Consider the following 72,089-nt stretch of genomic DNA (forward strand, 5'->3'; position numbering starts at 1 on the left):
ATACCAGGGAAACAGAACTCTCATCAACTACATTGCCCTTCACCAATGTCACAAAACCCCCGTTACCTTGTCTCCCTCACTCGTGTTACAGAAAACCCGCTTATTGTGCATTGCTACTTCCATGCTACAGAACTCTGTAAAGTACTTCTCTGTACATCCAGACTACAGAACCCTTGTACACTGCATATCCCAAGACCCAGGATACTGAAATACCACAAGCTGTGTCTTCTACACATAAGCCACAGGTATCCCAGATATTGGGAATGCCTACTCCCAGGCTACAGAACTGGTGCAAACTGCTTCTCTCAACACTCAGGTTACTGAAATCCTTTACAGTGCGAACGCCTACCCCCAGGCATTCATTCTACAGCTCATAGCAAACCCGCATATTGCGTATTGCTAGTCCCAGGCTCCAGAACTCTTGTAAACGCCTTCATTCTACACCCAGGATACAGAATTCTGGTAAACTGCATCTCTCTACCCAACCTAACAACAAGCACATGAGCTGCATCTCCCACATTCAGGTTATAGGAAACCCACATATTGCATATTGCTACTCCCCCACATGGGCTATAGAAAACCTGCAGAGTGCGTATTGGCTACTCCCACACTACAGAACTCTGTAAAGTGCTTCTAACTACACCGAGCGTACAGAATCCCATAAACTGCATCTCTCACCACCCAGCTTACTGAACTCCCGTAAGCTGCGTCTCCTACAGTTAAGCTACACCAAAACCGCAAATCGCGTATTGCTACTCCCAAGCTACAGAACACTGTATACTGCTTTTCCATATACCAGGGAAACAGAACTCTCATCAACTACATTGCCCTTCACCAATGTTACAGAACGCCCGTTACTGCATCTCCCTCACTCGTGCTATAGAAAACGCGCATATTGTGCATTGCTACTTCCATGCTACAGAACTCTGTAAAGTACATCTCTGTACATCCAGGCTACAGAACTCTTGCAAACTGCTTCTCTCTAGACCCAGGATACAGAAATACCGCAAGCTGTGTCTCCTACACTCACGCTACAGATATCCCAGATATAGCGTACTCCAACTCCCAGGCTACAGAACTCTTGTAAACTGCTTCATTCTACACCCAGGATACGGAACTCTGTTAAACTGCATCTCTCTACCCCAATGTCACAAAAAGCACGTGAGCTGCATCTCCTACACTCAGGCTATAGAAATCCCACTTATTTCGAATGTCTACTCCCAGGCTACAGAACTCTTGTAAACTTCTTCTTTCTAGACCTAGGATACAGAAATACGGTAAGCTGTGTCTGCTGCACCAAGGCTACAGATATCCCAGATATTGCGAATGCCTACTCCCAGGCTACAGAACTGGTGCAAACTGCTTCTCTCAATACCCAGGTTACAGAAATCCTGTACAGTGCGAATGCCGACTCCCAGGCACTCATTCTACAGCTCATAGCAAACCCGCATATTGCGTATTGCTAGTCCCAGGCTCCAGAACTCTTGTAAACGCCTTCATTCTACACCCAGGATACAGAATTCTGGTAAACTGCATCTCTCTACCCAACCTAACAACAAGCACATGAGCTGCATCTCCCACATTCAGGTTATAGGAAACCCACATATTGTGTATTGCTACTCCCACGCTACAGAACTCGGTAAACTGTTTCTCTCTGTAAGCAGCTTCCACAATTCCCATAAACTGCATCTCTCCACACCCAGCTTATAGAACTCCCGTAAGCTGCATTTCCCTGCAACCAGGTTACAGAACACTCATTAGCTGCATCTCCCACACACGGGCTATAGAAAACCTGCAGAGTGCATATTGCTACTCCCACACTACAGAACTCTGTAAAGTGCTTCTAACTACACCGAGCGTACAGAATCCCATAAACTGCATCTCTCACCACCCAGCTTACTGAACTCCCCTAAGCTGCGTCTCCTACAGTTAAGCTACACCAAAACCGCAAATCGCGTATTGCTACTCCCAAGCTACACAACACTGTATACTGCTTTTCCATATACCAGGGAAACAGAACTCTCATCAACTACATTGCCCTTCACCAATGTCACAAAACCCCCGTTACCTTGTCTCCCTCACTCGTGTTATGGAAAACCTGCATATTGTGCATTGCTACTTCCATGCTACAGAACTCTGTAAAGTACTTCTCTGTACATCCAGACTACAGAACTCTTGTACACTGCTTCTCTCTAGACCAAGGATACAGAAATACCGCAAGCTGTGTCTGCTATACTCACGCTACAGATGTTCCAGATATTGCGTACTCCTACTCCCAGGCTACAGAACTCTTGTACACTGCATATCCCAAGACCCAGGATACTGAAATACCACAAGCTGTGTCTTCTACACATAAGCCACAGGTATCCCAGATATTGGGAATGCCTACTGCCAGGCTACAGAACTGGTGCAAACTGCTTCTCTCAACACTCAGGTTACTGAAATCCTTTACAGTGCGAACGCCTACCCCCAGGCATTCATTCTACAGCTCATAGCAAACCCGCATATTGCGTATTGCTAGTCCCAGGCTCCAGAACTCTTGTAAACGCCTTCATTCAACACCCAGGATACAGAATTCTGGTAAACTGCATCTCTCTACCCAACCTAACAACAAGCACATGAGCTGCATCTCCCACATTCAGGTTATAGGAAACCCACATATTGCATATTGCTACTCCCCCGCATGGGCTATAGAAAACCTGCAGAGTGCGTATGCAACTCCCACACTACAGAACTCTGTAAAGTGCTTCTAACTACACCGAGCGTACAGAATCCCATAAACTGCATCTCTCACCACCCAGCTTACTGAACTCCAGTAAGCTGCGTCTCCTACAGTTAAGCTACACCAAAACCGCAAATCGCGTATTGCTACTCCCAAGCTACACAACACTGTATACTGCTTTTCTATATACCAGGGAAACAGAACTCTCATCAACTACATTGCCCTTCACCAATGTTACAAAACAACCGTTGCTGCATCTCCCACACTCGTGTTATGGAAAACCTGCATATTGTGCATTGCTACTTCCATGCTACAGAACTCTGTAAAGTACTTCTCTGTACATCCAGGCTACAGAACTCTTGTAAACTGCTTCTCTCTAGACCCAGGATACAGAAATACTGCAAGCTGCGTTTGCTACACCCACGCTACGGATATCCCAGATATAGCGTACTCCAACTCCCAGGCTACAGAACTCTTGTAAACTGCTTCATTCTACACCCAGGATACGGAACTCTGTTAAACTGCATCTCTCTACCCCAATGTCACAAAAAGCACGTGAGCTGCATCTCCTACACTCAGGCTATAGAAATCCCACTTATTTCGAATGTCTACTCCCAGGCTACAGAACTCTTGTAAGCTTCTTCTTTCTAGACCTAGGATACAGAAATACGGTAAGCTGTGTCTGCTGCACCAAGGCTACAGATATCCCAGATATTGCGAATGCCTACTCCCAGGCTACAGAACTCATGCAAACTGCTTCTCTCAATACCCAGGTTACAGAAATCCTGTACAGTGCGAATGCCTACTCCCAGGCATTCATTCTACAGCTCATAGCAAACCCGCATATTGCGTATTGCTAGTCCCAGGCTCCAGAACTCTTGTAAACGCCTTCATTCTACACCCAGGATACAGAATTCTGGTAAACTGCATCTCTCTACCCAACCTAACAACAAGCACATGAGCTGCATCTCCCACATTCAGGTTATAGGAAACCCACATATTGTGTATTGCTACTCCCACGCTACAGAACTCGGTAAACTGTTTCTCTCTGTAAGCAGCTTCCACAATTCCCATAAACTGCATCTCTCCACACCCAGCTTATAGAACTCCCGGAGGCTGCATTTCCCTGCAACCACGTTACAGAACACCCATTAGCTGCATCTCCCACACACGGGCTATAGAAAACCTGCAGAGTGCATATTGCTACTCCCACACTACAGAACTCTGTAAAGTGCTTCTAACTACACCGAGCGTACAGAATCCCATAAACTGCATCTCTCACCACCCAGCTTACTGAACTCCCCTAAGCTGCGTCTCCTACAGTTAAGCTACACCAAAACCGCAAATCGCGTATTGCTACTCCCAAGCTACACAACACTGTATACTGCTTTTCCATATACCAGGGAAACAGAACTCTCATCAACTACATTGCCCTTCACCAATGTCACAAAACCCCCGTTACCTTGTCTCCCTCACTCGTGTCATGGAAAACCTGCATATTGTGCATTGTTACTTCCATGCTACAGAACTCTGTAAAGTACTTCTCTGTACATCCAGACTACAGAACTCTTGTACACTGCTTCTCTCTAGACCAAGGATACAGAAATACCGCAAGCTGTGTCTGCTATACTCACGCTACAGATGTTCCAGATATTGCGTACTCCTACTCCCAGGCTACAGAACTCTTGTACACTGCATATCCCAAGACCCAGGATACTGAAATACCACAAGCTGTGTCTTCTACACATAAGCCACAGGTATCCCAGATATTGGAAATGCCTACTGCCAGGCTACAGAACTGGTGCAAACTGCTTCTCTCAACACTCAGGTTACTGAAATCCTTTACAGTGCGAACGCCTACCCCCAGGCATTCATTCTACAGCTCATAGCAAACCCGCATATTGCGTATTGCTAGTCCCAGGCTCCAGAACTCTTGTAAACGCCTTCATTCTACACCCAGGATACAGAATTCTGGTAAACTGCATCTCTCTACCCAACCTAACAACAAGCACATGAGCTGCATCTCCCACATTCAGGTTATAGGAAACCCACATATTGCATATTGCTACTCCCCCGCATGGGCTATAGAAAACCTGCAGAGTGCGTATGCAACTCCCACACTACAGAACTCTGTAAAGTGCTTCTAACTACACCGAGCGTACAGAATCCCATAAACTGCATCTCTCACCACCCAGCTTACTGAACTCCCCTAAGCTGCGTCTCCTACAGTTAAGCTACACCAAAACCGCAAATCGCGTATTGCTACTCCCAAGCTACACAACACTGTATACTGCTTTTCTATATACCAGGGAAACAGAACTCTCATCAACTACATTGCCCTTCACCAATGTTACAAAACAACCGTTGCTGCATCTCCCACACTCGTGTTATGGAAAACCTGCATATTGTGCATTGCTACTTCCATGCTACAGAACTCTGTAAAGTACTTCTCTGTACATCCAGGCTACAGAACTCTTGTAAACTGCTTCTCTCTAGACCCAGGATACAGAAATACTGCAAGCTGCGTTTGCTACACTCACGCTACGGATATCCCAGATATAGCGTACTCCAACTCCCAGGCTACAGAACTCTTGTAAACTGCTTCATTCTACACCCAGGATACGGAACTCTGTTAAACTGCATCTCTCTACCCCAATGTCACAAAAAGCACGTGAGCTGCATCTCCTACACTCAGGCTATAGAAATCCCACTTATTTCGAATGTCTACTCCCAGGCTACAGAACTCTTGTAAGCTTCTTCTTTCTAGACCTAGGATACAGAAATACGGTAAGCTGTGTCTGCTGCACCAAGGCTACAGATATCCCAGATATTGCGAATGCCTACTCCCAGGCTACAGAACTCATGCAAACTGCTTCTCTCAATACCCAGGTTACAGAAATCCTGTACAGTGCGAATGCCTACTCCCAGGCATTCATTCTACAGCTCATAGCAAACCCGCATATTGCGTATTGCTAGTCCCAGGCTCCAGAACTCTTGTAAACGCCTTCATTCTACACCCAGGATACAGAATTCTGGTAAACTGCATCTCTCTACCCAACCTAACAACAAGCACATGAGCTGCATCTCCCACATTCAGGTTATAGGAAACCCACATATTGTGTATTGCTACTCCCACGCTACAGAACTCGGTAAACTGTTTCTCTCTGTAAGCAGCTTCCACAATTCCCATAAACTGCATCTCTCCACACCCAGCTTATAGAACTCCCGGAGGCTGCATTTCCCTGCAACCACGTTACAGAACACCCATTAGCTGCATCTCCCACACACGGGCTATAGAAAACCTGCAGAGTGCATATTGCTACTCCCACACTACAGAACTCTGTAAAGTGCTTCTAACTACACCGAGCGTACAGAATCCCATAAACTGCATCTCTCACCACCCAGCTTACTGAACTCCCCTAAGCTGCGTCTCCTACAGTTAAGCTACACCAAAACCGCAAATCGCGTATTGCTACTCCCAAGCTACACAACACTGTATACTGCTTTTCCATATACCAGGGAAACAGAACTCTCATCAACTACATTGCCCTTCACCAATGTCACAAAACCCCCGTTACCTTGTCTCCCTCACTCGTGTCATGGAAAACCTGCATATTGTGCATTGTTACTTCCATGCTACAGAACTCTGTAAAGTACTTCTCTGTACATCCAGACTACAGAACTCTTGTACACTGCTTCTCTCTAGACCAAGGATACAGAAATACCGCAAGCTGTGTCTGCTATACTCACGCTACAGATGTTCCAGATATTGCGTACTCCTACTCCCAGGCTACAGAACTCTTGTACACTGCATATCCCAAGACCCAGGATACTGAAATACCACAAGCTGTGTCTTCTACACATAAGCCACAGGTATCCCAGATATTGGGAATGCCTACTGCCAGGCTACAGAACTGGTGCAAACTGCTTCTCTCAACACTCAGGTTACTGAAATCCTTTACAGTGCGAACGCCTACCCCAGGCATTCATTCTACAGCTCATAGCAAACCCGCATATTGCGTATTGCTAGTCCCAGGCTCCAGAACTCTTGTAAACGCCTTCATTCAACACCCAGGATACAGAATTCTGGTAAACTGCATCTCTCTACCCAACCTAACAACAAGCACATGAGCTGCATCTCCCACATTCAGGTTATAGGAAACCCACATATTGCATATTGCTACTCCCCCGCATGGGCTATAGAAAACCTGCAGAGTGCGTATGCAACTCCCACACTACAGAACTCTGTAAAGTGCTTCTAACTACACCGAGCGTACAGAATCCCATAAACTGCATCTCTCACCACCCAGCTTACTGAACTCCAGTAAGCTGCGTCTCCTACAGTTAAGCTACACCAAAACCGCAAATCGCGTATTGCTACTCCCAAGCTACACAACACTGTATACTGCTTTTCTATATACCAGGGAAACAGAACTCTCATCAACTACATTGCCCTTCACCAATGTTACAAAACAACCGTTGCTGCATCTCCCACACTCGTGTTATGGAAAACCTGCATATTGTGCATTGCTACTTCCATGCTACAGAACTCTGTAAAGTACTTCTCTGTACATCCAGGCTACAGAACTCTTGTAAACTGCTTCTCTCTAGACCCAGGATACAGAAATACTGCAAGCTGCGTTTGCTACACTCACGCTACGGATATCCCAGATATAGCGTACTCCAACTCCCAGGCTACAGAACTCTTGTAAACTGCTTCATTCTACACCCAGGATACGGAACTCTGTTAAACTGCATCTCTCTACCCCAATGTCACAAAAAGCACGTGAGCTGCATCTCCTACACTCAGGCTATAGAAATCCCACTTATTTCGAATGTCTACTCCCAGGCTACAGAACTCTTGTAAGCTTCTTCTTTCTAGACCTAGGATACAGAAATACGGTAAGCTGTGTCTGCTGCACCAAGGCTACAGATATCCCAGATATTGCGAATGCCTACTCCCAGGCTACAGAACTGGTGCAAACTGCTTCTCTCAATACCCAGGTTACAGAAATCCTGTACAGTGCGAATGCCTACTCCCAGGCATTCATTCTACAGCTCATAGCAAACCCGCATATTGCGTATTGCTAGTCCCAGGCTCCAGAACTCTTGTAAACGCCTTCATTCTACACCCAGGATACAGAATTCTGGTAAACTGCATCTCTCTACCCAACCTAACAACAAGCACATGAGCTGCATCTCCCACATTCAGGTTATAGGAAACCCACATATTGCATATTGCTACTCCCCCGCATGGGCTATAGAAAACCTGCAGAGTGCGTATGCAACTCCCACACTACAGAACTCTGTAAAGTGCTTCTAACTACACCGAGCGTACAGAATCCCATAAACTGCATCTCTCACCACCCAGCTTACTGAACTCCCCTAAGCTGCGTCTCCTACAGTTAAGCTACACCAAAACCGCAAATCGCGTATTGCTACTCCCAAGCTACACAACACTGTATACTGCTTTTCCATATACCAGGGAAACAGAACTCTCATCAACTACATTGCCCTTCACCAATGTCACAAAACCCCCGTTACCTTGTCTCCCTCACTCGTGTCATGGAAAACCTGCATATTGTGCATTGTTACTTCCATGCTACAGAACTCTGTAAAGTACTTCTCTGTACATCCAGACTACAGAACTCTTGTACACTGCTTCTCTCTAGACCAAGGATACAGAAATACCGCAAGCTGTGTCTGCTATACTCACGCTACAGATGTTCCAGATATTGCGTACTCCTACTCCCAGGCTACAGAACTCTTGTACACTGCATATCCCAAGACCCAGGATACTGAAATACCACAAGCTGTGTCTTCTACACATAAGCCACAGGTATCCCAGATATTGGGAATGCCTACTGCCAGGCTACAGAACTGGTGCAAACTGCTTCTCTCAACACTCAGGTTACTGAAATCCTTTACAGTGCGAACGCCTACCCCCAGGCATTCATTCTACAGCTCATAGCAAACCCGCATATTGCGTATTGCTAGTCCCAGGCTCCAGAACTCTTGTAAACGCCTTCATTCTACACCCAGGATACAGAATTCTGGTAAACTGCATCTCTCTACCCAACCTAACAACAAGCACATGAGCTGCATCTCCCACATTCAGGTTATAGGAAACCCACATATTGCATATTGCTACTCCCCCGCATGGGCTATAGAAAACCTGCAGAGTGCGTATGCAACTCCCACACTACAGAACTCTGTAAAGTGCTTCTAACTACACCGAGCGTACAGAATCCCATAAACTGCATCTCTCACCACCCAGCTTACTGAACTCCCCTAAGCTGCGTCTCCTACAGTTAAGCTACACCAAAACCGCAAATCGCGTATTGCTACTCCCAAGCTACACAACACTGTATACTGCTTTTCTATATACCAGGGAAACAGAACTCTCATCAACTACATTGCCCTTCACCAATGTTACAAAACAACCGTTGCTGCATCTCCCACACTCGTGTTATGGAAAACCTGCATATTGTGCATTGCTACTTCCATGCTACAGAACTCTGTAAAGTACTTCTCTGTACATCCAGGCTACAGAACTCTTGTAAACTGCTTCTCTCTAGACCCAGGATACAGAAATACTGCAAGCTGCGTTTGCTACACTCACGCTACGGATATCCCAGATATAGCGTACTCCAACTCCCAGGCTACAGAACTCTTGTAAACTGCTTCATTCTACACCCAGGATACGGAACTCTGTTAAACTGCATCTCTCTACCCCAATGTCACAAAAAGCACGTGAGCTGCATCTCCTACACTCAGGCTATAGAAATCCCACTTATTTCGAATGTCTACTCCCAGGCTACAGAACTCTTGTAAGCTTCTTCTTTCTAGACCTAGGATACAGAAATACGGTAAGCTGTGTCTGCTGCACCAAGGCTACAGATATCCCAGATATTGCGAATGCCTACTCCCAGGCTACAGAACTGGTGCAAACTGCTTCTCTCAATACCCAGGTTACAGAAATCCTGTACAGTGCGAATGCCTACTCCCAGGCATTCATTCTACAGCTCATAGCAAACCCGCATATTGCGTATTGCTAGTCCCAGGCTCCAGAACTCTTGTAAACGCCTTCATTCTACACCCAGGATACAGAATTCTGGTAAACTGCATCTCTCTACCCAACCTAACAACAAGCACATGAGCTGCATCTCCCACATTCAGGTTATAGGAAACCCACATATTGTGTATTGCTACTCCCACGCTACAGAACTCGGTAAACTGTTTCTCTCTGTAAGCAGCTTCCACAATTCCCATAAACTGCATCTCTCCACACCCAGCTTATAGAACTCCCGGAGGCTGCATTTCCCTGCAACCACGTTACAGAACACCCATTAGCTGCATCTCCCACACACGGGCTATAGAAAACCTGCAGAGTGCATATTGCTACTCCCACACTACAGAACTCTGTAAAGTGCTTCTAACTACACCGAGCGTACAGAATCCCATAAACTGCATCTCTCACCACCCAGCTTACTGAACTCCCCTAAGCTGCGTCTCCTACAGTTAAGCTACACCAAAACCGCAAATCGCGTATTGCTACTCCCAAGCTACACAACACTGTATACTGCTTTTCCATATACCAGGGAAACAGAACTCTCATCAACTACATTGCCCTTCACCAATGTCACAAAACCCCCGTTACCTTGTCTCCCTCACTCGTGTTATGGAAAACCTGCATATTGTGCATTGTTACTTCCATGCTACAGAACTCTGTAAAGTACTTCTCTGTACATCCAGACTACAGAACTCTTGTACACTGCTTCTCTCTAGACCAAGGATACAGAAATACCGCAAGCTGTGTCTGCTATACTCACGCTACAGATGTTCCAGATATTGCGTACTCCTACTCCCAGGCTACAGAACTCTTGTACACTGCATATCCCAAGACCCAGGATACTGAAATACCACAAGCTGTGTCTTCTACACATAAGCCACAGGTATCCCAGATATTGGGAATGCCTACTGCCAGGCTACAGAACTGGTGCAAACTGCTTCTCTCAACACTCAGGTTACTGAAATCCTTTACAGTGCGAACGCCTACCCCAGGCATTCATTCTACAGCTCATAGCAAACCCGCATATTGCGTATTGCTAGTCCCAGGCTCCAGAACTCTTGTAAACGCCTTCATTCAACACCCAGGATACAGAATTCTGGTAAACTGCATCTCTCTACCCAACCTAACAACAAGCACATGAGCTGCATCTCCCACATTCAGGTTATAGGAAACCCACATATTGCATATTGCTACTCCCCCGCATGGGCTATAGAAAACCTGCAGAGTGCGTATGCAACTCCCACACTACAGAACTCTGTAAAGTGCTTCTAACTACACCGAGCGTACAGAATCCCATAAACTGCATCTCTCACCACCCAGCTTACTGAACTCCAGTAAGCTGCGTCTCCTACAGTTAAGCTACACCAAAACCGCAAATCGCGTATTGCTACTCCCAAGCTACACAACACTGTATACTGCTTTTCTATATACCAGGGAAACAGAACTCTCATCAACTACATTGCCCTTCACCAATGTTACAAAACAACCGTTGCTGCATCTCCCACACTCGTGTTATGGAAAACCTGCATATTGTGCATTGCTACTTCCATGCTACAGAACTCTGTAAAGTACTTCTCTGTACATCCAGGCTACAGAACTCTTGTAAACTGCTTCTCTCTAGACCCAGGATACAGAAATACTGCAAGCTGCGTTTGCTACACTCACGCTACGGATATCCCAGATATAGCGTACTCCAACTCCCAGGCTACAGAACTCTTGTAAACTGCTTCATTCTACACCCAGGATACGGAACTCTGTTAAACTGCATCTCTCTACCCCAATGTCACAAAAAGCACGTGAGCTGCATCTCCTACACTCAGGCTATAGAAATCCCACTTATTTCGAATGTCTACTCCCAGGCTACAGAACTCTTGTAAGCTTCTTCTTTCTAGACCTAGGATACAGAAATACGGTAAGCTGTGTCTGCTGCACCAAGGCTACAGATATCCCAGATATTGCGAATGCCTACTCCCAGGCTACAGAACTGGTGCAAACTGCTTCTCTCAATACCCAGGTTACAGAAATCCTGTACAGTGCGAATGCCTACTCCCAGGCATTCATTCTACAGCTCATAGCAAACCCGCATATTGCGTATTGCTAGTCCCAGGCTCCAGAACTCTTGTAAACGCCTTCATTCTACACCCAGGATACAGAATTCTGGTAAACTGCATCTCTCTACCCAACCTAACAACAAGCACATGAGCTGCATCTCCCACATTCAGGTTATAGGAAACCCACATATTGCATATTGCTACTCCCCCGCATGGGCTATAGAAAACCTGCAGAGTGCGTATGCAACTCCCACACTACAGAACTCTGTAAAGTGCTTCTAACTACACCGAGCGTACAGAATCCCATAAACTGCATCTCTCACCACCCAGCTTACTGAACTCCCCTAAGCTGCGTCTCCTACAGTTAAGCTACACCAAAACCGCAAATCGCGTATTGCTACTCCCAAGCTACACAACACTGTATACTGCTTTTCCATATACCAGGGAAACAGAACTCTCATCAACTACATTGCCCTTCACCAATGTCACAAAACCCCCGTTACCTTGTCTCCCTCACTCGTGTTATGGAAAACCTGCATATTGTGCATTGTTACTTCCATGCTACAGAACTCTGTAAAGTACTTCTCTGTACATCCAGACTACAGAACTCTTGTACACTGCTTCTCTCTAGACCAAGGATACAGAAATACCGCAAGCTGTGTCTGCTATACTCACGCTACAGATGTTCCAGATATTGCGTACTCCTACTCCCAGGCTACAGAACTCTTGTACACTGCATATCCCAAGACCCAGGATACTGAAATACCACAAGCTGTGTCTTCTACACATAAGCCACAGGTATCCCAGATATTGGGAATGCCTACTGCCAGGCTACAGAACTGGTGCAAACTGCTTCTCTCAACACTCAGGTTACTGAAATCCTTTACAGTGCGAACGCCTACCCCCAGGCATTCATTCTACAGCTCATAGCAAACCCGCATATTGCGTATTGCTAGTCCCAGGCTCCAGAACTCTTGTAAACGCCTTCATTCAACACCCAGGATACAGAATTCTGGTAAACTGCATCTCTCTACCCAACCTAACAACAAGCACATGAGCTGCATCTCCCACATTCAGGTTATAGGAAACCCACATATTGCATATTGCTACTCCCCCGCATGGGCTATAGAAAACCTGCAGAGTGCGTATGCAACTCCCACACTACAGAACTCTGTAAAGTGCTTCTAACTACACCGAGCGTACAGAATCCCATAAACTGCATCTCTCACCACCCAGCTTACTGAACTCCAGTAAGCTGCGTCTCCTACAGTTAAGCTACACCAAAACCGCAAATCGCGTATTGCTACTCCCAAGCTACACAACACTGTATACTGCTTTTCTATATACCAGGGAAACAGAACTCTCATCAACTACATTGCCCTTCACCAATGTTACAAAACAACCGTTGCTGCATCTCCCACACTCGTGTTATGGAAAACCTGCATATTGTGCATTGCTACTTCCATGCTACAGAACTCTGTAAAGTACTTCTCTGTACATCCAGGCTACAGAACTCTTGTAAACTGCTTCTCTCTAGACCCAGGATACAGAAATACTGCAAGCTGCGTTTGCTACACTCACGCTACGGATATCCCAGATATAGCGTACTCCAACTCCCAGGCTACAGAACTCTTGTAAACTGCTTCATTCTACACCCAGGATACGGAACTCTGTTAAACTGCATCTCTCTACCCCAATGTCACAAAAAGCACGTGAGCTGCATCTCCTACACTCAGGCTATAGAAATCCCACTTATTTCGAATGTCTACTCCCAGGCTACAGAACTCTTGTAAGCTTCTTCTTTCTAGACCTAGGATACAGAAATACGGTAAGCTGTGTCTGCTGCACCAAGGCTACAGATATCCCAGATATTGCGAATGCCTACTCCCAGGCTACAGAACTGGTGCAAACTGCTTCTCTCAATACCCAGGTTACAGAAATCCTGTACAGTGCGAATGCCTACTCCCAGGCATTCATTCTACAGCTCATAGCAAACCCGCATATTGCGTATTGCTAGTCCCAGGCTCCAGAACTCTTGTAAACGCCTTCATTCTACACCCAGGATACAGAATTCTGGTAAACTGCATCTCTCTACCCAACCTAACAACAAGCACATGAGCTGCATCTCCCACATTCAGGTTATAGGAAACCCACATATTGTGTATTGCTACTCCCACGCTACAGAACTCGGTAAACTGTTTCTCTCTGTAAGCAGCTTCCACAATTCCCATAAACTGCATCTCTCCACACCCAGCTTATAGAACTCCCGGAGGCTGCATTTCCCTGCAACCACGTTACAGAACACCCATTAGCTGCATCTCCCACACACGGGCTATAGAAAACCTGCAGAGTGCATATTGCTACTCCCACACTACAGAACTCTGTAAAGTGCTTCTAACTACACCGAGCGTACAGAATCCCATAAACTGCATCTCTCACCACCCAGCTTACTGAACTCCCCTAAGCTGCGTCTCCTACAGTTAAGCTACACCAAAACCGCAAATCGCGTATTGCTACTCCCAAGCTACACAACACTGTATACTGCTTTTCCATATACCAGGGAAACAGAACTCTCATCAACTACATTGCCCTTCACCAATGTCACAAAACCCCCGTTACCTTGTCTCCCTCACTCGTGTCATGGAAAACCTGCATATTGTGCATTGTTACTTCCATGCTACAGAACTCTGTAAAGTACTTCTCTGTACATCCAGACTACAGAACTCTTGTACACTGCTTCTCTCTAGACCAAGGATACAGAAATACCGCAAGCTGTGTCTGCTATACTCACGCTACAGATGTTCCAGATATTGCGTACTCCTACTCCCAGGCTACAGAACTCTTGTAAGCTTCTTCTTTCTAGACCTAGGATACAGAAATACGGTAAGCTGTGTCTGCTGCACCAAGGCTACAGATATCCCAGATATTGCGAATGCCTACTCCCAGGCTACAGAACTGGTGCAAACTGCTTCTCTCAATACCCAGGTTACAGAAATCCTGTACAGTGCGAATGCCTACTCCCAGGCATTCATTCTACAGCTCATAGCAAACCCGCATATTGCGTATTGCTAGTCCCAGGCTCCAGAACTCTTGTAAACGCCTTCATTCTACACCCAGGATACAGAATTCTGGTAAACTGCATCTCTCTACCCAACCTAACAACAAGCACATGAGCTGCATCTCCCACATTCAGGTTATAGGAAACCCACATATTGCATATTGCTACTCCCCCGCATGGGCTATAGAAAACCTGCAGAGTGCGTATGCAACTCCCACACTACAGAACTCTGTAAAGTGCTTCTAACTACACCGAGCGTACAGAATCCCATAAACTGCATCTCTCACCACCCAGCTTACTGAACTCCCCTAAGCTGCGTCTCCTACAGTTAAGCTACACCAAAACCGCAAATCGCGTATTGCTACTCCCAAGCTACACAACACTGTATACTGCTTTTCCATATACCAGGGAAACAGAACTCTCATCAACTACATTGCCCTTCACCAATGTCACAAAACCCCCGTTACCTTGTCTCCCTCACTCGTGTTATGGAAAACCTGCATATTGTGCATTGTTACTTCCATGCTACAGAACTCTGTAAAGTACTTCTCTGTACATCCAGACTACAGAACTCTTGTACACTGCTTCTCTCTAGACCAAGGATACAGAAATACTGCAAGCTGCGTTTGCTACACTCACGCTACGGATATCCCAGATATAGCGTACTCCAACTCCCAGGCTACAGAACTCTTGTACACTGCATATCCCAAGACCCAGGATACTGAAATACCACAAGCTGTGTCTTCTACACATAAGCCACAGGTATCCCAGATATTGGGAATGCCTACTGCCAGGCTACAGAACTGGTGCAAACTGCTTCTCTCAACACTCAGGTTACTGAAATCCTTTACAGTGCGAACGCCTACCCCCAGGCATTCATTCTACAGCTCATAGCAAACCCGCATATTGCGTATTGCTAGTCCCAGGCTCCAGAACTCTTGTAAACGCCTTCATTCAACACCCAGGATACAGAATTCTGGTAAACTGCATCTCTCTACCCAACCTAACAACAAGCACATGAGCTGCATCTCCCACATTCAGGTTATAGGAAACCCACATATTGCATATTGCTACTCCCCCGCATGGGCTATAGAAAACCTGCAGAGTGCGTATGCAACTCCCACACTACAGAACTCTGTAAAGTGCTTCTAACTACACCGAGCGTACAGAATCCCATAAACTGCATCTCTCACCACCCAGCTTACTGAACTCCAGTAAGCTGCGTCTCCTACAGTTAAGCTACACCAAAACCGCAAATCGCGTATTGCTACTCCCAAGCTACACAACACTGTATACTGCTTTTCTATATACCAGGGAAACAGAACTCTCATCAACTACATTGCCCTTCACCAATGTTACAAAACAACTGTTGCTGCATCTCCCACACTCGTGTTATGGAAAACCTGCATATTGTGCATTGCTACTTCCATGCTACAGAACTCTGTAAAGTACTTCTCTGTACATCCAGGCTACAGAACTCTTGTAAACTGCTTCTCTCTAGACCCAGGATACAGAAATACTGCAAGCTGCGTTTGCTACACTCACGCTACGGATATCCCAGATATAGCGTACTCCAACTCCCAGGCTACAGAACTCTTGTAAACTGCTTCATTCTACACCCAGGATACGGAACTCTGTTAAACTGCATCTCTCTACCCCAATGTCACAAAAAGCACGTGAGCTGCATCTCCTACACTCAGGCTATAGAAATCCCACTTATTTCGAATGTCTACTCCCAGGCTACAGAACTCTTGTAAGCTTCTTCTTTCTAGACCTAGGATACAGAAATACGGTAAGCTGTGTCTGCTGCACCAAGGCTACAGATATCCCAGATATTGCGAATGCCTACTCCCAGGCTACAGAACTGGTGCAAACTGCTTCTCTCAATATCCAGGTTACAGAAATCCTGTACAGTGCGAATGCCTACTCCCAGGCATTCATTCTACAGCTCATAGCAAACCCGCATATTGCGTATTGCTAGTCCCAGGCTCCAGAACTCTTGTAAACGCCTTCATTCTACACCCAGGATACAGAATTCTGGTAAACTGCATCTCTCTACCCAACCTAACAACAAGCACATGAGCTGCATCTCCCACATTCAGGTTATAGGAAACCCACATATTGTGTATTGCTACTCCCACGCTACAGAACTCGGTAAACTGTTTCTCTCTGTAAGCAGCTTCCACAATTCCCATAAACTGCATCTCTCCACACCCAGCTTATAGAACTCCCGGAGGCTGCATTTCCCTGCAACCACGTTACAGAACACCCATTAGCTGCATCTCCCACACACGGGCTATAGAAAACCTGCAGAGTGCATATTGCTACTCCCACACTACAGAACTCTGTAAAGTGCTTCTAACTACACCGAGCGTACAGAATCCCATAAACTGCATCTCTCACCACCCAGCTTACTGAACTCCCCTAAGCTGCGTCTCCTACAGTTAAGCTACACCAAAACCGCAAATCGCGTATTGCTACTCCCAAGCTACACAACACTGTATACTGCTTTTCCATATACCAGGGAAACAGAACTCTCATCAACTACATTGCCCTTCACCAATGTCACAAAACCCCCGTTACCTTGTCTCCCTCACTCGTGTCATGGAAAACCTGCATATTGTGCATTGTTACTTCCATGCTACAGAACTCTGTAAAGTACTTCTCTGTACATCCAGACTACAGAACTCTTGTACACTGCTTCTCTCTAGACCAAGGATACAGAAATACCGCAAGCTGTGTCTGCTATACTCACGCTACAGATGTTCCAGATATTGCGTACTCCTACTCCCAGGCTACAGAACTCTTGTAAGCTTCTTCTTTCTAGACCTAGGATACAGAAATACGGTAAGCTGTGTCTGCTGCACCAAGGCTACAGATATCCCAGATATTGCGAATGCCTACTCCCAGGCTACAGAACTGGTGCAAACTGCTTCTCTCAATACCCAGGTTACAGAAATCCTGTACAGTGCGAATGCCTACTCCCAGGCATTCATTCTACAGCTCATAGCAAACCCGCATATTGCGTATTGCTAGTCCCAGGCTCCAGAACTCTTGTAAACGCCTTCATTCTACACCCAGGATACAGAATTCTGGTAAACTGCATCTCTCTACCCAACCTAACAACAAGCACATGAGCTGCATCTCCCACATTCAGGTTATAGGAAACCCACATATTGCATATTGCTACTCCCCCGCATGGGCTATAGAAAACCTGCAGAGTGCGTATGCAACTCCCACACTACAGAACTCTGTAAAGTGCTTCTAACTACACCGAGCGTACAGAATCCCATAAACTGCATCTCTCACCACCCAGCTTACTGAACTCCAGTAAGCTGCGTCTCCTACAGTTAAGCTACACCAAAACCGCAAATCGCGTATTGCTACTCCCAAGCTACACAACACTGTATACTGCTTTTCTATATACCAGGGAAACAGAACTCTCATCAACTACATTGCCCTTCACCAATGTTACAAAACAACTGTTGCTGCATCTCCCACACTCGTGTTATGGAAAACCTGCATATTGTGCATTGCTACTTCCATGCTACAGAACTCTGTAAAGTACTTCTCTGTACATCCAGGCTACAGAACTCTTGTAAACTGCTTCTCTCTAGACCCAGGATACAGAAATACTGCAAGCTGCGTTTGCTACACTCACGCTACGGATATCCCAGATATAGCGTACTCCAACTCCCAGGCTACAGAACTCTTGTAAACTGCTTCATTCTACACCCAGGATACGGAACTCTGTTAAACTGCATCTCTCTACCCCAATGTCACAAAAAGCACGTGAGCTGCATCTCCTACACTCAGGCTATAGAAATCCCACTTATTTCGAATGTCTACTCCCAGGCTACAGAACTCTTGTAAGCTTCTTCTTTCTAGACCTAGGATACAGAAATACGGTAAGCTGTGTCTGCTGCACCAAGGCTACAGATATCCCAGATATTGCGAATGCCTACTCCCAGGCTACAGAACTGGTGCAAACTGCTTCTCTCAATACCCAGGTTACAGAAATCCTGTACAGTGCGAATGCCTACTCCCAGGCATTCATTCTACAGCTCATAGCAAACCCGCATATTGCGTATTGCTAGTCCCAGGCTCCAGAACTCTTGTAAACGCCTTCATTCTACACCCAGGATACAGAATTCTGGTAAACTGCATCTCTCTACCCAACCTAACAACAAGCACATGAGCTGCATCTCCCACATTCAGGTTATAGGAAACCCACATATTGTGTATTGCTACTCCCACGCTACAGAACTCGGTAAACTGTTTCTCTCTGTAAGCAGCTTCCACAATTCCCATAAACTGCATCTCTCCACACCCAGCTTATAGAACTCCCGGAGGCTGCATTTCCCTGCAACCACGTTACAGAACACCCATTAGCTGCATCTCCCACACACGGGCTATAGAAAACCTGCAGAGTGCATATTGCTACTCCCACACTACAGAACTCTGTAAAGTGCTTCTAACTACACCGAGCGTACAGAATCCCATAAACTGCATCTCTCACCACCCAGCTTACTGAACTCCCCTAAGCTGCGTCTCCTACAGTTAAGCTACACCAAAACCGCAAATCGCGTATTGCTACTCCCAAGCTACACAACACTGTATACTGCTTTTCCATATACCAGGGAAACAGAACTCTCATCAACTACATTGCCCTTCACCAATGTCACAAAACCCCCGTTACCTTGTCTCCCTCACTCGTGTCATGGAAAACCTGCATATTGTGCATTGTTACTTCCATGCTACAGAACTCTGTAAAGTACTTCTCTGTACATCCAGACTACAGAACTCTTGTACACTGCTTCTCTCTAGACCAAGGATACAGAAATACCGCAAGCTGTGTCTGCTATACTCACGCTACAGATGTTCCAGATATTGCGTACTCCTACTCCCAGGCTACAGAACTCTTGTAAGCTTCTTCTTTCTAGACCTAGGATACAGAAATACGGTAAGCTGTGTCTGCTGCACCAAGGCTACAGATATCCCAGATATTGCGAATGCCTACTCCCAGGCTACAGAACTGGTGCAAACTGCTTCTCTCAATACCCAGGTTACAGAAATCCTGTACAGTGCGAATGCCTACTCCCAGGCATTCATTCTACAGCTCATAGCAAACCCGCATATTGCGTATTGCTAGTCCCAGGCTCCAGAACTCTTGTAAACGCCTTCATTCTACACCCAGGATACAGAATTCTGGTAAACTGCATCTCTCTACCCAACCTAACAACAAGCACATGAGCTGCATCTCCCACATTCAGGTTATAGGAAACCCACATATTGCATATTGCTACTCCCCCGCATGGGCTATAGAAAACCTGCAGAGTGCGTATGCAACTCCCACACTACAGAACTCTGTAAAGTGCTTCTAACTACACCGAGCGTACAGAATCCCATAAACTGCATCTCTCACCACCCAGCTTACTGAACTCCCCTAAGCTGCGTCTCCTACAGTTAAGCTACACCAAAACCGCAAATCGCGTATTGCTACTCCCAAGCTACACAACACTGTATACTGCTTTTCTATATACCAGGGAAACAGAACTCTCATCAACTACATTGCCCTTCACCAATGTTACAAAACAACCGTTGCTGCATCTCCCACACTCGTGTTATGGAAAACCTGCATATTGTGCATTGCTACTTCCATGCTACAGAACTCTGTAAAGTACTTCTCTGTACATCCAGGCTACAGAACTCTTGTAAACTGCTTCTCTCTAGACCCAGGATACAGAAATACTGCAAGCTGCGTTTGCTACACTCACGCTACGGATATCCCAGATATAGCGTACTCCAACTCCCAGGCTACAGAACTCTTGTAAACTGCTTCATTCTACACCCAGGATACGGAACTCTGTTAAACTGCATCTCTCTACCCCAATGTCACAAAAAGCACGTGAGCTGCATCTCCTACACTCAGGCTATAGAAATCCCACTTATTTCGAATGTCTACTCCCAGGCTACAGAACTCTTGTAAGCTTCTTCTTTCTAGACCTAGGATACAGAAATACGGTAAGCTGTGTCTGCTGCACCAAGGCTACAGATATCCCAGATATTGCGAATGCCTACTCCCAGGCTACAGAACTGGTGCAAACTGCTTCTCTCAATACCCAGGTTACAGAAATCCTGTACAGTGCGAATGCCTACTCCCAGGCATTCATTCTACAGCTCATAGCAAACCCGCATATTGCGTATTGCTAGTCCCAGGCTCCAGAACTCTTGTAAACGCCTTCATTCTACACCCAGGATACAGAATTCTGGTAAACTGCATCTCTCTACCCAACCTAACAACAAGCACATGAGCTGCATCTCCCACATTCAGGTTATAGGAAACCCACATATTGTGTATTGCTACTCCCACGCTACAGAACTCGGTAAACTGTTTCTCTCTGTAAGCAGCTTCCACAATTCCCATAAACTGCATCTCTCCACACCCAGCTTATAGAACTCCCGGAGGCTGCATTTCCCTGCAACCACGTTACAGAACACCCATTAGCTGCATCTCCCACACACGGGCTATAGAAAACCTGCAGAGTGCATATTGCTACTCCCACACTACAGAACTCTGTAAAGTGCTTCTAACTACACCGAGCGTACAGAATCCCATAAACTGCATCTCTCACCACCCAGCTTACTGAACTCCCCTAAGCTGCGTCTCCTACAGTTAAGCTACACCAAAACCGCAAATCGCGTATTGCTACTCCCAAGCTACACAACACTGTATACTGCTTTTCCATATACCAGGGAAACAGAACTCTCATCAACTACATTGCCCTTCACCAATGTCACAAAACCCCCGTTACCTTGTCTCCCTCACTCGTGTCATGGAAAACCTGCATATTGTGCATTGTTACTTCCATGCTACAGAACTCTGTAAAGTACTTCTCTGTACATCCAGACTACAGAACTCTTGTACACTGCTTCTCTCTAGACCAAGGATACAGAAATACCGCAAGCTGTGTCTGCTATACTCACGCTACAGATGTTCCAGATATTGCGTACTCCTACTCCCAGGCTACAGAACTCTTGTAAGCTTCTTCTTTCTAGACCTAGGATACAGAAATACGGTAAGCTGTGTCTGCTGCACCAAGGCTACAGATATCCCAGATATTGCGAATGCCTACTCCCAGGCTACAGAACTGGTGCAAACTGCTTCTCTCAATACCCAGGTTACAGAAATCCTGTACAGTGCGAATGCCTACTCCCAGGCATTCATTCTACAGCTCATAGCAAACCCGCATATTGCGTATTGCTAGTCCCAGGCTCCAGAACTCTTGTAAACGCCTTCATTCTACACCCAGGATACAGAATTCTGGTAAACTGCATCTCTCTACCCAACCTAACAACAAGCACATGAGCTGCATCTCCCACATTCAGGTTATAGGAAACCCACATATTGCATATTGCTACTCCCCCGCATGGGCTATAGAAAACCTGCAGAGTGCGTATGCAACTCCCACACTACAGAACTCTGTAAAGTGCTTCTAACTACACCGAGCGTACAGAATCCCATAAACTGCATCTCTCACCACCCAGCTTACTGAACTCCCCTAAGCTGCGTCTCCTACAGTTAAGCTACACCAAAACCGCAAATCGCGTATTGCTACTCCCAAGCTACACAACACTGTATACTGCTTTTCTATATACCAGGGAAACAGAACTCTCATCAACTACATTGCCCTTCACCAATGTTACAAAACAACCGTTGCTGCATCTCCCACACTCGTGTTATGGAAAACCTGCATATTGTGCATTGCTACTTCCATGCTACAGAACTCTGTAAAGTACTTCTCTGTACATCCAGGCTACAGAACTCTTGTAAACTGCTTCTCTCTAGACCCAGGATACAGAAATACTGCAAGCTGCGTTTGCTACACTCACGCTACGGATATCCCAGATATAGCGTACTCCAACTCCCAGGCTACAGAACTCTTGTAAACTGCTTCATTCTACACCCAGGATACGGAACTCTGTTAAACTGCATCTCTCTACCCCAATGTCACAAAAAGCACGTGAGCTGCATCTCCTACACTCAGGCTATAGAAATCCCACTTATTTCGAATGTCTACTCCCAGGCTACAGAACTCTTGTAAGCTTCTTCTTTCTAGACCTAGGATACAGAAATACGGTAAGCTGTGTCTGCTGCACCAAGGCTACAGATATCCCAGATATTGCGAATGCCTACTCCCAGGCTACAGAACTGGTGCAAACTGCTTCTCTCAATACCCAGGTTACAGAAATCCTGTACAGTGCGAATGCCTACTCCCAGGCATTCATTCTACAGCTCATAGCAAACCCGCATATTGCGTATTGCTAGTCCCAGGCTCCAGAACTCTTGTAAACGCCTTCATTCTACACCCAGGATACAGAATTCTGGTAAACTGCATCTCTCTACCCAACCTAACAACAAGCACATGAGCTGCATCTCCCACATTCAGGTTATAGGAAACCCACATATTGTGTATTGCTACTCCCACGCTACAGAACTCGGTAAACTGTTTCTCTCTGTAAGCAGCTTCCACAATTCCCATAAACTGCATCTCTCCACACCCAGCTTATAGAACTCCCGGAGGCTGCATTTCCCTGCAACCACGTTACAGAACACCCATTAGCTGCATCTCCCACACACGGGCTATAGAAAACCTGCAGAGTGCATATTGCTACTCCCACACTACAGAACTCTGTAAAGTGCTTCTAACTACACCGAGCGTACAGAATCCCATAAACTGCATCTCTCACCACCCAGCTTACTGAACTCCCCTAAGCTGCGTCTCCTACAGTTAAGCTACACCAAAACCGCAAATCGCGTATTGCTACTCCCAAGCTACACAACACTGTATACTGCTTTTCCATATACCAGGGAAACAGAACTCTCATCAACTACATTGCCCTTCACCAATGTCACAAAACCCCCGTTACCTTGTCTCCCTCACTCGTGTCATGGAAAACCTGCATATTGTGCATTGTTACTTCCATGCTACAGAACTCTGTAAAGTACTTCTCTGTACATCCAGACTACAGAACTCTTGTACACTGCTTCTCTCTAGACCAAGGATACAGAAATACCGCAAGCTGTGTCTGCTATACTCACGCTACAGATGTTCCAGATATTGCGTACTCCTACTCCCAGGCTACAGAACTCTTGTAAGCTTCTTCTTTCTAGACCTAGGATACAGAAATACGGTAAGCTGTGTCTGCTGCACCAAGGCTACAGATATCCCAGATATTGCGAATGCCTACTCCCAGGCTACAGAACTGGTGCAAACTGCTTCTCTCAATACCCAGGTTACAGAAATCCTGTACAGTGCGAATGCCTACTCCCAGGCATTCATTCTACAGCTCATAGCAAACCCGCATATTGCGTATTGCTAGTCCCAGGCTCCAGAACTCTTGTAAACGCCTTCATTCTACACCCAGGATACAGAATTCTGGTAAACTGCATCTCTCTACCCAACCTAACAACAAGCACATGAGCTGCATCTCCCACATTCAGGTTATAGGAAACCCACATATTGCATATTGCTACTCCCCCGCATGGGCTATAGAAAACCTGCAGAGTGCGTATGCAACTCCCACACTACAGAACTCTGTAAAGTGCTTCTAACTACACCGAGCGTACAGAATCCCATAAACTGCATCTCTCACCACCCAGCTTACTGAACTCCAGTAAGCTGCGTCTCCTACAGTTAAGCTACACCAAAACCGCAAATCGCGTATTGCTACTCCCAAGCTACACAACACTGTATACTGCTTTTCTATATACCAGGGAAACAGAACTCTCATCAACTACATTGCCCTTCACCAATGTTACAAAACAACTGTTGCTGCATCTCCCACACTCGTGTTATGGAAAACCTGCATATTGTGCATTGCTACTTCCATGCTACAGAACTCTGTAAAGTACTTCTCTGTACATCCAGGCTACAGAACTCTTGTAAACTGCTTCTCTCTAGACCCAGGATACAGAAATACTGCAAGCTGCGTTTGCTACACTCACGCTACGGATATCCCAGATATAGCGTACTCCAACTCCCAGGCTACAGAACTCTTGTAAACTGCTTCATTCTACACCCAGGATACGGAACTCTGTTAAACTGCATCTCTCTACCCCAATGTCACAAAAAGCACGTGAGCTGCATCTCCTACACTCAGGCTATAGAAATCCCACTTATTTCGAATGTCTACTCCCAGGCTACAGAACTCTTGTAAGCTTCTTCTTTCTAGACCTAGGATACAGAAATACGGTAAGCTGTGTCTGCTGCACCAAGGCTACAGATATCCCAGATATTGCGAATGCCTACTCCCAGGCTACAGAACTGGTGCAAACTGCTTCTCTCAATATCCAGGTTACAGAAATCCTGTACAGTGCGAATGCCTACTCCCAGGCATTCATTCTACAGCTCATAGCAAACCCGCATATTGCGTATTGCTAGTCCCAGGCTCCAGAACTCTTGTAAACGCCTTCATTCTACACCCAGGATACAGAATTCTGGTAAACTGCATCTCTCTACCCAACCTAACAACAAGCACATGAGCTGCATCTCCCACATTCAGGTTATAGGAAACCCACATATTGTGTATTGCTACTCCCACGCTACAGAACTCGGTAAACTGTTTCTCTCTGTAAGCAGCTTCCACAATTCCCATAAACTGCATCTCTCCACACCCAGCTTATAGAACTCCCGGAGGCTGCATTTCCCTGCAACCACGTTACAGAACACCCATTAGCTGCATCTCCCACACACGGGCTATAGAAAACCTGCAGAGTGCATATTGCTACTCCCACACTACAGAACTCTGTAAAGTGCTTCTAACTACACCGAGCGTACAGAATCCCATAAACTGCATCTCTCACCACCCAGCTTACTGAACTCCCCTAAGCTGCGTCTCCTACAGTTAAGCTACACCAAAACCGCAAATCGCGTATTGCTACTCCCAAGCTACACAACACTGTATACTGCTTTTCCATATACCAGGGAAACAGAACTCTCATCAACTACATTGCCCTTCACCAATGTCACAAAACCCCCGTTACCTTGTCTCCCTCACTCGTGTCATGGAAAACCTGCATATTGTGCATTGTTACTTCCATGCTACAGAACTCTGTAAAGTACTTCTCTGTACATCCAGACTACAGAACTCTTGTACACTGCTTCTCTCTAGACCAAGGATACAGAAATACCGCAAGCTGTGTCTGCTATACTCACGCTACAGATGTTCCAGATATTGCGTACTCCTACTCCCAGGCTACAGAACTCTTGTAAGCTTCTTCTTTCTAGACCTAGGATACAGAAATACGGTAAGCTGTGTCTGCTGCACCAAGGCTACAGATATCCCAGATATTGCGAATGCCTACTCCCAGGCTACAGAACTGGTGCAAACTGCTTCTCTCAATACCCAGGTTACAGAAATCCTGTACAGTGCGAATGCCTACTCCCAGGCATTCATTCTACAGCTCATAGCAAACCCGCATATTGCGTATTGCTAGTCCCAGGCTCCAGAACTCTTGTAAACGCCTTCATTCTACACCCAGGATACAGAATTCTGGTAAACTGCATCTCTCTACCCAACCTAACAACAAGCACATGAGCTGCATCTCCCACATTCAGGTTATAGGAAACCCACATATTGCATATTGCTACTCCCCCGCATGGGCTATAGAAAACCTGCAGAGTGCGTATGCAACTCCCACACTACAGAACTCTGTAAAGTGCTTCTAACTACACCGAGCGTACAGAATCCCATAAACTGCATCTCTCACCACCCAGCTTACTGAACTCCCCTAAGCTGCGTCTCCTACAGTTAAGCTACACCAAAACCGCAAATCGCGTATTGCTACTCCCAAGCTACACAACACTGTATACTGCTTTTCTATATACCAGGGAAACAGAACTCTCATCAACTACATTGCCCTTCACCAATGTTACAAAACAACCGTTGCTGCATCTCCCACACTCGTGTTATGGAAAACCTGCATATTGTGCATTGCTACTTCCATGCTACAGAACTCTGTAAAGTACTTCTCTGTACATCCAGGCTACAGAACTCTTGTAAACTGCTTCTCTCTAGACCCAGGATACAGAAATACTGCAAGCTGCGTTTGCTACACTCACGCTACGGATATCCCAGATATAGCGTACTCCAACTCCCAGGCTACAGAACTCTTGTAAACTGCTTCATTCTACACCCAGGATACGGAACTCTGTTAAACTGCATCTCTCTACCCCAATGTCACAAAAAGCACGTGAGCTGCATCTCCTACACTCAGGCTATAGAAATCCCACTTATTTCGAATGTCTACTCCCAGGCTACAGAACTCTTGTAAGCTTCTTCTTTCTAGACCTAGGATACAGAAATACAGTAAGCTGTGTCTGCTGCACCAAGGCTACAGATATCCCAGATATTGCGAATGCCTACTCCCAGGCTACAGAACTGGTGCAAACTGCTTCTCTCAATACCCAGGTTACAGAAATCCTGTACAGTGCGAATGCCTACTCCCAGGCATTCATTCTACAGCTCATAGCAAACCCGCATATTGCGTATTGCTAGTCCCAGGCTCCAGAACTCTTGTAAACGCCTTCATTCTACACCCAGGATACAGAATTCTGGTAAACTGCATCTCTCTACCCAACCTAACAACAAGCACATGAGCTGCATCTCCCACATTCAGGTTATAGGAAACCCACATATTGTGTATTGCTACTCCCACGCTACAGAACTCGGTAAACTGTTTCTCTCTGTAAGCAGCTTCCACAATTCCCATAAACTGCATCTCTCCACACCCAGCTTATAGAACTCCCGGAGGCTGCATTTCCCTGCAACCACGTTACAGAACACCCATTAGCTGCATCTCCCACACACGGGCTATAGAAAACCTGCAGAGTGCATATTGCTACTCCCACACTACAGAACTCTGTAAAGTGCTTCTAACTACACCGAGCGTACAGAATCCCATAAACTGCATCTCTCACCACCCAGCTTACTGAACTCCCCTAAGCTGCGTCTCCTACAGTTAAGCTACACCAAAACCGCAAATCGCGTATTGCTACTCCCAAGCTACACAACACTGTATACTGCTTTTCCATATACCAGGGAAACAGAACTCTCATCAACTACATTGCCCTTCACCAATGTCACAAAACCCCCGTTACCTTGTCTCCCTCACTCGTGTCATGGAAAACCTGCATATTGTGCATTGTTACTTCCATGCTACAGAACTCTGTAAAGTACTTCTCTGTACATCCAGACTACAGAACTCTTGTACACTGCTTCTCTCTAGACCAAGGATACAGAAATACCGCAAGCTGTGTCTGCTATACTCACGCTACAGATGTTCCAGATATTGCGTACTCCTACTCCCAGGCTACAGAACTCTTGTAAGCTTCTTCTTTCTAGACCTAGGATACAGAAATACGGTAAGCTGTGTCTGCTGCACCAAGGCTACAGATATCCCAGATATTGCGAATGCCTACTCCCAGGCTACAGAACTGGTGCAAACTGCTTCTCTCAATACCCAGGTTACAGAAATCCTGTACAGTGCGAATGCCTACTCCCAGGCATTCATTCTACAGCTCATAGCAAACCCGCATATTGCGTATTGCTAGTCCCAGGCTCCAGAACTCTTGTAAACGCCTTCATTCTACACCCAGGATACAGAATTCTGGTAAACTGCATCTCTCTACCCAACCTAACAACAAGCACATGAGCTGCATCTCCCACATTCAGGTTATAGGAAACCCACATATTGCATATTGCTACTCCCCCGCATGGGCTATAGAAAACCTGCAGAGTGCGTATGCAACTCCCACACTACAGAACTCTGTAAAGTGCTTCTAACTACACCGAGCGTACAGAATCCCATAAACTGCATCTCTCACCACCCAGCTTACTGAACTCCAGTAAGCTGCGTCTCCTACAGTTAAGCTACACCAAAACCGCAAATCGCGTATTGCTACTCCCAAGCTACACAACACTGTATACTGCTTTTCTATATACCAGGGAAACAGAACTCTCATCAACTACATTGCCCTTCACCAATGTTACAAAACAACCGTTGCTGCATCTCCCACACTCGTGTTATGGAAAACCTGCATATTGTGCATTGCTACTTCCATGCTACAGAACTCTGTAAAGTACTTCTCTGTACATCCAGGCTACAGAACTCTTGTAAACTGCTTCTCTCTAGACCCAGGATACAGAAATACTGCAAGCTGCGTTTGCTACACTCACGCTACGGATATCCCAGATATAGCGTACTCCAACTCCCAGGCTACAGAACTCTTGTAAACTGCTTCATTCTACACCCAGGATACGGAACTCTGTTAAACTGCATCTCTCTACCCCAATGTCACAAAAAGCACGTGAGCTGCATCTCCTACACTCAGGCTATAGAAATCCCACTTATTTCGAATGTCTACTCCCAGGCTACAGAACTCTTGTAAGCTTCTTCTTTCTAGACCTAGGATACAGAAATACGGTAAGCTGTGTCTGCTGCACCAAGGCTACAGATATCCCAGATATTGCGAATGCCTACTCCCAGGCTACAGAACTGGTGCAAACTGCTTCTCTCAATACCCAGGTTACAGAAATCCTGTACAGTGCGAATGCCTACTCCCAGGCATTCATTCTACAGCTCATAGCAAACCCGCATATTGCGTATTGCTAGTCCCAGGCTCCAGAACTCTTGTAAACGCCTTCATTCTACACCCAGGATACAGAATTCTGGTAAACTGCATCTCTCTACCCAACCTAACAACAAGCACATGAGCTGCATCTCCCACATTCAGGTTATAGGAAACCCACATATTGTGTATTGCTACTCCCACGCTACAGAACTCGGTAAACTGTTTCTCTCTGTAAGCAGCTTCCACAATTCCCATAAACTGCATCTCTCCACACCCAGCTTATAGAACTCCCGGAGGCTGCATTTCCCTGCAACCACGTTACAGAACACCCATTAGCTGCATCTCCCACACACGGGCTATAGAAAACCTGCAGAGTGCATATTGCTACTCCCACACTACAGAACTCTGTAAAGTGCTTCTAACTACACCGAGCGTACAGAATCCCATAAACTGCATCTCTCACCACCCAGCTTACTGAACTCCCCTAAGCTGCGTCTCCTACAGTTAAGCTACACCAAAACCGCAAATCGCGTATTGCTACTCCCAAGCTACACAACACTGTATACTGCTTTTCCATATACCAGGGAAACAGAACTCTCATCAACTACATTGCCCTTCACCAATGTCACAAAACCCCCGTTACCTTGTCTCCCTCACTCGTGTCATGGAAAACCTGCATATTGTGCATTGTTACTTCCATGCTACAGAACTCTGTAAAGTACTTCTCTGTACATCCAGACTACAGAACTCTTGTACACTGCTTCTCTCTAGACCAAGGATACAGAAATACCGCAAGCTGTGTCTGCTATACTCACGCTACAGATGTTCCAGATATTGCGTACTCCTACTCCCAGGCTACAGAACTCTTGTACACTGCATATCCCAAGACCCAGGATACTGAAATACCACAAGCTGTGTCTTCTACACATAAGCCACAGGTATCCCAGATATTGGGAATGCCTACTGCCAGGCTACAGAACTGGTGCAAACTGCTTCTCTCAACACTCAGGTTACTGAAATCCTTTACAGTGCGAACGCCTACCCCCAGGCATTCATTCTACAGCTCATAGCAAACCCGCATATTGCGTATTGCTAGTCCCAGGCTCCAGAACTCTTGTAAACGCCTTCATTCAACACCCAGGATACAGAATTCTGGTAAACTGCATCTCTCTACCCAACCTAACAACAAGCACATGAGCTGCATCTCCCACATTCAGGTTATAGGAAACCCACATATTGCATATTGCTACTCCCCCGCATGGGCTATAGAAAACCTGCAGAGTGCGTATGCAACTCCCACACTACAGAACTCTGTAAAGTGCTTCTAACTACACCGAGCGTACAGAATCCCATAAACTGCATCTCTCACCACCCAGCTTACTGAACTCCAGTAAGCTGCGTCTCCTACAGTTAAGCTACACCAAAACCGCAAATCGCGTATTGCTACTCCCAAGCTACACAACACTGTATACTGCTTTTCTATATACCAGGGAAACAGAACTCTCATCAACTACATTGCCCTTCACCAATGTTACAAAACAACCGTTGCTGCATCTCCCACACTCGTGTTATGGAAAACCTGCATATTGTGCATTGCTACTTCCATGCTACAGAACTCTGTAAAGTACTTCTCTGTACATCCAGGCTACAGAACTCTTGTAAACTGCTTCTCTCTAGACCCAGGATACAGAAATACTGCAAGCTGCGTTTGCTACACTCACGCTACGGATATCCCAGATATAGCGTACTCCAACTCCCAGGCTACAGAACTCTTGTAAACTGCTTCATTCTACACCCAGGATACGGAACTCTGTTAAACTGCATCTCTCTACCCCAATGTCACAAAAAGCACGTGAGCTGCATCTCCTACACTCAGGCTATAGAAATCCCACTTATTTCGAATGTCTACTCCCAGGCTACAGAACTCTTGTAAGCTTCTTCTTTCTAGACCTAGGATACAGAAATACGGTAAGCTGTGTCTGCTGCACCAAGGCTACAGATATCCCAGATATTGCGAATGCCTACTCCCAGGCTACAGAACTGGTGCAAACTGCTTCTCTCAATACCCAGGTTACAGAAATCCTGTACAGTGCGAATGCCTACTCCCAGGCATTCATTCTACAGCTCATAGCAAACCCGCATATTGCGTATTGCTAGTCCCAGGCTCCAGAACTCTTGTAAACGCCTTCATTCTACACCCAGGATACAGAATTCTGGTAAACTGCATCTCTCTACCCAACCTAACAACAAGCACATGAGCTGCATCTCCCACATTCAGGTTATAGGAAACCCACATATTGTGTATTGCTACTCCCACGCTACAGAACTCGGTAAACTGTTTCTCTCTGTAAGCAGCTTCCACAATTCCCATAAACTGCATCTCTCCACACCCAGCTTATAGAACTCCCGGAGGCTGCATTTCCCTGCAACCACGTTACAGAACACCCATTAGCTGCATCTCCCACACACGGGCTATAGAAAACCTGCAGAGTGCATATTGCTACTCCCACACTACAGAACTCTGTAAAGTGCTTCTAACTACACCGAGCGTACAGAATCCCATAAACTGCATCTCTCACCACCCAGCTTACTGAACTCCCCTAAGCTGCGTCTCCTACAGTTAAGCTACACCAAAACCGCAAATCGCGTATTGCTACTCCCAAGCTACACAACACTGTATACTGCTTTTCCATATACCAGGGAAACAGAACTCTCATCAACTACATTGCCCTTCACCAATGTCACAAAACCCCCGTTACCTTGTCTCCCTCACTCGTGTCATGGAAAACCTGCATATTGTGCATTGTTACTTCCATGCTACAGAACTCTGTAAAGTACTTCTCTGTACATCCAGACTACAGAACTCTTGTACACTGCTTCTCTCTAGACCAAGGATACAGAAATACCGCAAGCTGTGTCTGCTATACTCACGCTACAGATGTTCCAGATATTGCGTACTCCTACTCCCAGGCTACAGAACTCTTGTAAGCTTCTTCTTTCTAGACCTAGGATACAGAAATACGGTAAGCTGTGTCTGCTGCACCAAGGCTACAGATATCCCAGATATTGGGAATGCCTACTCCCAGGCTACAGAACTGGTGCAAACTGCTTCTCTCAATACCCAGGTTACAGAAATCCTGTACAGTGCGAATGCCTACTCCCAGGCATTCATTCTACAGCTCATAGCAAACCCGCATATTGCGTATTGCTAGTCCCAGGCTCCAGAACTCTTGTAAACGCCTTCATTCTACACCCAGGATACAGAATTCTGGTAAACTGCATCTCTCTACCCAACCTAACAACAAGCACATGAGCTGCATCTCCCACATTCAGGTTATAGGAAACCCACATATTGCATATTGCTACTCCCCCGCATGGGCTATAGAAAACCTGCAGAGTGCGTATGCAACTCCCACACTACAGAACTCTGTAAAGTGCTTCTAACTACACCGAGCGTACAGAATCCCATAAACTGCATCTCTCACCACCCAGCTTACTGAACTCCCCTAAGCTGCGTCTCCTACAGTTAAGCTACACCAAAACCGCAAATCGCGTATTGCTACTCCCAAGCTACACAACACTGTATACTGCTTTTCTATATACCAGGGAAACAGAACTCTCATCAACTACATTGCCCTTCACCAATGTTACAAAACAACCGTTGCTGCATCTCCCACACTCGTGTTATGGAAAACCTGCATATTGTGCATTGCTACTTCCATGCTACAGAACTCTGTAAAGTACTTCTCTGTACATCCAGGCTACAGAACTCTTGTAAACTGCTTCTCTCTAGACCCAGGATACAGAAATACTGCAAGCTGCGTTTGCTACACTCACGCTACGGATATCCCAGATATAGCGTACTCCAACTCCCAGGCTACAGAACTCTTGTAAACTGCTTCATTCTACACCCAGGATACGGAACTCTGTTAAACTGCATCTCTCTACCCCAATGTCACAAAAAGCACGTGAGCTGCATCTCCTACACTCAGGCTATAGAAATCCCACTTATTTCGAATGTCTACTCCCAGGCTACAGAACTCTTGTAAGCTTCTTCTTTCTAGACCTAGGATACAGAAATACGGTAAGCTGTGTCTGCTGCACCAAGGCTACAGATATCCCAGATATTGCGAATGCCTACTCCCAGGCTACAGAACTGGTGCAAACTGCTTCTCTCAATACCCAGGTTACAGAAATCCTGTACAGTGCGAATGCCTACTCCCAGGCATTCATTCTACAGCTCATAGCAAACCCGCATATTGCGTATTGCTAGTCCCAGGCTCCAGAACTCTTGTAAACGCCTTCATTCTACACCCAGGATACAGAATTCTGGTAAACTGCATCTCTCTACCCAACCTAACAACAAGCACATGAGCTGCATCTCCCACATTCAGGTTATAGGAAACCCACATATTGCATATTGCTACTCCCCCGCATGGGCTATAGAAAACCTGCAGAGTGCGTATGCAACTCCCACACTACAGAACTCTGTAAAGTGCTTCTAACTACACCGAGCGTACAGAATCCCATAAACTGCATCTCTCACCACCCAGCTTACTGAACTCCCCTAAGCTGCGTCTCCTACAGTTAAGCTACACCAAAACCGCAAATCGCGTATTGCTACTCCCAAGCTACACAACACTGTATACTGCTTTTCCATATACCAGGGAAACAGAACTCTCATCAACTACATTGCCCTTCACCAATGTCACAAAACCCCCGTTACCTTGTCTCCCTCACTCGTGTTATGGAAAACCTGCATATTGTGCATTGTTACTTCCATGCTACAGAACTCTGTAAAGTACTTCTCTGTACATCCAGACTACAGAACTCTTGTACACTGCTTCTCTCTAGACCAAGGATACAGAAATACCGCAAGCTGTGTCTGCTATACTCACGCTACAGATGTTCCAGATATTGCGTACTCCTACTCCCAGGCTACAGAACTCTTGTACACTGCATATCCCAAGACCCAGGATACTGAAATACCACAAGCTGTGTCTTCTACACATAAGCCACAGGTATCCCAGATATTGGGAATGCCTACTGCCAGGCTACAGAACTGGTGCAAACTGCTTCTCTCAACACTCAGGTTACTGAAATCCTTTACAGTGCGAACGCCTACCCCCAGGCATTCATTCTACAGCTCATAGCAAACCCGCATATTGCGTATTGCTAGTCCCAGGCTCCAGAACTCTTGTAAACGCCTTCATTCAACACCCAGGATACAGAATTCTGGTAAACTGCATCTCTCTACCCAACCTAACAACAAGCACATGAGCTGCATCTCCCACATTCAGGTTATAGGAAACCCACATATTGCATATTGCTACTCCCCCGCATGGGCTATAGAAAACCTGCAGAGTGCGTATGCAACTCCCACACTACAGAACTCTGTAAAGTGCTTCTAACTACACCGAGCGTACAGAATCCCATAAACTGCATCTCTCACCACCCAGCTTACTGAACTCCAGTAAGCTGCGTCTCCTACAGTTAAGCTACACCAAAACCGCAAATCGCGTATTGCTACTCCCAAGCTACACAACACTGTATACTGCTTTTCTATATACCAGGGAAACAGAACTCTCATCAACTACATTGCCCTTCACCAATGTTACAAAACAACCGTTGCTGCATCTCCCACACTCGTGTTATGGAAAACCTGCATATTGTGCATTGCTACTTCCATGCTACAGAACTCTGTAAAGTACTTCTCTGTACATCCAGGCTACAGAACTCTTGTAAACTGCTTCTCTCTAGACCCAGGATACAGAAATACTGCAAGCTGCGTTTGCTACACTCACGCTACGGATATCCCAGATATAGCGTACTCCAACTCCCAGGCTACAGAACTCTTGTAAACTGCTTCATTCTACACCCAGGATACGGAACTCTGTTAAACTGCATCTCTCTACCCCAATGTCACAAAAAGCACGTGAGCTGCATCTCCTACACTCAGGCTATAGAAATCCCACTTATTTCGAATGTCTACTCCCAGGCTACAGAACTCTTGTAAGCTTCTTCTTTCTAGACCTAGGATACAGAAATACGGTAAGCTGTGTCTGCTGCACCAAGGCTACAGATATCCCAGATATTGCGAATGCCTACTCCCAGGCTACAGAACTGGTGCAAACTGCTTCTCTCAATACCCAGGTTACAGAAATCCTGTACAGTGCGAATGCCTACTCCCAGGCATTCATTCTACAGCTCATAGCAAACCCGCATATTGCGTATTGCTAGTCCCAGGCTCCAGAACTCTTGTAAACGCCTTCATTCTACACCCAGGATACAGAATTCTGGTAAACTGCATCTCTCTACCCAACCTAACAACAAGCACATGAGCTGCATCTCCCACATTCAGGTTATAGGAAACCCACATATTGTGTATTGCTACTCCCACGCTACAGAACTCGGTAAACTGTTTCTCTCTGTAAGCAGCTTCCACAATTCCCATAAACTGCATCTCTCCACACCCAGCTTATAGAACTCCCGGAGGCTGCATTTCCCTGCAACCACGTTACAGAACACCCATTAGCTGCATCTCCCACACACGGGCTATAGAAAACCTGCAGAGTGCATATTGCTACTCCCACACTACAGAACTCTGTAAAGTGCTTCTAACTACACCGAGCGTACAGAATCCCATAAACTGCATCTCTCACCACCCAGCTTACTGAACTCCCCTAAGCTGCGTCTCCTACAGTTAAGCTACACCAAAACCGCAAATCGCGTATTGCTACTCCCAAGCTACACAACACTGTATACTGCTTTTCCATATACCAGGGAAACAGAACTCTCATCAACTACATTGCCCTTCACCAATGTCACAAAACCCCCGTTACCTTGTCTCCCTCACTCGTGTCATGGAAAACCTGCATATTGTGCATTGTTACTTCCATGCTACAGAACTCTGTAAAGTACTTCTCTGTACATCCAGACTACAGAACTCTTGTACACTGCTTCTCTCTAGACCAAGGATACAGAAATACCGCAAGCTGTGTCTGCTATACTCACGCTACAGATGTTCCAGATATTGCGTACTCCTACTCCCAGGCTACAGAACTCTTGTAAGCTTCTTCTTTCTAGACCTAGGATACAGAAATACGGTAAGCTGTGTCTGCTGCACCAAGGCTACAGATATCCCAGATATTGCGAATGCCTACTCCCAGGCTACAGAACTGGTGCAAACTGCTTCTCTCAATACCCAGGTTACAGAAATCCTGTACAGTGCGAATGCCTACCCCCAGGCATTCATTCTACAGCTCATAGCAAACCCGCATATTGCGTATTGCTAGTCCCAGGCTCCAGAACTCTTGTAAACGCCTTCATTCTACACCCAGGATACAGAATTCTGGTAAACTGCATCTCTCTACCCAACCTAACAACAAGCACATGAGCTGCATCTCCCACATTCAGGTTATAGGAAACCCACATATTGCATATTGCTACTCCCCCGCATGGGCTATAGAAAACCTGCAGAGTGCGTATGCAACTCCCACACTACAGAACTCTGTAAAGTGCTTCTAACTACACCGAGCGTACAGAATCCCATAAACTGCATCTCTCACCACCCAGCTTACTGAACTCCCCTAAGCTGCGTCTCCTACAGTTAAGCTACACCAAAACCGCAAATCGCGTATTGCTACTCCCAAGCTACACAACACTGTATACTGCTTTTCTATATACCAGGGAAACAGAACTCTCATCAACTACATTGCCCTTCACCAATGTTACAAAACAACCGTTGCTGCATCTCCCACACTCGTGTTATGGAAAACCTGCATATTGTGCATTGCTACTTCCATGCTACAGAACTCTGTAAAGTACTTCTCTGTACATCCAGGCTACAGAACTCTTGTAAACTGCTTCTCTCTAGACCCAGGATACAGAAATACTGCAAGCTGCGTTTGCTACACTCACGCTACGGATATCCCAGATATAGCGTACTCCAACTCCCAGGCTACAGAACTCTTGTAAACTGCTTCATTCTACACCCAGGATACGGAACTCTGTTAAACTGCATCTCTCTACCCCAATGTCACAAAAAGCACGTGAGCTGCATCTCCTACACTCAGGCTATAGAAATCCCACTTATTTCGAATGTCTACTCCCAGGCTACAGAACTCTTGTAAGCTTCTTCTTTCTAGACCTAGGATACAGAAATACGGTAAGCTGTGTCTGCTGCACCAAGGCTACAGATATCCCAGATATTGCGAATGCCTACTCCCAGGCTACAGAACTGGTGCAAACTGCTTCTCTCAATACCCAGGTTACAGAAATCCTGTACAGTGCGAATGCCTACTCCCAGGCATTCATTCTACAGCTCATAGCAAACCCGCATATTGCATATTGCTAGTCCCAGGCTCCAGAACTCTTGTAAACGCCTTCATTCTACACCCAGGATACAGAATTCTGGTAAACTGCATCTCTCTACCCAACCTAACAACAAGCACATGAGCTGCATCTCCCACATTCAGGTTATAGGAAACCCACATATTGCATATTGCTACTCCCCCGCATGGGCTATAGAAAACCTGCAGAGTGCGTATGCAACTCCCACACTACAGAACTCTGTAAAGTGCTTCTAACTACACCGAGCGTACAGAATCCCATAAACTGCATCTCTCACCACCCAGCTTACTGAACTCCCCTAAGCTGCGTCTCCTACAGTTAAGCTACACCAAAACCGCAAATCGCGTATTGCTACTCCCAAGCTACACAACACTGTATACTGCTTTTCTATATACCAGGGAAACAGAACTCTCATCAACTACATTGCCCTTCACCAATGTTACAAAACAACCGTTGCTGCATCTCCCACACTCGTGTTATGGAAAACCTGCATATTGTGCATTGCTACTTCCATGCTACAGAACTCTGTAAAGTACTTCTCTGTACATCCAGGCTACAGAACTCTTGTAAACTGCTTCTCTCTAGACCCAGGATACAGAAATACTGCAAGCTGCGTTTGCTACACTCACGCTACGGATATCCCAGATATAGCGTACTCCAACTCCCAGGCTACAGAACTCTTGTAAACTGCTTCATTCTACACCCAGGATACGGAACTCTGTTAAACTGCATCTCTCTACCCCAATGTCACAAAAAGCACGTGAGCTGCATCTCCTACACTCAGGCTATAGAAATCCCACTTATTTCGAATGTCTACTCCCAGGCTACAGAACTCTTGTAAGCTTCTTCTTTCTAGACCTAGGATACAGAAATACGGTAAGCTGTGTCTGCTGCACCAAGGCTACAGATATCCCAGATATTGCGAATGCCTACTCCCAGGCTACAGAACTGGTGCAAACTGCTTCTCTCAATACCCAGGTTACAGAAATCCTGTACAGTGCGAATGCCTACTCCCAGGCATTCATTCTACAGCTCATAGCAAACCCGCATATTGCGTATTGCTAGTCCCAGGCTCCAGAACTCTTGTAAACGCCTTCATTCTACACCCAGGATACAGAATTCTGGTAAACTGCATCTCTCTACCCAACCTAACAACAAGCACATGAGCTGCATCTCCCACATTCAGGTTATAGGAAACCCACATATTGTGTATTGCTACTCCCACGCTACAGAACTCGGTAAACTGTTTCTCTCTGTAAGCAGCTTCCACAATTCCCATAAACTGCATCTCTCCACACCCAGCTTATAGAACTCCCGGAGGCTGCATTTCCCTGCAACCACGTTACAGAACACCCATTAGCTGCATCTCCCACACACGGGCTATAGAAAACCTGCAGAGTGCATATTGCTACTCCCACACTACAGAACTCTGTAAAGTGCTTCTAACTACACCGAGCGTACAGAATCCCATAAACTGCATCTCTCACCACCCAGCTTACTGAACTCCCCTAAGCTGCGTCTCCTACAGTTAAGCTACACCAAAACCGCAAATCGCGTATTGCTACTCCCAAGCTACACAACACTGTATACTGCTTTTCCATATACCAGGGAAACAGAACTCTCATCAACTACATTGCCCTTCACCAATGTCACAAAACCCCCGTTACCTTGTCTCCCTCACTCGTGTTATGGAAAACCTGCATATTGTGCATTGTTACTTCCATGCTACAGAACTCTGTAAAGTACTTCTCTGTACATCCAGACTACAGAACTCTTGTACACTGCTTCTCTCTAGACCAAGGATACAGAAATACCGCAAGCTGTGTCTGCTATACTCACGCTACAGATGTTCCAGATATTGCGTACTCCTACTCCCAGGCTACAGAACTCTTGTACACTGCATATCCCAAGACCCAGGATACTGAAATACCACAAGCTGTGTCTTCTACACATAAGCCACAGGTATCCCAGATATTGGGAATGCCTACTCCCAGGCTACAGAACTGGTGCAAACTGCTTCTCTCAACACTCAGGTTACTGAAATCCTTTACAGTGCGAACGCCTACCCCCAGGCATTCATTCTACAGCTCATAGCAAACCCGCATATTGCGTATTGCTAGTCCCAGGCTCCAGAACTCTTGTAAACGCCTTCATTCAACACCCAGGATACAGAATTCTGGTAAACTGCATCTCTCTACCCAACCTAACAACAAGCACATGAGCTGCATCTCCCACATTCAGGTTATAGGAAACCCACATATTGCATATTGCTACTCCCCCGCATGGGCTATAGAAAACCTGCAGAGTGCGTATGCAACTCCCACACTACAGAACTCTGTAAAGTGCTTCTAACTACACCGAGCGTACAGAATCCCATAAACTGCATCTCTCACCACCCAGCTTACTGAACTCCAGTAAGCTGCGTCTCCTACAGTTAAGCTACACCAAAACCGCAAATCGCGTATTGCTACTCCCAAGCTACACAACACTGTATACTGCTTTTCTATATACCAGGGAAACAGAACTCTCATCAACTACATTGCCCTTCACCAATGTTACAAAACAACCGTTGCTGCATCTCCCACACTCGTGTTATGGAAAACCTGCATATTGTGCATTGCTACTTCCATGCTACAGAACTCTGTAAAGTACTTCTCTGTACATCCAGGCTACAGAACTCTTGTAAACTGCTTCTCTCTAGACCCAGGATACAGAAATACTGCAAGCTGCGTTTGCTACACTCACGCTACGGATATCCCAGATATAGCGTACTCCAACTCCCAGGCTACAGAACTCTTGTAAACTGCTTCATTCTACACCCAGGATACGGAACTCTGTTAAACTGCATCTCTCTACCCCAATGTCACAAAAAGCACGTGAGCTGCATCTCCTACACTCAGGCTATAGAAATCCCACTTATTTCGAATGTCTACTCCCAGGCTACAGAACGCTTGTAAGCTTCTTCTTTCTAGACCTAGGATACAGAAATACGGTAAGCTGTGTCTGCTGCACCAAGGCTACAGATATCCCAGATATTGCGAATGCCTACTCCCAGGCTACAGAACTGGTGCAAACTGCTTCTCTCAATACCCAGGTTACAGAAATCCTGTACAGTGCGAATGCCTACTCCCAGGCATTCATTCTACAGCTCATAGCAAACCCGCATATTGCGTATTGCTAGTCCCAGGCTCCAGAACTCTTGTAAACGCCTTCATTCTACACCCAGGATACAGAATTCTGGTAAACTGCATCTCTCTACCCAACCTAACAACAAGCACATGAGCTGCATCTCCCACATTCAGGTTATAGGAAACCCACATATTGTGTATTGCTACTCCCACGCTACAGAACTCGGTAAACTGTTTCTCTCTGTAAGCAGCTTCCACAATTCCCATAAACTGCATCTCTCCACACCCAGCTTATAGAACTCCCGGAGGCTGCATTTCCCTGCAACCACGTTACAGAACACCCATTAGCTGCATCTCCCACACACGGGCTATAGAAAACCTGCAGAGTGCATATTGCTACTCCCACACTACAGAACTCTGTAAAGTGCTTCTAACTACACCGAGCGTACAGAATCCCATAAACTGCATCTCTCACCACCCAGCTTACTGAACTCCCCTAAGCTGCGTCTCCTACAGTTAAGCTACACCAAAACCGCAAATCACGTATTGCTACTCCCAAGCTACACAACACTGTATACTGCTTTTCCATATACCAGGGAAACAGAACTCTCATCAACTACATTGCCCTTCACCAATGTCACAAAACCCCCGTTACCTTGTCTCCCTCACTCGTGTTATGGAAAACCTGCATATTGTGCATTGTTACTTCCATGCTACAGAACTCTGTAAAGTACTTCTCTGTACATCCAGACTACAGAACTCTTGTACACTGCTTCTCTCTAGACCAAGGATACAGAAATACCGCAAGCTGTGTCTGCTATACTCACGCTACAGATGTTCCAGATATTGCGTACTCCTACTCCCAGGCTACAGAACTCTTGTACACTGCATATCCCAAGACCCAGGATACTGAAATACCACAAGCTGTGTCTTCTACACATAAGCCACAGGTATCCCAGATATTGGGAATGCCTACTGCCAGGCTACAGAACTGGTGCAAACTGCTTCTCTCAACACTCAGGTTACTGAAATCCTTTACAGTGCGAACGCCTACCCCCAGGCATTCATTCTACAGCTCATAGCAAACCCGCATATTGCGTATTGCTAGTCCCAGGCTCCAGAACTCTTGTAAACGCCTTCATTCAACACCCAGGATACAGAATTCTGGTAAACTGCATCTCTCTACCCAACCTAACAACAAGCACATGAGCTGCATCTCCCACATTCAGGTTATAGGAAACCCACATATTGCATATTGCTACTCCCCCGCATGGGCTATAGAAAACCTGCAGAGTGCGTATGCAACTCCCACACTACAGAACTCTGTAAAGTGCTTCTAACTACACCGAGCGTACAGAATCCCATAAACTGCATCTCTCACCACCCAGCTTACTGAACTCCAGTAAGCTGCGTCTCCTACAGTTAAGCTACACCAAAACCGCAAATCGCGTATTGCTACTCCCAAGCTACACAACACTGTATACTGCTTTTCTATATACCAGGGAAACAGAACTCTCATCAACTACATTGCCCTTCACCAATGTTACAAAACAACCGTTGCTGCATCTCCCACACTCGTGTTATGGAAAACCTGCATATTGTGCATTGCTACTTCCATGCTACAGAACTCTGTAAAGTACTTCTCTGTACATCCAGGCTACAGAACTCTTGTAAACTGCTTCTCTCTAGACCCAGGATACAGAAATACTGCAAGCTGCGTTTGCTACACTCACGCTACGGATATCCCAGATATAGCGTACTCCAACTCCCAGGCTACAGAACTCTTGTAAACTGCTTCATTCTACACCCAGGATACGGAACTCTGTTAAACTGCATCTCTCTACCCCAATGTCACAAAAAGCACGTGAGCTGCATCTCCTACACTCAGGCTATAGAAATCCCACTTATTTCGAATGTCTACTCCCAGGCTACAGAACTCTTGTAAGCTTCTTCTTTCTAGACCTAGGATACAGAAATACGGTAAGCTGTGTCTGCTGCACCAAGGCTACAGATATCCCAGATATTGCGAATGCCTACTCCCAGGCTACAGAACTGGTGCAAACTGCTTCTCTCAATACCCAGGTTACAGAAATCCTGTACAGTGCGAATGCCTACTCCCAGGCATTCATTCTACAGCTCATAGCAAACCCGCATATTGCGTATTGCTAGTCCCAGGCTCCAGAACTCTTGTAAACGCCTTCATTCTACACCCAGGATACAGAATTCTGGTAAACTGCATCTCTCTACCCAACCTAACAACAAGCACATGAGCTGCATCTCCCACATTCAGGTTATAGGAAACCCACATATTGTGTATTGCTACTCCCACGCTACAGAACTCGGTAAACTGTTTCTCTCTGTAAGCAGCTTCCACAATTCCCATAAACTGCATCTCTCCACACCCAGCTTATAGAACTCCCGGAGGCTGCATTTCCCTGCAACCACGTTACAGAACACCCATTAGCTGCATCTCCCACACACGGGCTATAGAAAACCTGCAGAGTGCATATTGCTACTCCCACACTACAGAACTCTGTAAAGTGCTTCTAACTACACCGAGCGTACAGAATCCCATAAACTGCATCTCTCACCACCCAGCTTACTGAACTCCCCTAAGCTGCGTCTCCTACAGTTAAGCTACACCAAAACCGCAAATCGCGTATTGCTACTCCCAAGCTACACAACACTGTATACTGCTTTTCCATATACCAGGGAAACAGAACTCTCATCAACTACATTGCCCTTCACCAATGTCACAAAACCCCCGTTACCTTGTCTCCCTCACTCGTGTTATGGAAAACCTGCATATTGTGCATTGTTACTTCCATGCTACAGAACTCTGTAAAGTACTTCTCTGTACATCCAGACTACAGAACTCTTGTACACTGCTTCTCTCTAGACCAAGGATACAGAAATACCGCAAGCTGTGTCTGCTATACTCACGCTACAGATGTTCCAGATATTGCGTACTCCTACTCCCAGGCTACAGAACTCTTGTACACTGCATATCCCAAGACCCAGGATACTGAAATACCACAAGCTGTGTCTTCTACACATAAGCCACAGGTATCCCAGATATTGGGAATGCCTACTGCCAGGCTACAGAACTGGTGCAAACTGCTTCTCTCAACACTCAGGTTACTGAAATCCTTTACAGTGCGAACGCCTACCCCCAGGCATTCATTCTACAGCTCATAGCAAACCCGCATATTGCGTATTGCTAGTCCCAGGCTCCAGAACTCTTGTAAACGCCTTCATTCAACACCCAGGATACAGAATTCTGGTAAACTGCATCTCTCTACCCAACCTAACAACAAGCACATGAGCTGCATCTCCCACATTCAGGTTATAGGAAACCCACATATTGCATATTGCTACTCCCCCGCATGGGCTATAGAAAACCTGCAGAGTGCGTATGCAACTCCCACACTACAGAACTCTGTAAAGTGCTTCTAACTACACCGAGCGTACAGAATCCCATAAACTGCATCTCTCACCACCCAGCTTACTGAACTCCAGTAAGCTGCGTCTCCTACAGTTAAGCTACACCAAAACCGCAAATCGCGTATTGCTACTCCCAAGCTACACAACACTGTATACTGCTTTTCTATATACCAGGGAAACAGAACTCTCATCAACTACATTGCCCTTCACCAATGTTACAAAACAACCGTTGCTGCATCTCCCACACTCGTGTTATGGAAAACCTGCATATTGTGCATTGCTACTTCCATGCTACAGAACTCTGTAAAGTACTTCTCTGTACATCCAGGCTACAGAACTCTTGTAAACTGCTTCTCTCTAGACCCAGGATACAGAAATACTGCAAGCTGCGTTTGCTACACTCACGCTACGGATATCCCAGATATAGCGTACTCCAACTCCCAGGCTACAGAACTCTTGTAAACTGCTTCATTCTACACCCAGGATACGGAACTCTGTTAAACTGCATCTCTCTACCCCAATGTCACAAAAAGCACGTGAGCTGCATCTCCTACACTCAGGCTATAGAAATCCCACTTATTTCGAATGTCTACTCCCAGGCTACAGAACTCTTGTAAGCTTCTTCTTTCTAGACCTAGGATACAGAAATACGGTAAGCTGTGTCTGCTGCACCAAGGCTACAGATATCCCAGATATTGCGAATGCCTACTCCCAGGCTACAGAACTGGTGCAAACTGCTTCTCTCAATACCCAGGTTACAGAAATCCTGTACAGTGCGAATGCCTACTCCCAGGCATTCATTCTACAGCTCATAGCAAACCCGCATATTGCGTATTGCTAGTCCCAGGCTCCAGAACTCTTGTAAACGCCTTCATTCTACACCCAGGATACAGAATTCTGGTAAACTGCATCTCTCTACCCAACCTAACAACAAGCACATGAGCTGCATCTCCCACATTCAGGTTATAGGAAACCCACATATTGCATATTGCTACTCCCCCGCATGGGCTATAGAAAACCTGCAGAGTGCGTATGCAACTCCCACACTACAGAACTCTGTAAAGTGCTTCTAACTACACCGAGCGTACAGAATCCCATAAACTGCATCTCTCACCACCCAGCTTACTGAACTCCCCTAAGCTGCGTCTCCTACAGTTAAGCTACACCAAAACCGCAAATCGCGTATTGCTACTCCCAAGCTACACAACACTGTATACTGCTTTTCCATATACCAGGGAAACAGAACTCTCATCAACTACATTGCCCTTCACCAATGTCACAAAACCCCCGTTACCTTGTCTCCCTCACTCGTGTTATGGAAAACCTGCATATTGTGCATTGTTACTTCCATGCTACAGAACTCTGTAAAGTACTTCTCTGTACATCCAGACTACAGAACTCTTGTACACTGCTTCTCTCTAGACCAAGGATACAGAAATACCGCAAGCTGTGTCTGCTATACTCACGCTACAGATGTTCCAGATATTGCGTACTCCTACTCCCAGGCTACAGAACTCTTGTACACTGCATATCCCAAGACCCAGGATACTGAAATACCACAAGCTGTGTCTTCTACACATAAGCCACAGGTATCCCAGATATTGGGAATGCCTACTGCCAGGCTACAGAACTGGTGCAAACTGCTTCTCTCAACACTCAGGTTACTGAAATCCTTTACAGTGCGAACGCCTACCCCCAGGCATTCATTCTACAGCTCATAGCAAACCCGCATATTGCGTATTGCTAGTCCCAGGCTCCAGAACTCTTGTAAACGCCTTCATTCAACACCCAGGATACAGAATTCTGGTAAACTGCATCTCTCTACCCAACCTAACAACAAGCACATGAGCTGCATCTCCCACATTCAGGTTATAGGAAACCCACATATTGCATATTGCTACTCCCCCGCATGGGCTATAGAAAACCTGCAGAGTGCGTATGCAACTCCCACACTACAGAACTCTGTAAAGTGCTTCTAACTACACCGAGCGTACAGAATCCCATAAACTGCATCTCTCACCACCCAGCTTACTGAACTCCAGTAAGCTGCGTCTCCTACAGTTAAGCTACACCAAAACCGCAAATCGCGTATTGCTACTCCCAAGCTACACAACACTGTATACTGCTTTTCTATATACCAGGGAAACAGAACTCTCATCAACTACATTGCCCTTCACCAATGTTACAAAACAACCGTTGCTGCATCTCCCACACTCGTGTTATGGAAAACCTGCATATTGTGCATTGCTACTTCCATGCTACAGAACTCTGTAAAGTACTTCTCTGTACATCCAGGCTACAGAACTCTTGTAAACTGCTTCTCTCTAGACCCAGGATACAGAAATACTGCAAGCTGCGTTTGCTACACTCACGCTACGGATATCCCAGATATAGCGTACTCCAACTCCCAGGCTACAGAACTCTTGTAAACTGCTTCATTCTACACCCAGGATACGGAACTCTGTTAAACTGCATCTCTCTACCCCAATGTCACAAAAAGCACGTGAGCTGCATCTCCTACACTCAGGCTATAGAAATCCCACTTATTTCGAATGTCTACTCCCAGGCTACAGAACTCTTGTAAGCTTCTTCTTTCTAGACCTAGGATACAGAAATACGGTAAGCTGTGTCTGCTGCACCAAGGCTACAGATATCCCAGATATTGCGAATGCCTACTCCCAGGCTACAGAACTGGTGCAAACTGCTTCTCTCAATACCCAGGTTACAGAAATCCTGTACAGTGCGAATGCCTACTCCCAGGCATTCATTCTACAGCTCATAGCAAACCCGCATATTGCGTATTGCTAGTCCCAGGCTCCAGAACTCTTGTAAACGCCTTCATTCAACACCCAGGATACAGAATTCTGGTAAACTGCATCTCTCTACCCAACCTAACAACAAGCACATGAGCTGCATCTCCCACATTCAGGTTATAGGAAACCCACATATTGCATATTGCTACTCCCCCGCATGGGCTATAGAAAACCTGCAGAGTGCGTATGCAACTCCCACACTACAGAACTCTGTAAAGTGCTTCTAACTACACCGAGCGTACAGAATCCCATAAACTGCATCTCTCACCACCCAGCTTACTGAACTCCAGTAAGCTGCGTCTCCTACAGTTAAGCTACACCAAAACCGCAAATCGCGTATTGCTACTCCCAAGCTACACAACACTGTATACTGCTTTTCTATATACCAGGGAAACAGAACTCTCATCAACTACATTGCCCTTCACCAATGTTACAAAACAACCGTTGCTGCATCTCCCACACTCGTGTTATGGAAAACCTGCATATTGTGCATTGCTACTTCCATGCTACAGAACTCTGTAAAGTACTTCTCTGTACATCCAGGCTACAGAACTCTTGTAAACTGCTTCTCTCTAGACCCAGGATACAGAAATACTGCAAGCTGCGTTTGCTACACTCACGCTACGGATATCCCAGATATAGCGTACTCCAACTCCCAGGCTACAGAACTCTTGTAAACTGCTTCATTCTACACCCAGGATACGGAACTCTGTTAAACTGCATCTCTCTACCCCAATGTCACAAAAAGCACGTGAGCTGCATCTCCTACACTCAGGCTATAGAAATCCCACTTATTTCGAATGTCTACTCCCAGGCTACAGAACTCTTGTACACTGCATATCCCAAGACCCAGGATACTGAAATACCACAAGCTGTGTCTTCTACACATAAGCCACAGGTATCCCAGATATTGGGAATGCCTACTCCCAGGCTACAGAACTGGTGCAAACTGCTTCTCTCAACACTCAGGTTACTGAAATCCTTTACAGTGCGAACGCCTACCCCCAGGCATTCATTCTACAGCTCATAGCAAACCCGCATATTGCGTATTGCTAGTCCCAGGCTCCAGAACTCTTGTAAACGCCTTCATTCTACACCCAGGATACAGAATTCTGGTAAACTGCATCTCTCTACCCAACCTAACAACAAGCACATGAGCTGCATCGCCCACATTCAGGTTATAGGAAACCCACATATTGCATATTGCTACTCCCCCGCATGGGCTATAGAAAACCTGCAGAGTGCGTATGCAACTCCCACACTACAGAACTCTGTAAAGTGCTTCTAACTACACCGAGCGTACAGAATCCCATAAACTGCATCTCTCACCACCCAGCTTACTGAACTCCAGTAAGCTGCGTCTCCTACAGTTAAGCTACACCAAAACCGCAAATCGCGTATTGCTACTCCCAAGCTACACAACACTGTATACTGCTTTTCTATATACCAGGGAAACAGAACTCTCATCAACTACATTGCCCTTCACCAATGTTACAAAACAACCGTTGCTGCATCTCCCACACTCGTGTTATGGAAAACCTGCATATTGTGCATTGCTACTTCCATGCTACAGAACTCTGTAAAGTACTTCTCTGTACATCCAGGCTACAGAACTCTTGTAAACTGCTTCTCTCTAGACCCAGGATACAGAAATACTGCAAGCTGCGTTTGCTACACTCACGCTACGGATATCCCAGATATAGCGTACTCCAACTCCCAGGCTACAGAACTCTTGTAAACTGCTTCATTCTACACCCAGGATACGGAACTCTGTTAAACTGCATCTCTCTACCCCAATGTCACAAAAAGCACGTGAGCTGCATCTCCTACACTCAGGCTATAGAAATCCCACTTATTTCGAATGTCTACTCCCAGGCTACAGAACTCTTGTAAGCTTCTTCTTTCTAGACCTAGGATACAGAAATACGGTAAGCTGTGTCTGCTGCACCAAGGCTACAGATATCCCAGATATTGCGAATGCCTACTCCCAGGCTACAGAACTGGTGCAAACTGCTTCTCTCAATACCCAGGTTACAGAAATCCTGTACAGTGCGAATGCCTACTCCCAGGCATTCATTCTACAACTCATAGCAAACCCGCATATTGCATATTGCTAGTCCCAGGCTCCAGAACTCTTGTAAACGCCTTCATTCTACACCCAGGATACAGAATTCTGGTAAACTGCATCTCTCTACCCAACCTAACAACAAGCACATGAGCTGCATCTCCCACATTCAGGTTATAGGAAACCCACATATTGCATATTGCTACTCCCCCGCATGGGCTATAGAAAACCTGCAGAGTGCGTATGCAACTCCCACACTACAGAACTCTGTAAAGTGCTTCTAACTACACCGAGCGTACAGAATCCCATAAACTGCATCTCTCACCACCCAGCTTACTGAACTCCAGTAAGCTGCGTCTCCTACAGTTAAGCTACACCAAAACCGCAAATCGCGTATTGCTACTCCCAAGCTACACAACACTGTATACTGCTTTTCTATATACCAGGGAAACAGAACTCTCATCAACTACATTGCCCTTCACCAATGTTACAAAACAACCGTTGCTGCATCTCCCACACTCGTGTTATGGAAAACCTGCATATTGTGCATTGCTACTTCCATGCTACAGAACTCTGTAAAGTACTTCTCTGTACATCCAGGCTACAGAACTCTTGTAAACTGCTTCTCTCTAGACCCAGGATACAGAAATACTGCAAGCTGCGTTTGCTACACTCACGCTACGGATATCCCAGATATAGCGTACTCCAACTCCCAGGCTACAGAACTCTTGTAAACTGCTTCATTCTACACCCAGGATACGGAACTCTGTTAAACTGCATCTCTCTACCCCAATGTCACAAAAAGCACGTGAGCTGCATCTCCTACACTCAGGCTATAGAAATCCCACTTATTTCGAATGTCTACTCCCAGGCTACAGAACTCTTGTACACTGCATATCCCAAGACCCAGGATACTGAAATACCACAAGCTGTGTCTTCTACACATAAGCCACAGGTATCCCAGATATTGGGAATGCCTACTCCCAGGCTACAGAACTGGTGCAAACTGCTTCTCTCAACACTCAGGTTACTGAAATCCTTTACAGTGCGAACGCCTACCCCCAGGCATTCATTCTACAGCTCATAGCAAACCCGCATATTGCGTTTTGCTAGTCCCAGGCTCCAGAACTCTTGTAAACGCCTTCATTCTACACCCAGGATACAGAATTCTGGTAAACTGCATCTCTCTACCCAACCTAACAACAAGCACATGAGCTGCATCGCCCACATTCAGGTTATAGGAAACCCACATATTGCATATTGCTACTCCCCCGCATGGGCTATAGAAAACCTGCAGAGTGCGTATGCAACTCCCACACTACAGAACTCTGTAAAGTGCTTCTAACTACACCGAGCGTACAGAATCCCATAAACTGCATCTCTCACCACCCAGCTTACTGAACTCCAGTAAGCTGCGTCTCCTACAGTTAAGCTACACCAAAACCGCAAATCGCGTATTGCTACTCCCAAGCTACACAACACTGTATACTGCTTTTCTATATACCAGGGAAACAGAACTCTCATCAACTACATTGCCCTTCACCAATGTTACAAAACAACCGTTGCTGCATCTCCCACACTCGTGTTATGGAAAACCTGCATATTGTGCATTGCTACTTCCATGCTACAGAACTCTGTAAAGTACTTCTCTGTACATCCAGGCTACAGAACTCTTGTAAACTGCTTCTCTCTAGACCCAGGATACAGAAATACTGCAAGCTGCGTTTGCTACACTCACGCTACGGATATCCCAGATATAGCGTACTCCAACTCCCAGGCTACAGAACTCTTGTAAACTGCTTCATTCTACACCCAGGATACGGAACTCTGTTAAACTGCATCTCTCTACCCCAATGTCACAAAAAGCACGTGAGCTGCATCTCCTACACTCAGGCTATAGAAATCCCACTTATTTCGAATGTCTACTCCCAGGCTACAGAACTCTTGTAAGCTTCTTCTTTCTAGACCTAGGATACAGAAATACGGTAAGCTGTGTCTGCTGCACCAAGGCTACAGATATCCCAGATATTGCGAATGCCTACTCCCAGGCTACAGAACTGGTGCAAACTGCTTCTCTCAATACCCAGGTTACAGAAATCCTGTACAGTGCGAATGCCTACTCCCAGGCATTCATTCTACAGCTCATAGCAAACCCGCATATTGCATATTGCTAGTCCCAGGCTCCAGAACTCTTGTAAACGCCTTCATTCTACACCCAGGATACAGAATTCTGGTAAACTGCATCTCTCTACCCAACCTAACAACAAGCACATGAGCTGCATCTCCCACATTCAGGTTATAGGAAACCCACATATTGCATATTGCTACTCCCCCGCATGGGCTATAGAAAACCTGCAGAGTGCGTATGCAACTCCCACACTACAGAACTCTGTAAAGTGCTTCTAACTACACCGAGCGTACAGAATCCCATAAACTGCATCTCTCACCACCCAGCTTACTGAACTCCAGTAAGCTGCGTCTCCTACAGTTAAGCTACACCAAAACCGCAAATCGCGTATTGCTACTCCCAAGCTACACAACACTGTATACTGCTTTTCTATATACCAGGGAAACAGAACTCTCATCAACTACATTGCCCTTCACCAATGTTACAAAACAACCGTTGCTGCATCTCCCACACTCGTGTTATGGAAAACCTGCATATTGTGCATTGCTACTTCCATGCTACAGAACTCTGTAAAGTACTTCTCTGTACATCCAGGCTACAGAACTCTTGTAAACTGCTTCTCTCTAGACCCAGGATACAGAAATACTGCAAGCTGCGTTTGCTACACTCACGCTACGGATATCCCAGATATAGCGTACTCCAACTCCCAGGCTACAGAACTCTTGTAAACTGCTTCATTCTACACCCAGGATACGGAACTCTGTTAAACTGCATCTCTCTACCCCAATGTCACAAAAAGCACGTGAGCTGCATCTCCTACACTCAGGCTATAGAAATCCCACTTATTTCGAATGTCTACTCCCAGGCTACAGAACTCTTGTAAGCTTCTTCTTTCTAGACCTAGGATACAGAAATACGGTAAGCTGTGTCTGCTGCACCAAGGCTACAGATATCCCAGATATTGCGAATGCCTACTCCCAGGCTACAGAACTGGTGCAAACTGCTTCTCTCAATACCCAGGTTACAGAAATCCTGTACAGTGCGAATGCCTACTCCCAGGCATTCATTCTACAGCTCATAGCAAACCCGCATATTGCATATTGCTAGTCCCAGGCTCCAGAACTCTTGTAAACGCCTTCATTCTACACCCAGGATACAGAATTCTGGTAAACTGCATCTCTCTACCCAACCTAACAACAAGCACATGAGCTGCATCTCCCACATTCAGGTTATAGGAAACCCACATATTGCATATTGCTACTCCCCCGCATGGGCTATAGAAAACCTGCAGAGTGCGTATGCAACTCCCACACTACAGAACTCTGTAAAGTGCTTCTAACTACACCGAGCGTACAGAATCCCATAAACTGCATCTCTCACCACCCAGCTTACTGAACTCCAGTAAGCTGCGTCTCCTACAGTTAAGCTACACCAAAACCGCAAATCGCGTATTGCTACTCCCAAGCTACACAACACTGTATACTGCTTTTCTATATACCAGGGAAACAGAACTCTCATCAACTACATTGCCCTTCACCAATGTTACAAAACAACCGTTGCTGCATCTCCCACACTCGTGTTATGGAAAACCTGCATATTGTGCATTGCTACTTCCATGCTACAGAACTCTGTAAAGTACTTCTCTGTACATCCAGGCTACAGAACTCTTGTAAACTGCTTCTCTCTAGACCCAGGATACAGAAATACTGCAAGCTGCGTTTGCTACACTCACGCTACGGATATCCCAGATATAGCGTACTCCAACTCCCAGGCTACAGAACTCTTGTAAACTGCTTCATTCTACACCCAGGATACGGAACTCTGTTAAACTGCATCTCTCTACCCCAATGTCACAAAAAGCACGTGAGCTGCATCTCCTACACTCAGGCTATAGAAATCCCACTTATTTAGAATGTCTACTCCCAGGCTACAGAACTCTTGTACACTGCATATCCCAAGACCCAGGATACTGAAATACCACAAGCTGTGTCTTCTACACATAAGCCACAGGTATCCCAGATATTGGGAATGCCTACTCCCAGGCTACAGAACTGGTGCAAACTGCTTCTCTCAACACTCAGGTTACTGAAATCCTTTACAGTGCGAACGCCTACCCCCAGGCATTCATTCTACAGCTCATAGCAAACCCGCATATTGCGTTTTGCTAGTCCCAGGCTCCAGAACTCTTGTAAACGCCTTCATTCTACACCCAGGATACAGAATTCTGGTAAACTGCATCTCTCTACCCAACCTAACAACAAGCACATGAGCTGCATCGCCCACATTCAGGTTATAGGAAACCCACATATTGCATATTGCTACTCCCCCGCATGGGCTATAGAAAACCTGCAGAGTGCGTATGCAACTCCCACACTACAGAACTCTGTAAAGTGCTTCTAACTACACCGAGCGTACAGAATCCCATAAACTGCATCTCTCACCACCCAGCTTACTGAACTCCAGTAAGCTGCGTCTCCTACAGTTAAGCTACACCAAAACCGCAAATCGCGTATTGCTACTCCCAAGCTACACAACACTGTATACTGCTTTTCTATATACCAGGGAAACAGAACTCTCATCAACTACATTGCCCTTCACCAATGTTACAAAACAACCGTTGCTGCATCTCCCACACTCGTGTTATGGAAAACCTGCATATTGTGCATTGCTACTTCCATGCTACAGAACTCTGTAAAGTACTTCTCTGTACATCCAGGCTACAGAACTCTTGTAAACTGCTTCTCTCTAGACCCAGGATACAGAAATACTGCAAGCTGCGTTTGCTACACTCACGCTACGGATATCCCAGATATAGCGTACTCCAACTCCCAGGCTACAGAACTCTTGTAAACTGCTTCATTCTACACCCAGGATACGGAACTCTGTTAAACTGCATCTCTCTACCCCAATGTCACAAAAAGCACGTGAGCTGCATCTCCTACACTCAGGCTATAGAAATCCCACTTATTTCGAATGTCTACTCCCAGGCTACAGAACTCTTGTAAGCTTCTTCTTTCTAGACCTAGGATACAGAAATACGGTAAGCTGTGTCTGCTGCACCAAGGCTACAGATATCCCAGATATTGCGAATGCCTACTCCCAGGCTACAGAACTGGTGCAAACTGCTTCTCTCAATACCCAGGTTACAGAAATCCTGTACAGTGCGAATGCCTACTCCCAGGCATTCATTCTACAGCTCATAGCAAACCCGCATATTGCATATTGCTAGTCCCAGGCTCCAGAACTCTTGTAAACGCCTTCATTCTACACCCAGGATACAGAATTCTGGTAAACTGCATCTCTCTACCCAACCTAACAACAAGCACATGAGCTGCATCTCCCACATTCAGGTTATAGGAAACCCACATATTGCATATTGCTACTCCCCCGCATGGGCTATAGAAAACCTGCAGAGTGCGTATGCAACTCCCACACTACAGAACTCTGTAAAGTGCTTCTAACTACACCGAGCGTACAGAATCCCATAAACTGCATCTCTCACCACCCAGCTTACTGAACTCCAGTAAGCTGCGTCTCCTACAGTTAAGCTACACCAAAACCGCAAATCGCGTATTGCTACTCCCAAGCTACACAACACTGTATACTGCTTTTCTATATACCAGGGAAACAGAACTCTCATCAACTACATTGCCCTTCACCAATGTTACAAAACAACCGTTGCTGCATCTCCCACACTCGTGTTATGGAAAACCTGCATATTGTGCATTGCTACTTCCATGCTACAGAACTCTGTAAAGTACTTCTCTGTACATCCAGGCTACAGAACTCTTGTAAACTGCTTCTCTCTAGACCCAGGATACAGAAATACTGCAAGCTGCGTTTGCTACACTCACGCTACGGATATCCCAGATATAGCGTACTCCAACTCCCAGGCTACAGAACTCTTGTAAACTGCTTCATTCTACACCCAGGATACGGAACTCTGTTAAACTGCATCTCTCTACCCCAATGTCACAAAAAGCACGTGAGCTGCATCTCCTACACTCAGGCTATAGAAATCCCACTTATTTCGAATGTCTACTCCCAGGCTACAGAACTCTTGTACACTGCATATCCCAAGACCCAGGATACTGAAATACCACAAGCTGTGTCTTCTACACATAAGCCACAGGTATCCCAGATATTGGGAATGCCTACTCCCAGGCTACAGAACTGGTGCAAACTGCTTCTCTCAACACTCAGGTTACTGAAATCCTTTACAGTGCGAACGCCTACCCCCAGGCATTCATTCTACAGCTCATAGCAAACCCGCATATTGCGTTTTGCTAGTCCCAGGCTCCAGAACTCTTGTAAACGCCTTCATTCTACACCCAGGATACAGAATTCTGGTAAACTGCATCTCTCTACCCAACCTAACAACAAGCACATGAGCTGCATCTCCCACATTCAGGTTATAGGAAACCCACATATTGCATATTGCTACTCCCCCGCATGGGCTATAGAAAACCTGCAGAGTGCGTATGCAACTCCCACACTACAGAACTCTGTAAAGTGCTTCTAACTACACCGAGCGTACAGAATCCCATAAACTGCATCTCTCACCACCCAGCTTACTGAACTCCAGTAAGCTGCGTCTCCTACAGTTAAGCTACACCAAAACCGCAAATCGCGTATTGCTACTCCCAAGCTACACAACACTGTATACTGCTTTTCTATATACCAGGGAAACAGAACTCTCATCAACTACATTGCCCTTCACCAATGTTACAAAACAACCGTTGCTGCATCTCCCACACTCGTGTTATGGAAAACCTGCATATTGTGCATTGCTACTTCCATGCTACAGAACTCTGTAAAGTACTTCTCTGTACATCCAGGCTACAGAACTCTTGTAAACTGCTTCTCTCTAGACCCAGGATACAGAAATACTGCAAGCTGCGTTTGCTACACTCACGCTACGGATATCCCAGATATAGCGTACTCCAACTCCCAGGCTACAGAACTCTTGTAAACTGCTTCATTCTACACCCAGGATACGGAACTCTGTTAAACTGCATCTCTCTACCCCAATGTCACAAAAAGCACGTGAGCTGCATCTCCTACACTCAGGCTATAGAAATCCCACTTATTTCGAATGTCTACTCCCAGGCTACAGAACTCTTGTACACTGCATATCCCAAGACCCAGGATACTGAAATACCACAAGCTGTGTCTTCTACACATAAGCCACAGGTATCCCAGATATTGGGAATGCCTACTCCCAGGCTACAGAACTGGTGCAAACTGCTTCTCTCAACACTCAGGTTACTGAAATCCTTTACAGTGCGAACGCCTACCCCCAGGCATTCATTCTACAGCTCATAGCAAACCCGCATATTGCGTATTGCTAGTCCCAGGCTCCAGAACTCTTGTAAACGCCTTCATTCTACACCCAGGATACAGAATTCTGGTAAACTGCATCTCTCTACCCAACCTAACAACAAGCACATGAGCTGCATCTCCCACATTCAGGTTATAGGAAACCCACATATTGCATATTGCTACTCCCCCGCATGGGCTATAGAAAACCTGCAGAGTGCGTATGCAACTCCCACACTACAGAACTCTGTAAAGTGCTTCTAACTACACCGAGCGTACAGAATCCCATAAACTGCATCTCTCACCACCCAGCTTACTGAACTCCAGTAAGCTGCGTCTCCTACAGTTAAGCTACACCAAAACCGCAAATCGCGTATTGCTACTCCCAAGCTACACAACACTGTATACTGCTTTTCTATATACCAGGGAAACAGAACTCTCATCAACTACATTGCCCTTCACCAATGTTACAAAACAACCGTTGCTGCATCTCCCACACTCGTGTTATGGAAAACCTGCATATTGTGCATTGCTACTTCCATGCTACAGAACTCTGTAAAGTACTTCTCTGTACATCCAGGCTACAGAACTCTTGTAAACTGCTTCTCTCTAGACCCAGGATACAGAAATACTGCAAGCTGCGTTTGCTACACTCACGCTACGGATATCCCAGATATAGCGTACTCCAACTCCCAGGCTACAGAACTCTTGTAAACTGCTTCATTCTACACCCAGGATACGGAACTCTGTTAAACTGCATCTCTCTACCCCAATGTCACAAAAAGCACGTGAGCTGCATCTCCTACACTCAGGCTATAGAAATCCCACTTATTTCGAATGTCTACTCCCAGGCTACAGAACTCTTGTACACTGCATATCCCAAGACCCAGGATACTGAAATACCACAAGCTGTGTCTTCTACACATAAGCCACAGGTATCCCAGATATTGGGAATGCCTACTCCCAGGCTACAGAACTGGTGCAAACTGCTTCTCTCAACACTCAGGTTACTGAAATCCTTTACAGTGCGAATGCCTACCCCCAGGCATTCATTCTACAGCTCATAGCAAACCCGCATATTGCGTTTTGCTAGTCCCAGGCTCCAGAACTCTTGTAAACGCCTTCATTCTACACCCAGGATACAGAATTCTGGTAAACTGCATCTCTCTACCCAACCTAACAACAAGCACATGAGCTGCATCGCCCACATTCAGGTTATAGGAAACCCACATATTGCATATTGCTACTCCCCCGCATGGGCTATAGAAAACCTGCAGAGTGCGTATGCAACTCCCACACTACAGAACTCTGTAAAGTGCTTCTAACTACACCGAGCGTACAGAATCCCATAAACTGCATCTCTCACCACCCAGCTTACTGAACTCCAGTAAGCTGCGTCTCCTACAGTTAAGCTACACCAAAACCGCAAATCGCGTATTGCTACTCCCAAGCTACACAACACTGTATACTGCTTTTCTATATACCAGGGAAACAGAACTCTCATCAACTACATTGCCCTTCACCAATGTTACAAAACAACCGTTGCTGCATCTCCCACACTCGTGTTATGGAAAACCTGCATATTGTGCATTGCTACTTCCATGCTACAGAACTCTGTAAAGTACTTCTCTGTACATCCAGGCTACAGAACTCTTGTAAACTGCTTCTCTCTAGACCCAGGATACAGAAATACTGCAAGCTGCGTTTGCTACACTCACGCTACGGATATCCCAGATATAGCGTACTCCAACTCCCAGGCTACAGAACTCTTGTAAACTGCTTCATTCTACACCCAGGATACGGAACTCTGTTAAACTGCATCTCTCTACCCCAATGTCACAAAAAGCACGTGAGCTGCATCTCCTACACTCAGGCTATAGAAATCCCACTTATTTCGAATGTCTACTCCCAGGCTACAGAACTCTTGTAAGCTTCTTCTTTCTAGACCTAGGATACAGAAATACGGTAAGCTGTGTCTGCTGCACCAAGGCTACAGATATCCCAGATATTGCGAATGCCTACTCCCAGGCTACAGAACTGGTGCAAACTGCTTCTCTCAATACCCAGGTTACAGAAATCCTGTACAGTGCGAATGCCTACTCCCAGGCATTCATTCTACAGCTCATAGCAAACCCGCATATTGCATATTGCTAGTCCCAGGCTCCAGAACTCTTGTAAACGCCTTCATTCTACACCCAGGATACAGAATTCTGGTAAACTGCATCTCTCTACCCAACCTAACAACAAGCACATGAGCTGCATCTCCCACATTCAGGTTATAGGAAACCCACATATTGCATATTGCTACTCCCCCGCATGGGCTATAGAAAACCTGCAGAGTGCGTATGCAACTCCCACACTACAGAACTCTGTAAAGTGCTTCTAACTACACCGAGCGTACAGAATCCCATAAACTGCATCTCTCACCACCCAGCTTACTGAACTCCAGTAAGCTGCGTCTCCTACAGTTAAGCTACACCAAAACCGCAAATCGCGTATTGCTACTCCCAAGCTACACAACACTGTATACTGCTTTTCTATATACCAGGGAAACAGAACTCTCATCAACTACATTGCCCTTCACCAATGTTACAAAACAACCGTTGCTGCATCTCCCACACTCGTGTTATGGAAAACCTGCATATTGTGCATTGCTACTTCCATGCTACAGAACTCTGTAAAGTACTTCTCTGTACATCCAGGCTACAGAACTCTTGTAAACTGCTTCTCTCTAGACCCAGGATACAGAAATACTGCAAGCTGCGTTTGCTACACTCACGCTACGGATATCCCAGATATAGCGTACTCCAACTCCCAGGCTACAGAACTCTTGTAAACTGCTTCATTCTACACCCAGGATACGGAACTCTGTTAAACTGCATCTCTCTACCCCAATGTCACAAAAAGCACGTGAGCTGCATCTCCTACACTCAGGCTATAGAAATCCCACTTATTTCGAATGTCTACTCCCAGGCTACAGAACTCTTGTACACTGCATATCCCAAGACCCAGGATACTGAAATACCACAAGCTGTGTCTTCTACACATAAGCCACAGGTATCCCAGATATTGGGAATGCCTACTCCCAGGCTACAGAACTGGTGCAAACTGCTTCTCTCAACACTCAGGTTACTGAAATCCTTTACAGTGCGAACGCCTACCCCCAGGCATTCATTCTACAGCTCATAGCAAACCCGCATATTGCGTTTTGCTAGTCCCAGGCTCCAGAACTCTTGTAAACGCCTTCATTCTACACCCAGGATACAGAATTCTGGTAAACTGCATCTCTCTACCCAACCTAACAACAAGCACATGAGCTGCATCTCCCACATTCAGGTTATAGGAAACCCACATATTGCATATTGCTACTCCCCCGCATGGGCTATAGAAAACCTGCAGAGTGCGTATGCAACTCCCACACTACAGAACTCTGTAAAGTGCTTCTAACTACACCGAGCGTACAGAATCCCATAAACTGCATCTCTCACCACCCAGCTTACTGAACTCCAGTAAGCTGCGTCTCCTACAGTTAAGCTACACCAAAACCGCAAATCGCGTATTGCTACTCCCAAGCTACACAACACTGTATACTGCTTTTCTATATACCAGGGAAACAGAACTCTCATCAACTACATTGCCCTTCACCAATGTTACAAAACAACCGTTGCTGCATCTCCCACACTCGTGTTATGGAAAACCTGCATATTGTGCATTGCTACTTCCATGCTACAGAACTCTGTAAAGTACTTCTCTGTACATCCAGGCTACAGAACTCTTGTAAACTGCTTCTCTCTAGACCCAGGATACAGAAATACTGCAAGCTGCGTTTGCTACACTCACGCTACGGATATCCCAGATATAGCGTACTCCAACTCCCAGGCTACAGAACTCTTGTAAACTGCTTCATTCTACACCCAGGATACGGAACTCTGTTAAACTGCATCTCTCTACCCCAATGTCACAAAAAGCACGTGAGCTGCATCTCCTACACTCAGGCTATAGAAATCCCACTTATTTCGAATGTCTACTCCCAGGCTACAGAACTCTTGTACACTGCATATCCCAAGACCCAGGATACTGAAATACCACAAGCTGTGTCTTCTACACATAAGCCACAGGTATCCCAGATATTGGGAATGCCTACTCCCAGGCTACAGAACTGGTGCAAACTGCTTCTCTCAACACTCAGGTTACTGAAATCCTTTACAGTGCGAACGCCTACCCCCAGGCATTCATTCTACAGCTCATAGCAAACCCGCATATTGCGTTTTGCTAGTCCCAGGCTCCAGAACTCTTGTAAACGCCTTCATTCTACACCCAGGATACAGAATTCTGGTAAACTGCATCTCTCTACCCAACCTAACAACAAGCACATGAGCTGCATCTCCCACATTCAGGTTATAGGAAACCCACATATTGCATATTGCTACTCCCCCGCATGGGCTATAGAAAACCTGCAGAGTGCGTATGCAACTCCCACACTACAGAACTCTGTAAAGTGCTTCTAACTACACCGAGCGTACAGAATCCCATAAACTGCATCTCTCACCACCCAGCTTACTGAACTCCAGTAAGCTGCGTCTCCTACAGTTAAGCTACACCAAAACCGCAAATCGCGTATTGCTACTCCCAAGCTACACAACACTGTATACTGCTTTTCTATATACCAGGGAAACAGAACTCTCATCAACTACATTGCCCTTCACCAATGTTACAAAACAACCGTTGCTGCATCTCCCACACTCGTGTTATGGAAAACCTGCATATTGTGCATTGCTACTTCCATGCTACAGAACTCTGTAAAGTACTTCTCTGTACATCCAGGCTACAGAACTCTTGTAAACTGCTTCTCTCTAGACCCAGGATACAGAAATACTGCAAGCTGCGTTTGCTACACTCACGCTACGGATATCCCAGATATAGCGTACTCCAACTCCCAGGCTACAGAACTCTTGTAAACTGCTTCATTCTACACCCAGGATACGGAACTCTGTTAAACTGCATCTCTCTACCCCAATGTCACAAAAAGCACGTGAGCTGCATCTCCTACACTCAGGCTATAGAAATCCCACTTATTTCGAATGTCTACTCCCAGGCTACAGAACTCTTGTACACTGCATATCCCAAGACCCAGGATACTGAAATACCACAAGCTGTGTCTTCTACACATAAGCCACAGGTATCCCAGATATTGGGAATGCCTACTCCCAGGCTACAGAACTGGTGCAAACTGCTTCTCTCAACACTCAGGTTACTGAAATCCTTTACAGTGCGAACGCCTACCCCCAGGCATTCATTCTACAGCTCATAGCAAACCCGCATATTGCGTTTTGCTAGTCCCAGGCTCCAGAACTCTTGTAAACGCCTTCATTCTACACCCAGGATACAGAATTCTGGTAAACTGCATCTCTCTACCCAACCTAACAACAAGCACATGAGCTGCATCGCCCACATTCAGGTTATAGGAAACCCACATATTGCATATTGCTACTCCCCCGCATGGGCTATAGAAAACCTGCAGAGTGCGTATGCAACTCCCACACTACAGAACTCTGTAAAGTGCTTCTAACTACACCGAGCGTACAGAATCCCATAAACTGCATCTCTCACCACCCAGCTTACTGAACTCCAGTAAGCTGCGTCTCCTACAGTTAAGCTACACCAAAACCGCAAATCGCGTATTGCTACTCCCAAGCTACACAACACTGTATACTGCTTTTCTATATACCAGGGAAACAGAACTCTCATCAACTACATTGCCCTTCACCAATGTTACAAAACAACCGTTGCTGCATCTCCCACACTCGTGTTATGGAAAACCTGCATATTGTGCATTGCTACTTCCATGCTACAGAACTCTGTAAAGTACTTCTCTGTACATCCAGGCTACAGAACTCTTGTAAACTGCTTCTCTCTAGACCCAGGATACAGAAATACTGCAAGCTGCGTTTGCTACACTCACGCTACGGATATCCCAGATATAGCGTACTCCAACTCCCAGGCTACAGAACTCTTGTAAACTGCTTCATTCTACACCCAGGATACGGAACTCTGTTAAACTGCATCTCTCTACCCCAATGTCACAAAAAGCACGTGAGCTGCATCTCCTACACTCAGGCTATAGAAATCCCACTTATTTCGAATGTCTACTCCCAGGCTACAGAACTCTTGTACACTGCATATCCCAAGACCCAGGATACTGAAATACCACAAGCTGTGTCTTCTACACATAAGCCACAGGTATCCCAGATATTGGGAATGCCTACTCCCAGGCTACAGAACTGGTGCAAACTGCTTCTCTCAACACTCAGGTTACTGAAATCCTTTACAGTGCGAACGCCTACCCCCAGGCATTCATTCTACAGCTCATAGCAAACCCGCATATTGCGTATTGCTAGTCCCAGGCTCCAGAACTCTTGTAAACGCCTTCATTCTACACCCAGGATACAGAATTCTGGTAAACTGCATCTCTCTACCCAACCTAACAACAAGCACATGAGCTGCATCTCCCACATTCAGGTTATAGGAAACCCACATATTGCATATTGCTACTCCCCCGCATGGGCTATAGAAAACCTGCAGAGTGCGTATGCAACTCCCACACTACAGAACTCTGTAAAGTGCTTCTAACTACACCGAGCGTACAGAATCCCATAAACTGCATCTCTCACCACCCAGCTTACTGAACTCCAGTAAGCTGCGTCTCCTACAGTTAAGCTACACCAAAACCGCAAATCGCGTATTGCTACTCCCAAGCTACACAACACTGTATACTGCTTTTCTATATACCAGGGAAACAGAACTCTCATCAACTACATTGCCCTTCACCAATGTTACAAAACAACCGTTGCTGCATCTCCCACACTCGTGTTATGGAAAACCTGCATATTGTGCATTGCTACTTCCATGCTACAGAACTCTGTAAAGTACTTCTCTGTACATCCAGGCTACAGAACTCTTGTAAACTGCTTCTCTCTAGACCCAGGATACAGAAATACTGCAAGCTGCGTTTGCTACACTCACGCTACGGATATCCCAGATATAGCGTACTCCAACTCCCAGGCTACAGAACTCTTGTACACTGCATATCCCAAGACCCAGGATACTGAAATACCACAAGCTGTGTCTTCTACACATAAGCCACAGGTATCCCAGATATTGGGAATGCCTACTCCCAGGCTACAGAACTGGTGCAAACTGCTTCTCTCAACACTCAGGTTACTGAAATCCTTTACAGTGCGAACGCCTACCCCCAGGCATTCATTCTACAGCTCATAGCAAACCCGCATATTGCGTATTGCTAGTCCCAGGCTCCAGAACTCTTGTAAACGCCTTCATTCTACACCCAGGATACAGAATTCTGGTAAACTGCATCTCTCTACCCAACCTAACAACAAGCACATGAGCTGCATCTCCCACATTCAGGTTATAGGAAACCCACATATTGCATATTGCTACTCCCCCGCATGGGCTATAGAAAACCTGCAGAGTGCGTATGCAACTCCCACACTACAGAACTCTGTAAAGTGCTTCTAACTACACCGAGCGTACAGAATCCCATAAACTGCATCTCTCACCACCCAGCTTACTGAACTCCAGTAAGCTGCGTCTCCTACAGTTAAGCTACACCAAAACCGCAAATCGCGTATTGCTACTCCCAAGCTACACAACACTGTATACTGCTTTTCTATATACCAGGGAAACAGAACTCTCATCAACTACATTGCCCTTCACCAATGTTACAAAACAACCGTTGCTGCATCTCCCACACTCGTGTTATGGAAAACCTGCATATTGTGCATTGCTACTTCCATGCTACAGAACTCTGTAAAGTACTTCTCTGTACATCCAGGCTACAGAACTCTTGTAAACTGCTTCTCTCTAGACCCAGGATACAGAAATACTGCAAGCTGCGTTTGCTACACTCACGCTACGGATATCCCAGATATAGCGTACTCCAACTCCCAGGCTACAGAACTCTTGTAAACTGCTTCATTCTACACCCAGGATACGGAACTCTGTTAAACTGCATCTCTCTACCCCAATGTCACAAAAAGCACGTGAGCTGCATCTCCTACACTCAGGCTATAGAAATCCCACTTATTTCGAATGTCTACTCCCAGGCTACAGAACTCTTGTAAGCTTCTTCTTTCTAGACCTAGGATACAGAAATACGGTAAGCTGTGTCTGCTGCACCAAGGCTACAGATATCCCAGATATTGCGAATGCCTACTCCCAGGCTACAGAACTGGTGCAAACTGCTTCTCTCAATACCCAGGTTACAGAAATCCTGTACAGTGCGAATGCCTACTCCCAGGCATTCATTCTACAGCTCATAGCAAACCCGCATATTGCATATTGCTAGTCCCAGGCTCCAGAACTCTTGTAAACGCCTTCATTCTACACCCAGGATACAGAATTCTGGTAAACTGCATCTCTCTACCCAACCTAACAACAAGCACATGAGCTGCATCTCCCACATTCAGGTTATAGGAAACCCACATATTGCATATTGCTACTCCCCCGCATGGGCTATAGAAAACCTGCAGAGTGCGTATGCAACTCCCACACTACAGAACTCTGTAAAGTGCTTCTAACTACACCGAGCGTACAGAATCCCATAAACTGCATCTCTCACCACCCAGCTTACTGAACTCCAGTAAGCTGCGTCTCCTACAGTTAAGCTACACCAAAACCGCAAATCGCGTATTGCTACTCCCAAGCTACACAACACTGTATACTGCTTTTCTATATACCAGGGAAACAGAACTCTCATCAACTACATTGCCCTTCACCAATGTTACAAAACAACCGTTGCTGCATCTCCCACACTCGTGTTATGGAAAACCTGCATATTGTGCATTGCTACTTCCATGCTACAGAACTCTGTAAAGTACTTCTCTGTACATCCAGGCTACAGAACTCTTGTAAACTGCTTCTCTCTAGACCCAGGATACAGAAATACTGCAAGCTGCGTTTGCTACACTCACGCTACGGATATCCCAGATATAGCGTACTCCAACTCCCAGGCTACAGAACTCTTGTAAACTGCTTCATTCTACACCCAGGATACGGAACTCTGTTAAACTGCATCTCTCTACCCCAATGTCACAAAAAGCACGTGAGCTGCATCTCCTACACTCAGGCTATAGAAATCCCACTTATTTCGAATGTCTACTCCCAGGCTACAGAACTCTTGTACACTGCATATCCCAAGACCCAGGATACTGAAATACCACAAGCTGTGTCTTCTACACATAAGCCACAGGTATCCCAGATATTGGGAATGCCTACTCCCAGGCTACAGAACTGGTGCAAACTGCTTCTCTCAACACTCAGGTTACTGAAATCCTTTACAGTGCGAACGCCTACCCCCAGGCATTCATTCTACAGCTCATAGCAAACCCGCATATTGCGTTTTGCTAGTCCCAGGCTCCAGAACTCTTGTAAACGCCTTCATTCTACACCCAGGATACAGAATTCTGGTAAACTGCATCTCTCTACCCAACCTAACAACAAGCACATGAGCTGCATCTCCCACATTCAGGTTATAGGAAACCCACATATTGCATATTGCTACTCCCCCGCATGGGCTATAGAAAACCTGCAGAGTGCGTATGCAACTCCCACACTACAGAACTCTGTAAAGTGCTTCTAACTACACCGAGCGTACAGAATCCCATAAACTGCATCTCTCACCACCCAGCTTACTGAACTCCAGTAAGCTGCGTCTCCTACAGTTAAGCTACACCAAAACCGCAAATCGCGTATTGCTACTCCCAAGCTACACAACACTGTATACTGCTTTTCTATATACCAGGGAAACAGAACTCTCATCAACTACATTGCCCTTCACCAATGTTACAAAACAACCGTTGCTGCATCTCCCACACTCGTGTTATGGAAAACCTGCATATTGTGCATTGCTACTTCCATGCTACAGAACTCTGTAAAGTACTTCTCTGTACATCCAGGCTACAGAACTCTTGTAAACTGCTTCTCTCTAGACCCAGGATACAGAAATACTGCAAGCTGCGTTTGCTACACTCACGCTACGGATATCCCAGATATAGCGTACTCCAACTCCCAGGCTACAGAACTCTTGTAAACTGCTTCATTCTACACCCAGGATACGGAACTCTGTTAAACTGCATCTCTCTACCCCAATGTCACAAAAAGCACGTGAGCTGCATCTCCTACACTCAGGCTATAGAAATCCCACTTATTTCGAATGTCTACTCCCAGGCTACAGAACTCTTGTAAGCTTCTTCTTTCTAGACCTAGGATACAGAAATACGGTAAGCTGTGTCTGCTGCACCAAGGCTACAGATATCCCAGATATTGCGAATGCCTACTCCCAGGCTACAGAACTGGTGCAAACTGCTTCTCTCAATACCCAGGTTACAGAAATCCTGTACAGTGCGAATGCCTACTCCCAGGCATTCATTCTACAGCTCATAGCAAACCCGCATATTGCATATTGCTAGTCCCAGGCTCCAGAACTCTTGTAAACGCCTTCATTCTACACCCAGGATACAGAATTCTGGTAAACTGCATCTCTCTACCCAACCTAACAACAAGCACATGAGCTGCATCTCCCACATTCAGGTTATAGGAAACCCACATATTGCATATTGCTACTCCCCCGCATGGGCTATAGAAAACCTGCAGAGTGCGTATGCAACTCCCACACTACAGAACTCTGTAAAGTGCTTCTAACTACACCGAGCGTACAGAATCCCATAAACTGCATCTCTCACCACCCAGCTTACTGAACTCCAGTAAGCTGCGTCTCCTACAGTTAAGCTACACCAAAACCGCAAATCGCGTATTGCTACTCCCAAGCTACACAACACTGTATACTGCTTTTCTATATACCAGGGAAACAGAACTCTCATCAACTACATTGCCCTTCACCAATGTTACAAAACAACCGTTGCTGCATCTCCCACACTCGTGTTATGGAAAACCTGCATATTGTGCATTGCTACTTCCATGCTACAGAACTCTGTAAAGTACTTCTCTGTACATCCAGGCTACAGAACTCTTGTAAACTGCTTCTCTCTAGACCCAGGATACAGAAATACTGCAAGCTGCGTTTGCTACACTCACGCTACGGATATCCCAGATATAGCGTACTCCAACTCCCAGGCTACAGAACTCTTGTAAACTGCTTCATTCTACACCCAGGATACGGAACTCTGTTAAACTGCATCTCTCTACCCCAATGTCACAAAAAGCACGTGAGCTGCATCTCCTACACTCAGGCTATAGAAATCCCACTTATTTCGAATGTCTACTCCCAGGCTACAGAACTCTTGTACACTGCATATCCCAAGACCCAGGATACTGAAATACCACAAGCTGTGTCTTCTACACATAAGCCACAGGTATCCCAGATATTGGGAATGCCTACTCCCAGGCTACAGAACTGGTGCAAACTGCTTCTCTCAACACTCAGGTTACTGAAATCCTTTACAGTGCGAACGCCTACCCCCAGGCATTCATTCTACAGCTCATAGCAAACCCGCATATTGCGTTTTGCTAGTCCCAGGCTCCAGAACTCTTGTAAACGCCTTCATTCTACACCCAGGATACAGAATTCTGGTAAACTGCATCTCTCTACCCAACCTAACAACAAGCACATGAGCTGCATCTCCCACATTCAGGTTATAGGAAACCCACATATTGCATATTGCTACTCCCCCGCATGGGCTATAGAAAACCTGCAGAGTGCGTATGCAACTCCCACACTACAGAACTCTGTAAAGTGCTTCTAACTACACCGAGCGTACAGAATCCCATAAACTGCATCTCTCACCACCCAGCTTACTGAACTCCAGTAAGCTGCGTCTCCTACAGTTAAGCTACACCAAAACCGCAAATCGCGTATTGCTACTCCCAAGCTACACAACACTGTATACTGCTTTTCTATATACCAGGGAAACAGAACTCTCATCAACTACATTGCCCTTCACCAATGTTACAAAACAACCGTTGCTGCATCTCCCACACTCGTGTTATGGAAAACCTGCATATTGTGCATTGCTACTTCCATGCTACAGAACTCTGTAAAGTACTTCTCTGTACATCCAGGCTACAGAACTCTTGTAAACTGCTTCTCTCTAGACCCAGGATACAGAAATACTGCAAGCTGCGTTTGCTACACTCACGCTACGGATATCCCAGATATAGCGTACTCCAACTCCCAGGCTACAGAACTCTTGTAAACTGCTTCATTCTACACCCAGGATACGGAACTCTGTTAAACTGCATCTCTCTACCCCAATGTCACAAAAAGCACGTGAGCTGCATCTCCTACACTCAGGCTATAGAAATCCCACTTATTTCGAATGTCTACTCCCAGGCTACAGAACTCTTGTAAGCTTCTTCTTTCTAGACCTAGGATACAGAAATACGGTAAGCTGTGTCTGCTGCACCAAGGCTACAGATATCCCAGATATTGCGAATGCCTACTCCCAGGCTACAGAACTGGTGCAAACTGCTTCTCTCAATACCCAGGTTACAGAAATCCTGTACAGTGCGAATGCCTACTCCCAGGCATTCATTCTACAGCTCATAGCAAACCCGCATATTGCATATTGCTAGTCCCAGGCTCCAGAACTCTTGTAAACGCCTTCATTCTACACCCAGGATACAGAATTCTGGTAAACTGCATCTCTCTACCCAACCTAACAACAAGCACATGAGCTGCATCTCCCACATTCAGGTTATAGGAAACCCACATATTGCATATTGCTACTCCCCCGCATGGGCTATAGAAAACCTGCAGAGTGCGTATGCAACTCCCACACTACAGAACTCTGTAAAGTGCTTCTAACTACACCGAGCGTACAGAATCCCATAAACTGCATCTCTCACCACCCAGCTTACTGAACTCCAGTAAGCTGCGTCTCCTACAGTTAAGCTACACCAAAACCGCAAATCGCGTATTGCTACTCCCAAGCTACACAACACTGTATACTGCTTTTCTATATACCAGGGAAACAGAACTCTCATCAACTACATTGCCCTTCACCAATGTTACAAAACAACCGTTGCTGCATCTCCCACACTCGTGTTATGGAAAACCTGCATATTGTGCATTGCTACTTCCATGCTACAGAACTCTGTAAAGTACTTCTCTGTACATCCAGGCTACAGAACTCTTGTAAACTGCTTCTCTCTAGACCCAGGATACAGAAATACTGCAAGCTGCGTTTGCTACACTCACGCTACGGATATCCCAGATATAGCGTACTCCAACTCCCAGGCTACAGAACTCTTGTAAACTGCTTCATTCTACACCCAGGATACGGAACTCTGTTAAACTGCATCTCTCTACCCCAATGTCACAAAAAGCACGTGAGCTGCATCTCCTACACTCAGGCTATAGAAATCCCACTTATTTCGAATGTCTACTCCCAGGCTACAGAACTCTTGTACACTGCATATCCCAAGACCCAGGATACTGAAATACCACAAGCTGTGTCTTCTACACATAAGCCACAGGTATCCCAGATATTGGGAATGCCTACTCCCAGGCTACAGAACTGGTGCAAACTGCTTCTCTCAACACTCAGGTTACTGAAATCCTTTACAGTGCGAACGCCTACCCCCAGGCATTCATTCTACAGCTCATAGCAAACCCGCATATTGCGTTTTGCTAGTCCCAGGCTCCAGAACTCTTGTAAACGCCTTCATTCTACACCCAGGATACAGAATTCTGGTAAACTGCATCTCTCTACCCAACCTAACAACAAGCACATGAGCTGCATCTCCCACATTCAGGTTATAGGAAACCCACATATTGCATATTGCTACTCCCCCGCATGGGCTATAGAAAACCTGCAGAGTGCGTATGCAACTCCCACACTACAGAACTCTGTAAAGTGCTTCTAACTACACCGAGCGTACAGAATCCCATAAACTGCATCTCTCACCACCCAGCTTACTGAACTCCAGTAAGCTGCGTCTCCTACAGTTAAGCTACACCAAAACCGCAAATCGCGTATTGCTACTCCCAAGCTACACAACACTGTATACTGCTTTTCTATATACCAGGGAAACAGAACTCTCATCAACTACATTGCCCTTCACCAATGTTACAAAACAACCGTTGCTGCATCTCCCACACTCGTGTTATGGAAAACCTGCATATTGTGCATTGCTACTTCCATGCTACAGAACTCTGTAAAGTACTTCTCTGTACATCCAGGCTACAGAACTCTTGTAAACTGCTTCTCTCTAGACCCAGGATACAGAAATACTGCAAGCTGCGTTTGCTACACTCACGCTACGGATATCCCAGATATAGCGTACTCCAACTCCCAGGCTACAGAACTCTTGTAAACTGCTTCATTCTACACCCAGGATACGGAACTCTGTTAAACTGCATCTCTCTACCCCAATGTCACAAAAAGCACGTGAGCTGCATCTCCTACACTCAGGCTATAGAAATCCCACTTATTTCGAATGTCTACTCCCAGGCTACAGAACTCTTGTACACTGCATATCCCAAGACCCAGGATACTGAAATACCACAAGCTGTGTCTTCTACACATAAGCCACAGGTATCCCAGATATTGGGAATGCCTACTCCCAGGCTACAGAACTGGTGCAAACTGCTTCTCTCAACACTCAGGTTACTGAAATCCTTTACAGTGCGAACGCCTACCCCCAGGCATTCATTCTACAGCTCATAGCAAACCCGCATATTGCGTATTGCTAGTCCCAGGCTCCAGAACTCTTGTAAACGCCTTCATTCTACACCCAGGATACAGAATTCTGGTAAACTGCATCTCTCTACCCAACCTAACAACAAGCACATGAGCTGCATCTCCCACATTCAGGTTATAGGAAACCCACATATTGCATATTGCTACTCCCCCGCATGGGCTATAGAAAACCTGCAGAGTGCGTATGCAACTCCCACACTACAGAACTCTGTAAAGTGCTTCTAACTACACCGAGCGTACAGAATCCCATAAACTGCATCTCTCACCACCCAGCTTACTGAACTCCAGTAAGCTGCGTCTCCTACAGTTAAGCTACACCAAAACCGCAAATCGCGTATTGCTACTCCCAAGCTACACAACACTGTATACTGCTTTTCTATATACCAGGGAAACAGAACTCTCATCAACTACATTGCCCTTCACCAATGTTACAAAACAACCGTTGCTGCATCTCCCACACTCGTGTTATGGAAAACCTGCATATTGTGCATTGCTACTTCCATGCTACAGAACTCTGTAAAGTACTTCTCTGTACATCCAGGCTACAGAACTCTTGTAAACTG

The sequence above is a fragment of the Oryctolagus cuniculus genome, chromosome 12, assembly GCF_964237555.1.
Source record: "Oryctolagus cuniculus chromosome 12, mOryCun1.1, whole genome shotgun sequence".
In the NCBI taxonomy this organism is placed as follows: domain Eukaryota; kingdom Metazoa; phylum Chordata; class Mammalia; order Lagomorpha; family Leporidae; genus Oryctolagus; species Oryctolagus cuniculus.